Source organism: Saccopteryx bilineata, chromosome 2 (assembly GCF_036850765.1).
Source record: "Saccopteryx bilineata isolate mSacBil1 chromosome 2, mSacBil1_pri_phased_curated, whole genome shotgun sequence".
NCBI classification, from domain to species: Eukaryota; Metazoa; Chordata; class Mammalia; order Chiroptera; family Emballonuridae; genus Saccopteryx; species Saccopteryx bilineata.
In genome coordinates this window covers 198187789-198259877 of record NC_089491.1, presented here as the reverse complement: position 1 = coordinate 198259877, position 72089 = coordinate 198187789, and the positions used below count along the sequence as shown (strand labels likewise).

Sequence of the window (72089 nt, the reverse complement as noted above, 5' to 3'; positions counted from 1 at the left end):
GGCCCTTATCTGAGCTGTTGTTTGAAAATATCATTTCCCAATTAGTTGGCTGTCTATTTATCTTGTTATCAGTTTCTCATGCTGAGCAAAAACTTCTTAGTCTGATGTAGTCCCATTCATTAATTTTTTATTTCACTTCTCCTGCCTGTGGAGTCAAATTCATAAAATGCTCTTTAAACCCCAGGTCCATCAGTTTAGTACCTATGTCTTCTTCTATGTACTTTATTGTTTCAGGTCTTATGTTTAGATCTTTGATCCATTTTGAGTTAATTTTAGTACAGGGGGACAAACTGTAGTCCAGCTTCATTCATTAGCATGTGGCATTCCAGTTTTCCCAGCACCATTTGTTGAAGAGGCTTTCTTTTCTCCATTGTGTGTTGTTGGCCCCTTTATCAAAAATTATTTGACTATATATATGTGGTTTTATTAATGGGCTTTCTATTCTGTTCCATTGGTCTGAGTGTCTATTTTTCTGCCAATACCATGCTATTTTGATTGTCGTGGCCCTATAATAGAGTTTGAAGTCAGGTATTGTCATGCCCCCAGCTTCATTCTTTTTCTTCAGGATTGCTTTGGCTATTCGGGGCTTTTTATAGTTCCATATAAATCTGATGATTTTTTGCTCGATTTTTTTTAAAAATGTCATTGGAATTTTGATGGGAATTGCATTAAATTTGTATATTGCTTGGGGTAATATGGCCATCTTGATTATATTTATTCTACCTAACCAAGAACAAGGAATATTCTTCCATCTCATAATATCTTTTTTGATTTCCCTTAACAATGGTTTATAGTTTTCAGTGTATAAGTCCTTTACATTCTTTGTTATGTTTATTCCTAGGTATTTTATTTTTTTGTTGCATTCGTGAAGGGGATTATTCTTTTGAGTTTATTCTCAAATGTTTCATTGTTGGCATATAGAAAGGCTATTGACTTCTGTATGTTAATTTTGTATCCTGCGACCTTACTGTATTGGCTTATTGTTTCTAGTAGTCCTTTTGTGGATTCTTTGGGGTTTTCGATGTATAGGATCATATCATCTGCAAAAAGTGATACCTTTACTTCTTCTTTTCCAATATGGATGCCTTTTTTTCTTTGTCTTGTCTGATTGCTGTGGCTAGAACCTCTAGTACCACATTATATAAGAGTGGAGAGAGTGGACAACCCTGTCTTGTACCTGATTTAAGGGGGAAAGCCTTCAGTTTTGTGCCATTTAGTATGATGTTAGCTGATGGTTTATCATATATGGCCTTTATCATGTTGAGATATTTTCCTTCTATACCCATTTTGTTGAGAGTCTTAAACATAAAATTGTGTTGTATTTTATCGAAAGCCTTTTCTACATCTATTGATAATATCATGTGGTTCTTGTTCTTTGTTTTGTTGATATGGTGTATTATGTTAACCGTTTTATGTATGTTGAACCATCCTTGAGATTCTGGGATGAATCCCACTTGATCATGATGTATTATTTTTTTAATATGTTGTTGTATTCGATTTGCTAGTATTTTGTTTAGTATTTTAGCATCTGTATTCATTAGAGATATTGGTCTGTAGTTTTCTTTTTTTGTGCCATCCTTGCCTGGTTTTGGTATGAGGGTTATGTTGGCCTCATAAAATGTGTTTGGAAGTATTGCTTCTTCTTCAATTTTTTGGAAGACTTTCAGTAGAATATGAACCAAGGCTTTAATGTTTGATAAAATTCACTGGTATAGCCGTCAGGGCCTGGACTTTTATTTTTGGGGAGGTTTTTAATGTTTTTTTCTATTTCTTCTTTACTAATAGGTTTGTTTAGGCTTTCTGCTTCTTCTTGACTCAGTCTAGAAAGGTTATATTGTTCTAGGAATTTATCCATTTCTTCTAGGTTGTTGAATTTAGTGGCATAAAGTTTTTCATAGTATTCTACAATAATTCTTTGTATATCTACGATGTCTGTGGTGATTTCTCCTCTTTCATTTTGGATTTTATTTATATGAGTTCTTTCTCTTTTTTCCTTGGTAAGTCTTGCCAAGGGTTTGTCAATTTTGTTGATCTTTCAAAGAACCAGCTCCTTGTTCTATTAATTGTTTCTATAGTTTTTCTGTTCTCTATTTCATTTATTTCTGCTCTGATTTTTATTATCTCCTTTCTTCGGCTGGTTTTGGGTTGTCTTTGTTCTTCTTTTTCTAGTTCCTTAAGGTGGGAAGTTAAGTGGTTCACTTGGGCTCTCTCGTTTGTTCATGTATGCCAGAAATGATATGAACTTCCCTCTTATGACTGCTTTTGCTGCATCCCATAGATTCTGATATGTCGTATTGTCATTTTCATTTGTCTGTATATATCTTTTGATCTCTTCACTTATTTCTTTCCTGACTCATTCATTTTTTAAAAGTATGTTGTTTAGTTTCCACATTTTTGTGGGATTTTTTCCCTCTTTTTTACAGTTGAATTCTAGTTTCAAGGCTTTATCATCAGAAAATATGCTTGGAACAACTTCGATTTTTCTGCATTTGCTGATGTTGTTTTTGTGACCCAACATATGGTCAATTCTTGAGAATGATCCATGTACATTGGAGAAAAATGTATACTCAGTCACTTTGGGATGAAATGTCCTGTAGATGTCTATCATATCCAGGTGCTCTAGTGTTTTGTTTAAGGCCACTATATCTTTGTTGATTCTCTGTTTGGATGACCAATCTAGAGCCGTCAGCGGTGTATTGAGGTCTCCAAGTATGATTGTATTTTTGTCAGTTTTTGTTTTAAGGTCAATAATTAGCTGTCTTATATATTTTGGTGCTTCTTGGTTTGGTGCATATATATTAAGAATTGTTATGTCTTCTTGATTCAGTGTCCCCTTAGCCATTATGAAATGGCCATTTTTGTCTCTGAGTACTTTTGTTGTCTTGTAGTCAGCATTATCAGATATGAGTATTGCTACGCCTGCTTTTTTTTGGATGTTATTTGCTTGGAGTATTGTTTTCCAGCCTTTCACTTTGAATTTGTTTTTATCCTTGTTACTTAAATGAGTTTCTTATAGGCAGTATACAGTTGGATTTTCTTTTTTGATCCATTCTGCTACTCTGTGCCTTTTTATTGGTGAGTTAATCCATTTACATTTAGTGTAATTATTGACACTTGTGAGTTCCTTATTGCCATTTTATAGATTGCTTTCTGTTAGTTTTGTGTCTTGTTTGATCCTTCTCTTTCATTTTTCTATCTTTTGTTTTTATTTGGTTGTGTTCCATACATCTTTCCTCTGTTGCTATCTTTTTTAAATCATGTGCTTCTGTGGTGGTTATTTCAATGGTGGTTACCATTAAGTAATGAAAAGGGTTCCTACCCTGTTCATTGTAGCAAACTATTTTGTGAGTACTTTTGCACTCCATCTTCCTTTGCTACTGTTAATCTCCATCTTCTTCCCCCCTTTCTTTTTGTTGTCACAGTTTAAAGTTTGTTTTATTGTGTTCTTCTTGGAGCTTTTACTTGTGGCTTTCTTGTTTGTTTGTTTTTATTCTTTGTATCTGATTGGAGAACCTCCTTTAGTATTTCCTGGAGTGGGCGTTTTCTGGTGATAAATTCCTCCATCTTTTCTGTATCTGTGAATGTTTTTATTTCTCCTTCATATTTGAAGGATAGCTTTGATGGGTATAGTATTCATGGCTGAAAGTTTCTCTCTTTCAAGACTTTAAATATTGGGGTCCACTCTCTTCTAGCTTGTAGAGTCTCTGTTGAGAAATCTGATGATATTCTAATGGGTTTCCTTTATATGTTGTATTCTTCTTTTCCCTGGCTGCCTTGAGAATTTTTTCTTTGCACTTGGTTTGTGCCAATTTCATTATGATGTGCCTTGAAGTAGGTTTGTTGGGGTTAAGAAAACTTGGAGTTCTGTTTGCTTCTAGAATTTGAGGTTTTAGTTCTTTCCACAGGCTTGGGAAGTTCTCATCTATTATTTGTTTGAGTATGTTCTCCATTCCATTTTCTCTCTCTTCTCCCTCTGATATACCTATTATTCTTATGTTATTCTTTTTGATGTAGTCAGACAATTCTTGTAGGGCTATCTCATTTTTTTTTAATTTTTGAGTCTCTTTCTTCTTCTCTCTGTTGTGCCTCAAGTTGCTTGTCTTCTATTTCACTAATCCTCTCTTCTATCTGACCTGTTCTATTAGCTAAGCTTGTTACTTCGTTTTTCAGCTCTTGAATTGAGTTTTTCATCTCTGTTTGATTTGTTTTTATAGTTTCAATTTCCTTGGAGATATACTCTTTGTGTTCATCGAGTTGTTTTCTGAGCTTCCTAAATTGCCTTTCTGTGTTTTCTTGTATATCTCTGAGTATTTTTAGGATTTATTTTAAATTCTCTGTCGTTTAACTCCACGGTTTACAATATCTTAAATTTTTTCTCCATAGATTTTTCCTCATCTCTCTGTGTTACCTCTCTTTCTTTTGTATCCATGATATTCAATTTTCTCTTCCTTAATGGCATCTGAGGGTGGTTTTGTTGATAGTATTAATGAGATTTAATAAGGAATAGAAAGTTAAAAAAATAAAAATAAAAAATTGAGGTTTTTAAAAAAATTAATAATTAAATAAAGAAAAATGAAATAAGATAAAAATTTGAGAAAAAAGGAAATTATTCCTTCCCCTCCTTTTTTCCTCTCCTCTCCTCTCCCTTCTTTCTTGAGAAAATCTTGTGGTGAACTGTGAATTATATTGTACTAAATAGAACAAACAATACTTGTAGTGGAGGGCCTGAATTAGGGAGAAGTAATAAAGGGGTAAAGGAAAAAGAAAAAGAAAAAAAAACATATAAAGGGGGCAGTATAGACCCACAAAAAGCAAATAAGGAAAAAATTTGGGTCAAGGATAAAATTATTTGCTTTTAGGTGTTGCCTGACTAAGAGTTATGATGAGAGGAATAAGAGGGAAACAGGAAAAAGGGGTGGAAAATTAAAAAATTACTATTGTATTTAGTAGAACAAGAACTAGATAAAATGGAGAGCCAGGGATGGGAGCACTGCTAATGAGTTAAAAAGGTGAAGTAAAAACCACCCAAAATGCCACAAACTTAAGTTTGAATCCCAGATAAGATAATTTGTTCGTTATTGAGGTTTGAATGAGATAAGACATAAAGAGAAAGGAAGAGACTAATATAGAGGGAGAAAAGAGAAAGAGAGAGAGAGAGAAAAGATGGAACCACTAAAAGAATAAAAAGAAAAAGGAGGAGAGAGAGAGAGAGTTAGGGGTTTTGGATTGCAACCCTCATAGAGAGAAAGGAGGAGGAAAGAAAAGATAATGGGAGATATAACACTTATGGGTAGTATAGTTCAAAGAGAGGTGAGATTAAGACTGAGAGAGAATTAAACGACCAAATTGGAATAGGAAAATAAAAAAAATCAAGAATGAGGAAAAGAGACACAGACGAACAAATATAATAAAATGAGATAGGTTATAAAGTCTGCAGATTATTCTTGATTTTGAGAGGTAATTGTCTTGCTTTTTCTTTTCTGTCTCTCTTCCTGGTTGGTGACTTTGTACCTCGGGTTCTGCCCCTGTGGCACGCTCTGGTAGAGGTTTGCAGTTGATAATTTTTTATGGCGATGTCATGTATTGAGCTTCAGTCTCATTGGCAGTCGAGGCTCATTAGCGTTTATAGGCTCCAACAGTTAGAGGGTCTCTCACTGTGAGAGTGTTCCTGGAGCCTCTCTCCTAGTCTTTCCTTCCACAATTAGAAGCCTGATAATCCAGCTATGGGGTTGCTGCTGCCTCTGCCTGGATAGTAAGAGGCTCAAAGAGATGGCAACTCCCCACTCTATTCCCACTCAGCACAAGGCTTTGAGTAAGGCTCAGTCAGTCAGAGATGCTAGCATAATCAGGCAGGGCTTCCACCCATTCAAAGACCTCTAGCTCTGCCCCTCTGTGGGATAACACGGGTGCACACTCCTGAGGCGTTCGGAGGAATCTTTTGCCCACTCTCCGTGCATGCCGACCAGGATGTCAGACCAGCCCCGTCACACTTTGAGTGAAACCCCTGCCCACACGGAAAAGTTCCAATGTTGGAGGTGGCTCTCACTCTCTCCCTGTGGCAGCCCCCTCAGGGTGCTGGGGTGTCTCAGAGATTCCGCTCCTGGCCCGCTCACAGGCCTCTGACTCTGCTCCTCTGTGGGAAAACACAGGCACTCACCCCTGAGGAGTTTGGAGGAATCTCTTGCCCACTCTCCGTGCACGCCGACCTGGATATCAGGCCAGTTGTCTCTCACTCCGAGAAAGCCCTCTGCCTGCATGGAAAAGTTCCAGCATTGGAATTGGCTTTTGCTCCATCCCCGTGCGTGGCTTTCCCAGGGTGCTGGGGCAGCCAGGAGATTCCACTTTCAGCCCACACACAGGCCCCTGCCTCTGCCCCTCTGTGGGAAAACACGGGCACCCACCTCTGAAGAGTTGGGAGGAATCTCCTGCCCACTCTCCGTGCGTGCTGACCATGATATCAGGCTGGACGCCTCTCACTCTGAGAAAGCCCTCCACTCGCACAGAAAATTTCCAGCATTGGAATTGGCTCCAGCTCCCTCCCCGTGCCCGTTCCCCTCAGGGTGCTGGGGCTCCTCAGAGATTCCGCTTTTTGCCCACACAGAGGCCTCTAACTTTGCCTCTCTGTGGATTAGCATGGGCGGCGCCCACCCCTGAAGTGTTCATAGGAATCTCTCGCCCACTATCCACACGGGCTGACCAGGAGATGCGGAAAATGGCTGCCCCACTTTTCTTTCTTTGTCTGGGTTTGGCACGTGTGTTAGCTTGAATTGCCCAGGTGTTTCCTCGGCTTGGATCTACATGCCACAGCCTGGTTTGGCTGTTTGTACCGAGGCCTGGATCTATTCACTCCCTATGCCCGCCTTAGTTTCTATATTCTCAGTTCTCAGTGAAAGCTGTCCTGTTTGGGTTAGAGAGGAAGGCAGAGCATTTCTTACTTCCTATTTCCCCTGGGGTTTGACCATATATCTAGCCAATCTTTCGCTCAACCATACCTTCGGGTGTGTTGTGAAGCATATGAAGGTTCCAAGGATAGGTTTTTCTGTTTCTGGTTGAAGATCTTGTTGAGTTTATGGGGAGATTTATTGGTATCACTTCCTACCACGCCATCACTCTGACCAGGAGCTGTCATTTAAATTAAAATTCAAAATAAGCAGGGGGAGCCTGACAGATGAAGAGAAGGAGGAAGAACACTCTAGACCAGTAATTTTCAAACAGTGTGCCACAGGAATTTTTGAAACATGCAATATCAGACTTTTAGTCAGGGACATTGACCTATTTTCTCTTAGATTGTCAAATAAAAAATATAGCCAATACAACAGAAGCCACCTGTTGTGCATGAATCAAAATTAAACCTATTTTTTGGTCTGATCAGCTAAAAATACATTTTTTTTCTGGTGTGCTGCAGAATTTTAGTAATTAGTTTATGTGTGCCATGAGATGAAAAAGGTTGAAAACTGCTACTCTAGACAAAGGGGTATGCTATATGATGGCCCTAAAGCAAAACAAACAAACAGAAAAGCTCTGTGTCCAGGAAGAGGGCAGGAGGCTGGTGTGCCTGAAGCAGTATAAAGAGATATGACCAGCCTGGGTAGGACCTTCTAGCTCATGGTAAAGAATTTGGTCTTCATGAAAGGTGCAAATGGTTGCTACTGAAGCAAGAAGATGGTGTGATGCACTTTAGGTTTCAGTGAGTTTGTATTGGCTGTTTTGTGGGGATTTAGTAAGAGGCAGGGAACTTGGGGTCGAGGGATGTGGTGGCAGTCTGGTGAGAAATGATTGCCATGGGTGTTGGTGATAGTGATGAAACAATGACAAACTTAAGAGGCCTTTTTGAAAGTAGATTCAAAAAAACTTCTTGGTGATGAATCACAAGTGGATGGGAAAGATGGAGTGGTGGTTAGGAAAGAAATCAAAACTTGAGAAAAACATCATCACTACAGATAAACTTTATTTTAGAAGCAGAGATGTAAATACTTAAATAAGATAAAATTTAAAAACAACTTATAAAAAAACTAACCATTAAAACCAAACAGCAATTATATCATAATGCAAGAATATTTTATTTCCATAATATAACTCATCACTTCAAGTAATGAGACAACTGACATTGTTTGGATTGTATTTTCTTCTCAAAATAGTAAGACTATTGGAAAGTAGAGACACATTTATTATTATTTGCTAATGATAAAATTACATGCTTAGAAATTTCAAAAAAATCAACTAAAAATCTAAGTACTAAGAGATTTCCATAAGGTTAAGAGATACAAAATCAATATATAAAAACCATTCCTTCCTATATTCTAGTGACAACCATTTAGAAGTGGAAAAAAGGAAGTAACCAGTTTGTAATAGAAATAATCTTTAGAAAAGTAGAAAATGTATATAATGAAATTCCAACTCTTTCCTGATATCTATCTATCTATCTATCTATCTATCTATCTATCTATCTATATCTATATATATATTCATAACCATATCAGAATATGCTATATTCTTAAATAGAAAAAACAAAATTTTAAAGATATCAATTCTTATCATATCAGATATAGATTTAGTACAATTCTAATTAAAGTTGCCAAAGGTTTCTTTTGGAATTTACAGAATTTTAAAGCTTATTTGGAATGAGTATGACTAATTAAAAACATAAAAAGAAATAAAATGGAGAATTTTTCCATTAGATATTAAAATCTGTAATAAAAATGTAATATTTCAGGAAAACTGATACAGGGATTAGAATTGACAGATATAACAGGAGAGTAGTTCAGAAAGAGATTCTAATGGATAGATTTTTAACATGTGATAAAGATCATGTCACAAACCAGTGGAAAACAAAGGGTTCATTGGCAAATAGTGCTCAATGATGGGCTAACTACTTGGAATAAAATAAGACTGTTGCTTCTATTGAGAGAATATTTTCCACAAATATGAGTGCAAAAGATTAGAATACATGACTTTTTGTGTTTTTTTGAGAGAGAGAGAAAAGAGAGAGAGAGAGACAAGGACAAACAGACAGGAAGGGAGAGAGATGAGAAGCATCTATTCTTTGTTGCGGCATCTTAGTTGTTCATTGATTGCTTCTCATATGTGCCTTGACTGGGGGGCTCTAGCTGAGCCAGTGACCCCTTGCTCAAGCTGGCAATGCTGGGCTCTAGCCAGTAACCATGGGGTCACATCTATGATCCCACGCTCAAGCCAGCAACCCCGCACTCAAACTAGTGAGCCCATACTTAAGCCCAGTGAGCCAGCACTCAAACCAGTGACTTTGAGGTTTCAAACCTGGGTCTTCAGCATCCCAGGTTGACACTCTATCCACTGCACGACCACCTGGCCAGGCCAGTATACATAACTTTTAAGGAGTTCACACAAATAATTGAGAAAAACAATGAAATCTCAATAAAACAATAGATAAATACATAGCCAGACAATTCACAAAACAAATTAAGATGGCCACAAAACATGTGAAAATGTTAAACCATAATAATTTTTTTTTGTATTTCTCTGAAGCTGGAAACGGGGAGAGACAGTCAGACAGACTCCCGCATGTGCCCGACCGTGATCCACCCAGCACGCCCACCCGGGGGCGACGCTCTGCCCACCAGGGTGTGACGCTCTGCCCCTCCAGGGCATCACTCTGTCATGACCAGAGCCACTCTAGCGCCTGGGGCAGAGGCCAAGGAGCCATCCCCATCACCCGGGCCATCTTTGCTCCAATGGAGCCTTGGCTGCTGGAGGGGAAGAGAGAGTCAGAGAGGAAGGAGAGGGGGAGGAGTGGAGAAGTAGATGGGCGCCTCTCCTGTGTGCCCTGGCCGGGAATCGAACCCAGGACTTCTGCCCGCCAGGCTGATGCTCTACCACTGAGCCAACCGGCTAGGGATAATTAAAAATTTTTATTTAATACATATGCTACTTTCTATCTATAAAATTAATGGTTTTGGCAGAATAGCTCTAGAAATGTAATGAGATGTATCAAGGTCTTTAAAAAAATTTTTTTAAGTTTCATGCTACTTATTTTATGAAAATCACTTTTAAGGAAACAGAAATGTAAAAGTATGTAAATATTCCCAATATTAATGCTGTTGACATCAGTAGTGACAATGTTCAATGAATTACAGTTTGTATATCTATCAGACTTTGAGAAAATTTAATGACAATAAATTAAAACATGTTTAAAGAGCAAAGTTCAAAATATTAGAAACATTTCTTAAGTGATATATATATCATACATATATCATCTCTAGTGTATGTCCATAATTCTAAAGAAATTCACCAAAATATTAACAGTGGTAGTCTTTATTAGATTAAGGCTAAGAAATATTTTTTTAAAATTTGTCTGTATTTTCTAAAATAAACAGATACATATTATAATTAGAAATAAACATTCTTATAAAATGTGACAGAGAATTTTATAATGTAATTTAGAAACATTATCTTCCAAAATATATTGATTTAAAAAATATGTAACCTGCCATTATTTATAGATTTTATTTTTGTACATGCCTCATTTTCTAACAGTTTTAAAGAAACTAGTAGTCACAGTACTTTGTTTTAAAGTGCACATAGCTCTCTTCTTCCACTGGTAGATTTCAGATTTGATGGTGATTTTAAAGAGGCAAAATGTCTTTATAAGAGTAAGCAAGTGCCCTGGCTGTTTTGCTCAGTGGTAGAGCGTTGGCCCAGAGTGTGGAAGTTAAGGGTTCATTTTCCAGTTAGGGCACACAAGAGAAGTACTCATCTGCTTCTGCATTTCTCCCCCTCTGCCTTCTCTCTCTTCTCTCTCTCTCTCTCTCTCTCTCTCTCTCTCTCTCTCCTTTCCTGCAGCCATGACTCAATTGATCAGAGTGCACTGGCATCAGGCACTAAGGATGGCTCCGTGTAGTCTCCTCCTCAGGCACTACAAATAGCTCGGTTGTGAGGATGGGCCCCAGATGGGCAAAGCATTGGCCCTAGATAGGGGATGCTGGGTGGAATTTGATTGGGGCACATGTGGGATTCTGTCTCTCTATCTCCCCTCCTCTCACTTGGAAAAAGAAGAAAAGAAAAGAGTAAGCAAGCTCAAAGTCATACTTTTAGCTCTTTACACTAAACAATTCTTATTAGTACCTTTCACTCAAATATATGAATGGTATATTACTATATATTTTAAAATATACATGTATATGCATTTAGGCACATATGTGGAAGCCTATGTCTTTGAAAATGATTCTGATCCAAATAGAGGACATCATTTAGAATCCTTCTGTGTAATTATGATCATATAGCTTAAACTTCACAAGAATAAATTTTTCCCTGGATCCCAAAAGGCTTTTCTGCCTCTCTCTTTCTTCCAAAGTTATTAAAGAAAAAGTATGTAATTCTGCTTCTAATTAGCCCAGTCTTCATTTAGTTGACAACTATGATAGTTACATAACCAACAACTTTTTTTCTAGGAGGATTGCGATGTGGGTGATTTTGAAAGGTCTAAGAAAGTTTTGTGACATTCAGTAGGATCCAACTGAACCCTCAGATAGAAGCTGCTAGCCGCAGTGGCCCACGTGTCAGACAGAAAGCCTTTCCAAACATGCATACCAGGATTGCTCCTCTCCCAGCCCCTTTCTGCTTGTGCTAGTCAGAGGTGTGGCTCCAAGTGTGAAATGTGGGGACAGGCAGCAATTTACAAAGTGTGTACAGCTTTTTGTTTGTATTGGTGGGACACTGGAAAATAAGTCTGGCACAGTTCATGCCTCACAATTGCTTAAAGCCATCCCTGGGGACAGGAAATCATGAGCTCAGAAAAACACAGCTTTTAGGTGCTTGGTACTGAAATTTTTTAGGCAAATTTTCAAAGCCCTTGAAGCTAATCTGGAATTGACACAGTGCCAACAACCTCTCTGGCATTAAATTTTCATTCTTTATTTTCTCCCTTTAGGTGAACAGTTGTTAAAACAATAATGCAGTAATGCCATCCTATGTTACAAATATCTCGAAGCACCATCTTGTTAAACTTCTCTATGTCCCTTTGAAACTAATGAGAATTTTGAAGATTAATGCATTTTGCAGAAGAGAAAACTTCATAGGAGATGGGTCAAATCTGGCCAATGCCCATGTAGACCTTATCACATATGGTTTAAGGTCTGAATTTTGTTCTCAAAACAATGCCAAGTGCTGTAGGAAAGGACTTGAAAAGCCCAACTAGATCAGAAAGGGCCAGAGCAAGTCTCACACAAAATGCTGGGGCTTGAGGTAATAAATGGGTGGAAGTAATCAAAACACATCCCAGGAGGGAAAACAGGCATAGTCTAGGCTTAGCAATAGGCACAGTCTAGGCGTGTGGCCAATTGGAGTCAATGAGAATTGGCATGTTGGCATGGGTCATTGGTAGGGCTAATGTAGCATAAGGGACATCTTACAACAGCAGGCACAGTGATTCTGTTCTGTTTTGTGTTCTGTTCTTTCTCTCTCTTTTTCCCTTACTTCCGTATCCTTTCTTTTTTTCTTTTCTTTCATTTATTTTTTATTTTTAAGTTTCCAACCCATAATTACAGATTCACTGTTGTGAGAATTATTGCAAGGGACAAGACTCTACCCACAACTATAGAAGTAACTTCATTCCTGTGAATCCTAGCAATCTGACTTTGAACAAATAATCTAAACCAGTTGGTGGGGTAGCCCTGGTCCAGGTCTCTGAACATGGAAGGAAGTGTCTCAGAGAAGCAAGGCACATTTTTGAACTCCTTCAGACAACTGCAGCCACTACCTCTTAAGGTCAGCAGCACTCCAACAATGTTGTCCCTTAGGTATGCCTGTGCCTGGGGTTCCAGTCAGCCAACTTCCCTTCATGCCTCCTTGTTTTCTGAGCCTGATTCTCCAGCCTTCCTGTGAATTCAATTTGATAGCTGATATCTTTTTAATAAATTCATTTTTAGATGTAATTAACTAGAGTTAAGTTCTGTAGTTTGCAACCTGAAAGATTTAAACAGGCAGGGCCAAGTTGACATTGAGAAAGCCTAACAGTGCATGTCAAGCTTGTAGCAGCAAGAACTACAGTTTGGAAGAAGAATTCCTCTTATAGAACAGAAATCCAGATATGGCAAAAAGTACTAAATGACTTAAAATCCATGTTTTGTCATATTTTTATGTATCTTGGAGAACTATGTTTCCCAGTCTCCCTTGCAGGTCAGTATGGCACGTGACTGAGTTCAGTAAAAAAAATTGAGTTCAGTGACATGTGTTTTTTTCAGACCTAACCCATTAAAACCTTCCATGTATGTTGCTCCATTTATTTTTTTCCTTTCTGGTTTGCTTAAGGTTTTGATTCTAAGGTAGCTTTAGAAGCCACATGTTGAAGATAGCAGAGCTTACATCATCTAGGTTCACTGAACAACTGTTTTCAGGAGAGTCACCCCATTGACCTGCTCACTGGTCCAGTATGTAGTCCTAATCAAGAAATAAACACTTGTTGTGTTTGAGCTACTATACTTTGGGGGATCTATTTGTGACATCATAGCTTAAATATACCATGCATAATAAAAAACCTAGTTAATTAAGGAAAGATTCAAATTCCAAGCAGGGTCAGAAGCAAGGCTGACTTGATGTTGAGCCCTTGAATTGATGGTCAACAGCTTCATAACTCCTCCTGATTAGGAAAAGGACAGAGGACAATAGGGATAGAATCTCTAAGGGTAGACCATGCATCTATAGCTACAAAAGTGAAAAGGATGCAGGCAGAAAAGCTCACCAGAGACTTAAGAATTTTGAATAGAAACATAGAGTTTATTAGGGATCAATAAATTCTAACTTATAATGATGGTTTTATGCATTGAGGTATCTCTGTGTTAAAAATAATAAAGAAGCCCTGGCCGGTTTGCTCAGTGGTAGAGTGTTGGCCTGGTGTGCAGGAGTCCCGGGTTTGATTCCTGGCCAGGGCACACAGGAGAAACACCCATCTGCTTCTCCACCCCACCTCCTTCCTCTCTGTCTCTCTCTTCCCCTCATGCAGCCTAGGCTCCATTGGAGCAAAGTTGGCCCAGGAGCTGAAGATGGCTCTGTGGCCTCTGCCTCAGATGCTAGAACAGCTCCGGTTGCAACAGAGTGACACCCCAGATGGGCAAAGCATCGCCCCCTGGTGGGTGTGCTGGGTGGATCCCGGACAGGCGCATGCAGGAGTCTGTCTGACTGCCTCCCCATTTCCAACTTCAAAAAAATAAAAATAAAAAACAAATAATAAAGAAATCAATTATAACCTTGATTCTGTATTCTCCTTCCCCTGAAGCTGGATTACTCTTCTAAAGTAGATTAAAGTGATGCTCTTATTTTCCCTTCTGGTTTGTTTGTGTTTCTCCCCAGGATTCCCCATTCTGACTCCTTCTCAAATGGGTGGTTTCTCAGAGGGCTTAGTCAGACTTGGATGATCATGTCAGTTCTTGGAATCTCACAGTGGCTTAAGTATGTACATAATAAATGTTTTCTGAATAAAGAAATTTTTCTGTTTTCTCCTTTTAATGAGATAACTAATGTCTCCTCCTATGTTGAAGTTGAAAGAGATCTTAGAGATCATCTAGTCCAACCAGTTCTCTCTCTCACACACATACACACACACACATACACACACACACCCTTCTATTACATAGAATCCCTTCTTTAGCATCTCTGACATGACCCATCCAGTCTGTGCATGCATATTTCTGATACTGAGAAGTTCATTGCTTTACAGAAGAGCCAATGTCATTGAATGACAGCTCCAAAGTTTTAAAAAGTTGTTCTTGTTTTGAATTAAAAAAATTTCTGTATAAAACTTCCACTGATTGTTCAGCATTGAGGTTCCTTGATTCCTTGATGATTCCGTACCCCAACAGAAATTTCCTTGCCCAGGAGTCATAAAAAATCTGGTTTTGAATTCTACCTTTGCATCTGACCAGCTAGCTAACCTTAGGCAAAGTGTTTCTCCCTTCCTGAATGAAATTTCCTCAGCTATTAAATGAAAGATAGGAAAAAAATTATATTTAAGATCATTGCTGAAAATAATACAACAGAAACCTATTATGCACCACAGAGACTCACCTCCAGGCTAGCTCTGATTCATTAACACAATTCACTAAGGCTACTTAACCAGCCAAAAAATATATTACCATTTTTTCATTCATGACTCTTTGGATCATTACTCCATTCACAGTCCTTTATTGTCTCCACAGAGATATAAAAATAACACACACACACACACACACACACACACACACACACACACACACACATACACAAAGACACCAGAGTCATAAAGTCCAGATATGATGCTATATTTCTATTCCTCATAAACTCAACAAAAGTTGAATATGGGTAAATTTGTATGACTTACTCTAGGGCATTAAAGCTTGATATTCTTTTCTCAATACCCTCAAGTCATTGGGCTAAGTCTATCTTTGACCAGTTTTTAAAATGTAAAGTATGTACTAAAATCATGGCTAGCCGAAGGACATGCTTTCTATGCCAAAACCATGGACTGCCCAGTACAGATCTGTTCATCATATCCAGTGCACCCAAAATGAAACCCCAGAAAGAAAGATGTCTCTTTCCTACCAGAGTGGTACACAGGAGTCAGAGATCAAGCACCAAAAACAGCTTCCTAGAGAAGCATGCTACTGAAATAACTGCATAATGTTAAATTCAATTGGGTTTTCCACCCAAATGTGTTTTATTAGTGGAGCCAGGCTGTGTAATACAGTGTGTCAAGTGCCGGAGTGCGAATGAGGTGGTGTCAAGGATCCAAGTAAGATGAGACTGAGAACCACAGGATAAATTAGGCAACATGGAAATGGCCTGAAAATTTTCCAATGACATCTGACTGGATTTGTGCTTGTATTTTGCATGCTCCAGCTTGTGTTTACTTATGGGAAGAAGACAGATTTATTTAGAGGAACTGGCATTGGAAAGATTAGTTAAATTGAGAAAAGCATAATCTCCAGACTTATTTTTCTCTGGGAGGTATTTCTGGTCTTTTGACTATATGGAGTTCTTCCTTGGAAAATCTCTAAGCTCTTTTCAGTCCTCTGAAATAGCCCAGATCACTCCACAGTTTCTAGTAATATTGAACATAAATCTCAAATCAGGTAGATCATATCCACTTAGGACCAACATGCACTATAAAGTAGGCATGTTCCTTGTGAGTACAACTGGGAAAGGGAGTGAACACTAACAGTAAAACATGGAAATGAAGGAGAAAAACCACTTGATGTAAATCTCTGTGCAGAAGCATCAATCCAGGATGATTCTGTAAGAAGCTAAAGAACTGCCCTTGGGTGCCTGATGTCATCTGAGCCGCAACCATCATGCTAGAAACACACTTAAACAAGCCTAGCATCCATTTGAAACCAATAGGGAGCCTGCTTCACTGAAATAATCCCAACAATCCCCATCTCCCTCTGAGAAGCTACCCTTTGAGATTGTCCTACAACACAGTCCACCTTCAGGCTTGCCCTGATTTACACTGGTCCTATTGGAAGCTTAACCAGAAAAGCTGCTTTTAGTAGGAAGCTGTGATGGGGCCAGTGTGACAGAAGTGAGTCTCTGAGGGCCTTAGATATAAAAAACTATTTTGCAAACAAATTCATCTCACTTAATGCCAAGAAAGGTGGAAATCTGAAGAATCATACCTGTCAATCAGCTCCCTTTATGTTCAGACACCCTAAATAGGATGGTTTTTATTAACTAAATAGCCTTTAAATCCCTTGTGGCCAAATTATAAAACTCTTGCAAGGTTATGTGTGCCACAAAAAAGAAGACCCATGAGCATAGTTTTACACTGGCAAGAAGAGCAAAATGTCACTCAACTAAATGTAAGATAGTTCACACACATCTGTTACCACCAGAATGTTAAAGGGAAAAAGAAAGAATAAAGAAAGAAAAGAAAGAGAAAAGAAAGAAGAAAGAAAGAGAAGAAAGAAGAAAGAAAGAAGACTAAAGAAAGAAAGAAAGAAAGAAACAAAGAAAGAAAGAAAGAAAGAGAGAGAGAAAGAAAGAGAAAGAGAGAAAGAAAGAAAGAAAGAAAGAAAGAAAGAAAGAAAGAAAGAAAGAAAGAAGAAAGAAAGGAAGAAAAGAAAGAAAGAGAGAAAGAAAGAAAGAAAGAAAGAAAGAAAGAAAGAAAGAAAGAAAGAAAGAAAGAAAGAGAAGGAAGGAAAGAAGGAAGGAAGGAAGGAAGGAAGGAAGGAAGGAAGGAAGGAAGGAAGGAAGGAAGGAAGGAAGGAAGAAGGGGAAGAGCTCACAGTCTAAATAGCTCTGGACATATTTCTATTATTCAGATGACTTATACTATTTCAACAATGATTAAAAGGCTATCAAAGCAGAAGCCAAAACATGTTTGTAATCTGTCACATAGCAACAATTTTTGGTTAAATACATAGACATCCATGTCTCAACTACAAAATGTTATATTAAATCACTGTTGTTATAAATACAGCACTAAAATGTGTGCAGAAAAAGCAAGAAATATAAAATATTTCACTCCTGACAATATCTTAAAAGAATCACATTTTCAGGAAACAAAGATTGCTAGAGAATAAATTTCTGAATCAGGCACATTTGCCCCCATTTTAGAACATAAAGCAAATGCATCTTATGGCATAAGCTTTAAATCCTTTAAATTAGAATGCTACAGTCTAATCAACCAGAATTATTTGTCTAACATCCACTGCCAGCAGGAAATGGATATAGTTTATCATAAAAGAACAATCAAAGTTTTAAAATCACAGAAGTGCACTCAACAGTGTGAAAGGCATTACTTATTCATATTTAAAAATCAAAGCATAATTATATGAATGGGGGAAATTAAAAGAATTGGAATCATAAACCTAAGTTTTACTCCTCCAAAAAAACCCTGAGTTTTTTTAAATATTAACATCAATAAACAAAATCATCAGTGGATCTAGTAAGCCAATCTGACAAAAATATATAACAAGAACTCCTTAATATAAAGTAAGTCACTTTCTCAAGAATTTTACACTCCAGATACTGTGAAAATTTATTCAAATTACTGAATAGTTAAGAAGCAATAGCAAATTCACTTAGAAATCATATACAATAGAAAAAATTAGTTATAATTATTTATATAAAAAATTAGGGGTTTTGCTAAGTAAATTGTATTTTATTACACATGTACTGGTTTTTACATATGAGGAGAACTATTGAGAGAAATAAATTCCACATTAAAATAACATAAAAAGATAGTTTACTGACTTAAAAATAAATGTTCCAGGATAAATAAATATTTCCAACTTCACAACTAACCCAGAAAAAGATTACTTGTTAAATTAGTTTTTATGATGCTATATTCTCTTAGACAAATTTGAATGGTTAATCAAATACCTACTGGGGGCATTTTTGATAATAATTCAAAGTATCTTTCTTCATTGTCTGTCTGATAGCACATTAATTACAGTTTTGACAGTTTTAAACAGTGTTAAAAGGTTTTTTAATAAACCATTTTAAAAAATTCTGGTTTGAACATTAAATTCGACTATTTTGTAACAAATTAAATATTTCCAATGATGCCTAAAAGTACTTTTGCAGTGGATTATAGCTAAACATTTTTAAAAAGGATCTATTCTTTCCAATTACTAAAAGATGTAGTTTATAAATTATGTATCAGTAATTTAAAATTTTATGTAATCAAATATGTATCCCAAAATTATAATACCTAGACATTTGCTCCTTTGGTAACTGAAAGTATGATCAGCAATTAAAAAATCTAAAACTGTCCTTTCAAATGAGCACAAATGAGAAACTACTTTCAAAAAGAAAGCCTTGTGTTTACAAAGGGCAACAATTTTTACATTTAAAACTAATGTATATATAAAAATGCTATTTCCAAAGACAATTGTTTTCTCCAGCTGCAAGGCAGTTACTTTGTGATGAATTAAAACAAGAATCAGATTCTCAAAATTCAAAATACCAAGCATTTTTCTATCAACAGATGTAATAAGAAAGTAATTTTTTAAATTAATATATCAACACTTCCAAATATAATACTTTAAATGGGTAATCCTGAATTAAAAATGTATTGAAGGCTATCACTTTTTATAGCTTAAATTTAGCCTGGCTTTTGGTTAGACCTAGGGTCTTCTCTCTCCATATGTAAAAACATAGTACAACTAAAGTAGATAACAGGTGTTTGTAAACTTACACCATCAGATTGCTGGTCCCACGCCTTAGCGCGCTGTTCAGACCTCTCCAAGGTGCTGAAGACTAACTCTTGCCCATTTGAGAGGAAAATTGCTTCATCAAACCGGCTTTGAAAGAGATTCATAAAGGGCCACCTGTGTTAACAAGTAAAGTTATTTGGAGAATTTCTGTCATGCATACTACACAAAGGAATGGCTCTGACCTTCAGTTCTCAGAAACAATGCTCAGGCAGCTCAAAGAAGATTTTGGAGTATAAATCTTCAAGTACTGATAAAAGAGAAAGAGAGTATATGTGAACATGTCCTTTGGGAGATAAAGTTTGCTGATTTTTGTCAATATTCTTCAAATTAAAATACAGAGAGAGAGAGAGAGAGAGAGAGAGAGAGAGAATACAAGGCTACTCAGAGAACTGAGAATTCCAGAAAAGTTCTTAGAAAACAAGGTCCCATTAGTCCAAAGCAGCAAAATCACTTCATTCTATCATTACATCCACTTTTTGGTTAAAAAATAAAATAAAATAAAGCTTAGATTCCAGAAGCCACTGCACACACTGTGTAACAGATATGCCTCACTCCAACTCCATCTTTGTCTGCTGAAGGCTGTCACAGCAGAAATCAGGCTCTGTGGCTTTCATAGATTATCTCTTTCTGAGGCTGAAATGTATAAAAAGCCATATAACACTCAATCATGTTATCTCTAAAGCAGGTCGCAGTTGCTGCTGTATATAGATGAAGTCCTTCTAGTGAGTGTTTGGCATAATGATTTTCTTGAAAATCTGCTTGTATTAAATAGCATGACTTTCTATCAATATACATAACTCTATCAATATGATGCCATGAAAAGAAAATCAAATGTATTGCTCATATATAAAGCAGAGTCTGTGTAACTTGAGATCAGCTTCTGGTGCTGCTTTAGGAAATAAGTAAGTGTAATTAACTTGTGGTGAAGACAGAGAAAATGGGTTTTTCCCTCACAGAGATCTTCAGGGCACTAGAGGAACTGGAGAGGCACAGAATCTACTGCTAAAACACCTGTCAGAATTTTTAGCAAGTTAAAAAAAACTTACTTTAAAAAAAATCAATTCATAAAAAGATTGCAAAATAAAGTGAAGGCAACTGTCTTCAACTCCTAAAGATATTTTGTTTAATGGAATTTAAAAAATGACTTATAGACATAAAAAAGTCTTGCACTATCTTTGAAAAAAAATGAGTATATTTTAAAATGTTGGTAGGAAACCTTCTTTAACTCATTTTTTAAATGTTTTCTAGCTCTGAAGAAAATAACAATTAAAATTTTAGCTGTATTATAACCAATCTGTATATGTAAGGTCATAGTACATATAGATATTATTCTAAATGATGTGTAATAATGAGAAATGTCCATTCCATTCTGTGTAATGTATTTATTTTATCTTTCTCAACTCTGCATCACACATAACAACTTAAGATTTTTAGTCATAGCTGACATTCCTGTTCACTAATAGTTAAGTCACCTAATCCCTTTTCATGCCAACTCTATAATCCTGACAGTCAAAATAAAGAATAACTTTAATCAGTGTCTATTGAATGTATCCCCTTTTAATAAAAACAGAAATGGATTAAACAACAGAAACTTTCCTTGTAAAGCAAAATACTGTCATGTTTTTGATAAAGAATCATAAAACTGAAGAAGAGAAAGCAGAATTTCTACACAAAAAATGCAACTTTGCAAATTTCATTAAAACAATAATGACTGTTTTGGTGTTAGATCAGGAAACTTTGCTTCAGCACCTCCTAAAGGTACATGTATACAATGCTAAAACATCAAAATAAAAGCTAGAAAAAAATATTGTTTGGTCACTTGGATGCTCTGGTCATGCAAATTTTTAAAACAAAATGTTTATTTATTTATTTATTTATTTATTTGCAATTTCTATAAATCAGTGTTTTCTATACTTCAACAATAAGAAGGTTACCTAGTGCATTTTTTAAAATACAGAATCCCAGACCTTAGCCAGATGGCTAAGTGAATAAACTGTTGACCCAGCACATCAGAGGTTATGGGTTCAACCACCCATCAGGACAAGAAATAATCAATGAATACACAACTAAATAGAACAACTAAGTAAAACAATGAGTTGATGCTTTCCTCTCTCCCTTACTTGCCTCCTCTCTCCCCCTTGCCCCCTCTCTCTTTGTGGGAAAATTGTTTTAAAAAATACAGAATTTCTGGCCTCTTATCAAATAGTTCTGTTGTGGTTCTAAAATCAGTATTTTTTTATGTTCTTAAAGAAATTGTTGTTTGGAAAACACTGCAATAATTAATAAGTTACAGTGAGTACAATCATTTAAAAATGTAAAAGTAAAAACTATGTATGATATTTATCATGATAAAAGGCTGATTATTTCTACATGAAGCATTCACTGGTGGGGGCCTTCCCAAGTGGTTGGAAGGAGGTACCTGACTGGAGTGTTACCTGAAGGACTTAGCAGCCCATGACCATTCTCTCTTCACTTTTCTATGGGCTCCACCTTCCCACACAAGATCTGTGGGTGAGGCCAGTGCTTTTGCAAGTGTGTCCTGTGATTGGTAGGTTTCCCTAAGTCCAAAGTTTAGTAAAAAGAAGCCCAGTAGTGCCACAAATCAGAGTTACTGCTTCAAATTAAGCTTTGCCAGAAAATAAAACTAAGATTTTTATATCCCTTTGCTTAAATGTCTTGCCTTTCAAAATAAGTTCTGAAATCAAGAAGCTAAAAGAAGTTATTTATTAACTTCCTAAAACCCCATTGAACGCTGTCATACCATTGATAAAACTTGGTCTTTTTTTTTTTTACCTACTAGCCAGTTGATATAACAAGTTTTACATGTGATCTAACTTTAAAATTTTTGCATTCACATAATTCAGCTCTATGATACAGGCCTCTAAAAAGGAGATATCTTATGTAAAAATTTCAGTGGAAGTTTTCTAAATGCATCATTCAACTCAGATTTATTATTGAGTAACTTAAGAAAAAATTCTAACTCTTGGAATTTTCTTCAACAACTATTAACTCCACAATAGCATGTCCCAAAATATTCCATGGATCAATAATTCAGTAAGATGTGACTCTTAATGGGTTTCATGGCTCTGGCCGGTTGGCTCAGTGGTAGAGCATTGGCCTGGTGTGCAGGAGTCCAGGGTTCAATTCCCAGCCAGGGCACACAGGAGAAGTGCCCATCTGCTTCTCCACCTCTCCTTCCTCTCTGTCTCTCTCTTCCCCTCCTGCAGCCAAGTTTCCATTGGAGCAAAGTTGGCCCGGGCGCTGAGGATGGCTCTATGGCCTCTGCCTCAGGTGCTAGAATGGCTCTGGTTGTGGCAGAGCAATGCCCCAGATGGGCAGAGCATCGTCCCCTGGTGGGCATGCCAAGTGGATCCCAGTTGGGCACATGAGGGAGTCTGTCTGACTGCCTCCCTGTTTCCAACTTCAAAAAAAAAAGTTTGGCCTGACCAGGCGGTGGCGCAGTGGATAGAGCATTGGACTGGGATGCGGAGGACCCAGGTTCGAGACACTGAGGTCACCAGTTTGAGTGTGGGCTCATCTGGTTTGAGCAAAAGATCACCAGCTTGGACCCAAGGTCACTGGCTCGAGCAAGGGGTTGCTCCATCTACTGAGGGCCCGAGGTCAGGGCACATGTGGGAGGGCAATCGATGAACAACTAAGGTGTAGCAATGTGCTATGAAAGATTGATGATTGATGCTTCTCATCTCTCCGTTCCTGTCTGTCTGTCCCTGTCTATCCCTCTCTCTGACTCTCTGTCTCTGTAAAAAAGGAAAAAAAAATGTCTGGAAAACATAAAACAGTACTACCCTTTTATCAGTTGAAAATATGTATTAGCCTTCAGGCTCTAAGAAATCTTGAAGTAAATAAATTGGTTTATTTCACTCTTTCCCCAATTACCATCTATCAGTATCTTATGAGACTACCATTCCGGCTACCACATTCTGGGAATGTCTGCTCTAGATGTTTTAAGAGTCATATTTTTGTTGTTAGCCCTAACTAGTTGGCTCAGTGGTAGAGCATTGGCCTGTCGTATGAAATTCCTGGGTTCAATTCCCGGTCAGGACACACAGGAGAAGCGCCCATCTGCTTCTCCACCCTTCTCCCTCTTGCCTCTCTCTCTCCCTTCCTCCCCTCCTGCAGCCATGGCTCAATTAGAGTGAGTTGGCCCCAGCACTGAGGATGGCTCCAGGCCTCCACCTCAGGTACTAGAATGGTTCTGGTTGCAACTGAGCAACAGCCCAGATGGGCCAAGCATCGCCCTCTGGTGGGCATGCTGGGTGGATCCCGGTCAGGCGCATGTGGGAGTCTGTCTGCCTGCGTCCCTGTTTCTCACTTCAGAAAAATACAAAAAAAAATGTTACTATTGAAACCTTCTATAATTAATCAGTGAAATATTATCAAGTATCTCCTATAAGTTACCAGTGCATTTCTTATGAGAATTTCCAGCCATGAAAGGGAATTGTGTGAATTCTGCAAGGATAGAGAGCATGTGTAATTGGATGATCACTGCATCTCTAATGCTTAGCAACTGCCCAGGACACAATAGGTATTCAGATTTTTGTTGAATGAATGAATGATAAAGACCCAATTCAGGGATGTGAATAACTACTCTACACACCCAAAGATGTCTTATTTTTAAAAAGAAAGTCCCAAAGAACCTTAGACTAATCAGCTTTCTTTCCAGTTTCACCAAAACTGATTTCTCCTTGGATTTTAAAGCATCTTTCATACTCATCTAATGAGTATAATGCCAGTTTATAATCATGAAAGTGGATTCTGTAACAGGATGAACTCTAGATCTAAATGGGAATTCAATATTTTATCTCATCTAAGCTACAAGATAAACACAGGACTCATGTGATGAGGACAAATGCTGAGACTAGACTTGAGGTAAAAGGCAAAGAGAACAAGTTTTTTCTCAACTCTCTTTATCAAAATGAGGCACTTAATGCCCAGGTTTGTGTATCTATATCAAAAAATCAATAACTTTGAGATTATTAAGGAGGATTTATTAAGTCAGTTATCAAGAGAAAATTGCTAATTTTGTATAACATTCTGAACCCAGAAAATGATCAGTTTTAGCAGTCCCTACATTTTTTTAATTAATTTTACTAGGGTGACATCAATAAATCAGGGTACATATGTTAAAAAAAAACATGTCCAGGTTATCTTGTCATTCATTTATGTTGTATACCCATCACCCAAAGTCAGATTGTCCTTCGTCACCTTCTATCTAGATTTCTTTGTACTCCTAAATCCCCAAACCAAAACAACATGCTTATTCTTAAACCTATCAATAAAAATATCCTCCAATCATTAAATAAAAAGTATAGTTTAGGAAAAGAAATTCATATTTCAACCATTCCCAAAGACATAGAAAGGAGAATGTAATATAAAGATAATATTTTATAAAAACATATTTATTCAAACTTTCATATATGATTATATGTTATGTAATATAATTCCTAAAACCTTTGAGAGGAAAGCATTTATTTTGAAAGACCTTGGTTTGAAGAAAAGAGAAATGTATCTTCTTCTGTGAGAAATACCAAGCAGTCTTCTCTTTTTATGTATGATTTGTCACTATATTCTCTAAATCAAAATTTAAGACAAATAGACTAACAAAGAATTTGTGCTATTTGAAGGCCTGAGAGTTGGGTGCTGAAAATTAGAACTCATGAAACCTAAATTTATAAAAACAGCTGGGCATAATTCTATAACTTGTCTCTGACCTGGAAAATTAGGTTATTAAATTATTAAGTAGCACAAAGCTTACAGTCTTTACAACTTCGTAGCTCTCAAGATTGTATTGGAAAGGGGTGCTAGGAATTCCTTTTAGGGCCTGAGTTTCCCCCAATAATTCAGTGTAACTTTGTAAGAATATTTTTCCCTTTATTCACTAGATTTTTTTCTCTAGCCTAGACTAGAGGTTGTTAATTTTTCAAACAAGGATATAAAACTTGAAGGTAATGAATCAGTTTGAATATAAATATACAAACCATGTCTGGCAGACAAGAGCAGTGCTGGCTCCTGGTGGTATGTATCCTGGGCAGGTTTGGAGGGCTGCCTGATGCCCCTTGCTAACTATGCAGCCACTTTTGCTGAAAGCCAGGACCACTCAAGCAGCCCCATAGATATGAGGCCTATGCTTGCTTTAACTGTATATCTGATAATATGCACATATATTCTGAATATACATTATATAAATATATATATATTCTAGGACACAATTTGATTCTCATGGATTCATTTGGTAAATTAGAAACAGGCTCTGTGCTTTGCAGTGGGAACCAAGTTAAAAAGTCCACTTCTTGCCTGACTAGGCGGTGGCACAGTGGATAGAGGGTCGGACTGAGATGTGGAGGACCCAAGTTTGAGACCCCGAGGTTGCAAGTTTGAGCACGGGCTCTTCTGGCTTGAGCAAAAAGCTCGCCAGCTTGGACCCAAGGTTGCTGGCTCAACCAAGGGCTTACTTGGTCTGCTGAAGGCCAGCGGTCAAGGCACATATGAGAAAGTAATCAATGAACAACTAAGGTGTCAAAACAAAAAACTGATGATTGATGCTTCTCATCTCTCTCCATTCCTGTCTGTCTGTCCCTGTCTACCTCTCTCTCTGTCCCTGTAAAAAAAAAAAAAAAAGTCCACTTCTTTGTTTACAACTTCCCTCAGCACTTAAAACACATGAAGTGTTTTCGAGAGCAGCCTCAAAAAGGACAAACATCTATGGAAAGGCATGCTTTACCTATGTAGTGTCATCTAATCTTCACAGTAATACCAATCCACCTCTGAGGTGGTGTTATTTCCAGTTTTCAGATGGAGACCAGTGTATCAGGTGTTACATCTTAGACTAATAAGAATAGTGGCAGAGCTGCTATTTTGAGTTGGGTAGTGTAGGGCTTCATTCTGTGAGCCACACTCCCTACAGGCCAGATCATGAAATACAAGGAACCAATGGGAGAAAATGAGCATTTCCAGGAAGAAAGGTAAATAGAACCAATCCAAGACAAATGTGACTAAGAATATCTTCGAACAATGCAATGGTTTTTACTGGATTTTTATGCAGGAGTAAGCTAATAATTTGTGAAAAGATTAACAAGTTAATGTAGGACATACCATTCTATAGTTTCTTTCTAGATTTTGACTTAGAGAATATAGCAAGAAATCATATGTAAAATGAGAAGACTTCTTGTTATTTACACAGAAGTAGATATATTTCTCTTTTGTTCAAACCAGGATCTTTCAGAAATTCTTATAGGTTTCTCAGAGCTGGGAACTAAGAAAATAAGTATTTGGTCCTATAAAATTAATTAATAAAAAGCTCACAAAGCATTTTCCACGGTTGTCCTCTGTGCAATGACTAATATTTTTATGGTTTTTTAAAAAGTTACTCTCTTTTCTAATTTTGATGCCCATAAGCTACATTTCCCAGCAATAGTTGCTATTCAAAATTGCTGCATCAATAACAAATTTTTCTGTTACCACACGATACGGTATGGTATAAGGATACTTAATATGCAAATTGCTAACATAATATTATCTTCCCTCCTGTTGCTCTTTAATTTGGCATTGAGCAGCTGAGGTTTGAGATTTTAATCAAAGAGCATTGAGTTAGGCAATATATAAAATCAAGTGAGGATTCTATTTCAATTATTTAACTCATTGTTTATACCTATTAAATTATAAAGTAATCTCAGAAATTCATTAACTGATTATCTCTTGCACTGATTGACCACATCTTTTTCTCAAGTGGCGCAGGATGGCAGCACATGGGCTCCAGCCCAGGAAGGTTAGTCATATCTTCACGTCTCATTTTTATCCATCTGTAAGAGAGCATGATTGTACCTCCTTCATGTGGTCATTGAGAGGATTAAATGAAGTAATCTACAGAAAGCATTAGCCAAGTACTTGGCGTTTAGTAAATAAGTGTTCAGCTGCTATCAAGATGATGAATTGGAGAACTCACACTGAAACATTCCCATTGATATATACTGTGGAGCAGAAATAGTCCTCAAACTATATTAACTATTAGGCATAGCCCAAACAATCTAAACAGAAGCATGCAAAAGCAGCATTCTCAGCTCAGCGCAGGGAGTCACTGGGGTCAGGTTGCTGGCTCCCCATGTGGCACATGCTTGGAACAGGCACCTGGTGTGTGTGAGCAGTATTGTAACTACAGTTATTATAGGCACAAGAATGGGAAGAGCAGCTGGCAAGGCCCAGAGGTGAGGCAAGGGCAGATTGGCCTCTAGTTGAAGCTATTAGAGGAGAGGTAGGGACCTGAGACAAGACAGACAACTGATCAGAATAGAGAAGACAGATAATGGTCTAGGCAGCAGCAGTAACAGATGAAGCTCAAAGAAAGGAGGCTGAGATTCAGTAAGCTGGAAGCCATCTAGTAAGAGTCAGGGGCCCAGCGACTCCCCCAGGGAGGAACCTCACTGATATCACTTGACTTGGACTGAAGGCTTATAACCCTGAAGTTCCAGGTGGAATTGCTGTTTATTAGAAAAAATGCATCTCTTTAGGACAGGCTTAGTCAAGATGGGAGTGCAAAGATAGTGAACCCAAACTTTAAATCACAGGCAGAGTAATTTCTGGTATTCAGCTTCCATCATTCAAATCAAATCTTCAATCTTTTAACTTTCATATTTAATTGATACCCACAGAGACGGTATCCCAAACAAACAATTTTTACATTATTTTTTACTCACAAATCATGACTTAAATACAAACTTTATTAAACTCAACTACTTTCCAACATGGCTCATGGGCACCCTCTAGTGACACAGTGAGGCCAGCTAAGACAACTCATTCCCCCAAAAAACATTCTTAAAAAGTGCCCATTCACTAAGTATTCAATTCCCACTGTCAGCTAAAAATAGATCTTCTGCCATTGTTATTTGCACAGCTATAAACTCAACTTACTGCTCTCTCTTCAGAATCCACAATTAGGTAAAGCCGTTTAATAAAGCATATACTACAATGCAATCATCTGAAAATATTTCAAAGTAACCCTGCTCACTCCCAATGTGAACACATTATATTGGCTGTTGGGAAGCCTTTACAAATGAATAAATGGGATTACAAAGTAGGCAAAGAATTGAAAATAATAATAATATCTTCATAGAGTTACTTCATTTCTCTTCCTAATTTTTTTTTTTTTTTTTTTTTTGGTATTTTTCTGAAGCTGGAAACGGGGAGAGACAGTCAGACAGACTCCCGCATGCGCCCGACCGGGATCCACCTGGCACGCCCACCAGGGGCGAAGCTCTGCCCACCAGGGGTCAATGCTCTGCCCCTTCGGGGCGTCACTCTGTTGCGACCAGAGCCACTCTAGCGCCTGGGGCAGAGGCCAAGGAGCCATCCCCAGCGCCCGGGCCATCTTTGCTCCAATGGAGCCTCGGCTGTGGGAGGGGAAGAGAGAAACAGAGAGGAAGGAGAGGTGGAAGGGTGGAGAAGCAGATGGGCACTTCTCCTATGTGCCCTGGCCGGGAATCAAACCCGGGACCCCTGCACGCCAGGCTGACGCTCTACCACTGAGCCAACCGGCCAGGGCCTCTTTCTAATTTTTTTCAGTACTCCAGTGACTATCTTAAAGAATCATAATGGCTAAATCCACAAAAATCTACCCTATAAATAGCCTGATCATTTATTTCTTACTACATTTTTAAAAACAGATTCTTCCATTTTTTAACTCTGTGCCCAGGGTTCTTGAGCTGGTGGCCCCTGGCACAAGTGTGGTATGTAGACATGGTTTAGTTATGTTTTAAATTGTTCTTGCTGGTTGCCAACACTTTGAAAAAATCTGGATTTCTGGCATCATCTGAAGACAGAAAATTACCTTTAACAACATCTGTCTTGCATCCCAGGAGCCCGGGGCTACCATTTTTGGTGAGGCCTGTGATCTTCATTAAGCTGTCACATCTGTCACATGTGTTATTTACCTGACCCTTGTAGGCATTCAAGTTGCAACCCCTGAATTTGTAATCCTTTTCAATATTTTCTGTAAAATTCTCTTTATAATCTTTATAACCAAGCTGACATTCTATCATATGAGCTGTACAAAAATACCACCAGAGGCACAGACTAAAAGAAACACACTGTTATAAAGAAAAGGAAAAGGCTATTCTCAGTAAAGAGGCATGCAAACACACAAATGAGCCATTCAGTTTGAAGCCAAATGCATCAACTCCCTCAGTCTTGGTGAAGTTCACTCTGTGTTTAGGAATCATGTCTTTGTTTGGAGGTAACAAACCCTCACCATAGGTTCATATAAGCAATGTGGATCCTCTGATCACAACAAGCTGCTCACATTCCAAGATTGCTTTCTTGGAGCCAAAGCCCCAGTGATCATGTGGTTGGCCAGTCAGACCAAGAGAAAGAAAATGGCACTCATGGGTGTGCTGCTGTCAGAGAAGATGTTCATGCTGACAGAGCTGCTCAGCTTGCCTGAGGACACAGAGGGTGGGGATGGGCACCTCTTCTCCAGGAGGTCCTGATGCTGCACGTACTCATGCCATGCTCATTGAATGCTACAAAAATTAAAAAAAAAACCAAACACACAGCACTCATTGTCATACCCCTTGCCACAGCCCATAAACTCAGAAAAGCATAGGAATCTGAAAGAGTGGGCATTGGAGACAGGGAAACTAACACATGGAATGTGACACGGGAAGTCAGTAACCTGGACCATCTCTCCATTTCAATGGTTTGGTTTTAACAGACTTGACTAAGCTAAGTCAGACTACTGGTGTCAACTTAGTCAGACAAAGTCGTCAGTCAGATTGAAACTACTGTGCCCATGTAAATACACTTTGATTTATGGAACACAAAATCTTTCAATTTCTCATCCTATATTTCAAGTGAGAATAATTAATAGGCTGACATGTCCCTTATTCACTCAATACAGTGTTGCTGAGGACTGTTCTGTGCCAGGGTCAGCCCTGGGTTCAGGACGGATTGCAATGAAGTTCTAGGGGGTGCCATTCTCATGAGCTCAAGGTGAAGGGCATCCTGTAATGTTCCAGAGTTTAGTCTGCATGGACAAATGCAGTGGCCCTGCTCTGAGACAATACAGGCAAGTGCCCTGTGGTCAGGGACTTTACATACTGTGAAAGGAAACAGGTAATGTTCGATAAATGAAGAAAGGAGTGAAGAAAAAGTCTCTGGGAGTGTTACGTACTACTCAGAAAATGAAAGTAACACATGATTGGGTGTCTGCATGAGATTTCACCCAGGAAAATTAAAAAAAAATTTTTTTTTAATTTTAGAGAGGAGAGAGAAACAGAGAGGGAGAAAGAGAGAAAAGGTGGGGAGGAGCTGAAAGCATCAACTCCCATATGTGCCTTAACCAGGCAAGCCCAGGGTTTCAAACCAGCGACCTCAGCATTTTCAGGTCAACGCTTTACCCACTGTGCCACCACAGGTCAGGCTAGGAAAACTTTTTATTTCCTATGGTTAATACCCCAAAATGTAAACTTCTGCTTCAGACAATAGAAGCCTCTTCTTTGTGAAAGCTAAGTGTTTTTTTGTTTGTTTGTTTTTTCCCCACCTGAACTGGCTTGTAATCTTTGAGATTAACATCTAGGCTTTTATAGGTGATCAGTGAACACAATCTGTTCTCTCCTGGGAGACAGCTGAATTCAAAGACAACTTGTCAGGATTCAGCCTTTTAAAACAGTACACTGATACTTGCCCTATCTCTCAGGCTCTCAGGCTTTTGTAAGCGTAGGATCTTCTGTCTTTCTTCCACCTACAACTGAAGTCATTTAAGTTGTTTTTGTATAAACAAATGGGTTTATTTTCATTAAGCTAGAATGGTTCAAAGACCAGCAGTTTCCAAGTCAAAGAATATAAAGAACACACACAAAAAAACTGCTACCACATTATTGAGTTTGTTCATATTCCTTAATTGATTAAGGCTCTGTGAATTATAATGCTCAAGGAAAATTCCAGAGCTTCAATGAAATAATACATTGGGATCAGAAACCAATTTCTTTGAAACTGTGACACTGAAACTTCAGTGACCCTTACTTAGAGACCAGATGCTTCTGCCAGACTTTACAAGGGCTTCTTCACAGGTCACCTAAAACTGAAAAAGTAGATATGTTTTAAGTTTTTATTTTTAAGAGCCCTCCAAATTATTTATGCACTTCAGGTCCCATTAAAGAAGGATCTGACCTTGGTTTGGGTGATGAGTGGCCACTGTTTTATTATGAGTGTTTGCTCAAAATGCATCCCTATTTGCTTTCATTTGGTTTAAAGATTTTGAAATGCAAGCTCAAAGAAGGTTCTATCAACTTACATGCTTGAGTCTTGTTGCTTTTTCCAGGATTTTATTAAGAAGTATGTATTATAGAAGTATTAAATTTTGGGAAGCTATTAGTGATTTTCATGAAGCACTTGAAGTTCTAGATGTCTCCCAGGGCGATGCTGACAAGTTCTGCCACTAGGGCACCTAACATCTATAAAACTGCTTATCAAGAGCTTAAAACACCTGTGGCATTTTTAAAGTGATTTTAAAAATAGAAATGTCTCTTGGCCCTGGCCGGCTGGCTCAGTGGTAGAGCGTCGGCCTGGCATGCGGAGGTCCCGGGTTCGATTCCTGGCCAGGGCACATAGGAGAGGCACCCATCTGCTTCTCCACCCCTCCCCCTCTCCTTCCTCTCTGTCTCTCTCTCTTCCCCTACCGCAGCCGAGGCTCCATTGGAGCAAAGATGGCCCAGGCGCTGGGGATGGCTCCTTAGCCTCTGCCCCAGGCACTAGAGTGGCTCTGGTCGCAACAGAGTGAAGCCCCGGAGGGGCAGAGCATCACCCCCTGGTGGGCAGAGCTTCGCCCCTGGTAGGCGTGCCGGGGGGATCCCAGTCGGGCGCATGCGGGAGTCTGTCTAACTGTCTCTCCCCGTTTCCAGCTTCAGAAAAATACAAAAAAAAAAGTCTCTCTCTCTTCCTCACCTTGATTAGTCAGAAAATATAGAAAGAAAATGTAGTGGCCACTTGAGATATTCCATTTTAGACTGTTGAACACCAGAGGATGGTGTGACACCTTAAAGCAGTGTTTTTCAACCAGTGTGCAGCGGCACACTAGTGTGCAGTAAGACATGGTCAGGTGTGAGTATAAATACATTTAGAAACTATATTATTAACTATATGTGTAATATGTACTGTGTTGGAGTGTCATTTTGGTAGGTGGTGTGCCCCAGGATTTTGTAAATGTAAAAAATGTGCCGCGGCTCAAAAAAGGTTGAAAATCACTGCCTTAAAGAACCAAATGATGCAGATCCAAACTAAGGCAAGGTATGCAAAGTTCAGTTTGCACTCAAGCAACCCCTTTCCTCTCCCAGTCTGTGCAATCTAAAAATTGACATATCAGTTTTTCTTTTTTTTTTTTTTAAATAATTTTATTTTTTTAATGGGGTGACATCAATAAATCAGGATACATATATTCAAAGATAACAAGACCAGGGTATCTTGTCGTTCAATTATGATGCATACCCGTCACCCAAAGTCAGATTGTCCTCTGTCACCTTCTATCTTGTTTTCTTTGTGCCCCTCCCCCTCCCCCTTTCCCTCTCCCATTCCCCCCTCCCCCCCGTAACCACCACACTCTTATCAATGTCTCTTAGTTTCACTTTTATGTCCCACCTACGTATGGAATAATGCAGTTCCTGGTTTTTTCTGATTTACTTATTTCGCTTTGTATCATGTTATCTAGATCCCACCATTTTGCTGTAAATGTTCCGATGTCATCATTTCTTATGGCTAAGTAGTATTCCATAGTGTATATGTGCCACATCTTCTTTATCCAGTCATCTATTGACGGGCTTTTTGGTTGTTTCCATGTCCTGGCCACTGTGAACAATGCTGCAATAAACATGGGGCTGCATGTGTCTTTACGTATCAATGTTTCTGAGTTTTTGGGGTATATACCCAGTAGAGGGATTGCTGGGTCATAAGGTAGTTCTATTTTCAGTTTTTTGAGGAACCACCATACTTTCTTCCATAATGGTTGTACTACTTTACATTCCCACCAACAGTGTATGAGGGTTCCTTTTTCTCTACAGCCTCTCCAACATTTGCTATTACCTGTCTTGCTAATAATAGCTAATCGAACAGGTGTGAGGTGGTATCTCATTGCTGTTTTGATTTGCATTTCTCTAATAGCTAAAGAAGATGAGCATCTTTTCATATATCTGTTGGCCATTTGTATTTCTTCCTGGGAGAAGTGTCTGTTCATATCCTCTTCCCATTTTTTTATGGGATTGTTTGTTTGTTTGTTGTTGAGTTTTATGAGTTCTTTGTATATTTTGGATATTAGGCCCTTATCTAAGCTGTTGTTTGAAAATATCATTTCCCATTTAGTTGGCTTTCTGTTTATTTTGTTATCAGTTTCTCTTGCTGAGCAAAAACTTCTTAGTCTGATGTAGTCCCATTCATTAATTTTTGCCTTCACTTCTCTTGCCATTGGAGTCAAATTCATAAAATGCTCTTTAAAACCCAGGTCCATGAGTTGAGTACCTATGTCTTCTTCTATGTACTTAATTGTTTCAGGTCTTATGTTTAGATCTTTGATCCATTTTGAGTTAATTTTAGTACAGGGGGACAAACTGTAGTCCAGTTTCATTCTTTTGCATGTGGCTTTCCAGTTTTCCCAGCACCATTTATTGAAGAGGCTTTCTTTTCTCCATTGTGTGTTGTTGGCCCCTTTATCAAAAATTATTTGACTATATATATGTGGTTTTATTTCTGGACTTTCTATTCTGTTCCATTGGTCTGAGTGTCTATTTTTCTGCCAATACCATGCTGTTTTGATTGTCGTGGCCCTATAATAGAGTTTGAAGTCAGGTATTGTAATGCCCCCAGCTTGATTCTTTTTCTTTAGGATTGCTTTGGCTATTCGGGGTTTTTTATAGTTCCATATAAATCTGATGATTTTTTGCTCTATTTCTTTAAAAAACGTCATTGGAAGTTTGATGGGAATTGCAATGAATTTGTATATTGCTTTGGGTAATATAGCCATCTTGATTATATTTATTCTTCCTAGCCAAGAACAAGGTATATTCTTCCATCTCATTATATCTTTTTCAATTTCCCTTAACAATGGTTTATAGTTTTCATTATATAAGTCCTTTACATTCTTTGTTATGTTTATTCCTAAGTATTTTATTTTTTTTGTTGCAATCGTGAAGGGAATTATTCTTTTGAGTTCCTTCTCAGTTGTTTCATTGTTGGCATATAGAAAGGCTATTGACTTCTGAATGTTAATTTTGTATCCTGCGACCTTACTGTATTGGCTTATTGTTTCTAGTAGTCTTTTTGTGGATTCTTTGGGGTTTTCGATGTAGAGGATCATATCATCTGCAAAAAGTGATACCTTTACTTCTTCTTTTCCGATATGGATGCATTTATTTCTTTGTCTTGTCTGATTGCTGTGGCGAGAACCTCTAGTACCACATTAAATAAGAGTGGAGAGAGTGGACAACCCTGTCTTGTTCCTGATTTAAGGGGGAAAGCCTTCAGTTTAGTGCCATTTAATATGATGTTAGCTGATGGTTTATCATATATGGCCTTTATCATGTTGAGATATTTTCCTTCTATACCCATTTTGTTGAGAGTCTTAAACATAAAATTGTGTTGTATTTTATCGAAAGCCTTTTCTGCATCTATTGATAAGATCATGTGGTTTTTGTTCTTTGTTTTGTTGATATGGTGTATTACGTTAACCGTTTTACGTATGTTGAACCATCCTTGAGATTCTGGGATGAATCCCACTTGATCATGATGTATTATTTTTTTAATATGTTGTTGTATTCGATTTGCTAGTATTTTGTTTAGTATTTTAGCATCTGTATTTATTAGAGATATTGGTCTGTAGTTTTCTTTTTTTGTGCCATCCTTGCCTGGTTTTGGTATGAGGGTTATGTTGGCCTCATAAAATGTGTTTGGAAGTATTGCTTCTTCTTCAATTTTTTGGAAGACTTTGAGTAGAATAGGAACCAAGTCTTCTTTGAATGTTTGATAAAATTCGCTGGTATAGCCGTCAGGGCCTGGAATTTTATTTTTGGGGAGGTTTTTAATGGTTTTTTCTATTTCTTCTCTACTGATAGGTCTTTTTAGGCTTTCTGCTTCTTCTTGACTCAGTCTAGGAAGGTTGTATTGTTCTAGGAATTTATCCATTTCTTCTAGGTTGTTGAATTTAGTGGCATAAAGTTTTTCATAGTATTCTACAATAATTCTTTGTATATCTACGGTGTCCGTGGTGATTTCTCCTCTTTCATTTTGGATTTTGTTTATATGAGTTCTTTCTCTTTTTTCCTTGGTAAGTCTTGCCAAGGGTTTGTCAATTTTATTGATCTTTTCAAAGAACCAGCTCCTTGTTCTATTAATTTTTTCTATAGTTTTTCTGTTCTCTAATTCATTTATTTCTGCTCTGATTTTTATTATCTCCTTTCTTTGGCTGCTTTTGGGTTGTCTTTGTTCTTCTTTTTCTAGTTCCTTAAGGTGGGAAGTTAAGTGGTTCACTTGGGCTCTCTCTTGTTTGTTCATATATGCCTGAAGTGATATGAACTTCCCTCTTATCACTGCTTTTGCTGCATCCCATAGATTCTGATATGTCGTATTATCATTTTCATTAGTCTGTATAAATCTTTTGATCTCTGCACTTATTTCTTCTTTGACCCATTCATTTTTTAAAAGTATGTTGTTTAGTTTCCACATTTTTGTGGGATTTTTTTCCTCTTTTTTGCAGTTGAATTCTAGTTTCAAGGCTTTATGATCAGAAAATATGCTTGGTACAACTTCAATTTTTCTGAATTTGCTGATGTTGTTTTTGTGGCCCAACATATGGTCAATTCTTGAGAATGATCCATGTACATTGGAGAAAAATGTATACTCAGTCACTTTGGGATGAAATGTCCTGTAGATATCTATCATATCCAGGTGCTCTAGTGTTTTGTTTAAGGCCACTATGTCTTTGTTGATTCTCTGTTTGGATGACCGATCTAGAGCCGTCAGCAGTGTATTGAGGTCTCCAAGTATGATTTTATTTTTGTCAGGTTTTGTTTTAAGGTCAATAAGTAGCTGTCTTATATGTTTTGGTGCTCCTTGGTTTGGTGCATATATATTAAGAATTGTTATGTCTTCTTGATTCAGTGTCCCCTTAGCCATTATGAAATGGCCATTTTTATCTCTGAGTACTTTTCCTGTCTTGTAGTCAGCATTATCCGATATGAGTATTGCTACACCTGATTTTTTTTGGATGTTATTTGCTTGGAGTATTGTTTTCCAGCCTTTCACTTTGAATTTGTTTTTATCCTTGTTACTTAGATGAGTTTCCTGTAGGCAGCATATAGTTGGATTTTCTTTTTTAATCCATTCTGCTACTCTGTGCCTTTTTATTGGTGAGTTTAATCCGTTTACATTTAGTGTAATTATTGATACTTGTGAGTTCCCTATTGCCATTTTATATCTTGCTTTCTGTTAGTTTTGTGTCTTGTTTGATCCTTCTCTTTCGTTTTTCTATCTTTTGTTTTTATTTGGTTGTATTCCATACATCTTTCCTCTGTTGCTATCTTTTTTATCTCATGTGCTTCTGTGGTGGTTTTTTCAATGGTGGTTACCTTTGAGTAATGAAAAGGGTCCCTACCCTGTTCATTGTAGCAAACTATTTTTTGAGTACTTTTGCACTCCATTGTCCTTTGCTACTGTTAATCTCCATCTTCTCCCCCTCTTTCTTTTTGTTGTTGTCACAGTTTAAATTTGGTTTTATTGTGTTCTTCTTGGAGCTTTTACTTGTGGCTCTGTTTTTTTTTTTGTTCTTTGTATCTGATTGGAGAACCCCCTTTAGTAATTCCTGGAGTGGGGGTTTTCTGATGATAAATTCCCTCATCTTTTCTGTATCTGTGAATTTTTTTATTTCTCCTTCGTATTTGAAGGATAGCTTTGATGGGTATAGTATTCGTGGCTGAAAGTTTCTCTTTTTCAGGACTTCAAATATTGGGGTCCACTCTCTTCTAGCTTGTAGAGTTTCTGCTGAGAAATCTGATGATAATCTAATGGGCCTTCCTTTATAGGTTGTATTCTTCTTTTCCCTGGCTGCCTTGAGAATGTTTTCTTTGCTGTTGGTTTGTGTCAATTTCATTATGATATGCCTTGGAGTAGGTTTGTTGGGGTTAAGAAAACTCGGTGTTCTGTTTGCTTCTTGAATTTGAGGCTTTAGTTCTTTCTACAGGCTCATCTATTATTTGTTTGAGTATGTTCTCCATTCCATTTTCTCTCTCTTCTCCCTCTGATATACCTATTATTCTTATGTTATTCTTTTTGATGGAGTCAGATAATTCTTGTAGGGCTATCTCATTTTTTTTAATTTTTGAGTCTCTTTCTTCTTCTCTCTGTTGTGCCTCAAGTTGCTTGTCTTCTATTTCACTAATCCTCTCTTCTATCTGACCTGTTCTATTAGCTAAGCTTGTTACTTCGTTTTTCAGCTCGTGAATTGAGTTTTTCATCTCTGTTTGATTTGTTTTTATAGTTTCAATTTCTTTGGACATATATTCTTTGTGTTCATTGAGTTGTTTTCTGAGCTCCCTAAATTGCCTTTCTGTATTTTCTTGTATATCTCAGAGGATTTTTAGGATTTCTATCTTGAATTCTCTGTCATTTAGCTCCAAGGTTTCCAATATATTAAATTTTTTCTCCATAGATTTTTCCTCATCTAGCTGTGTTACCTCTCTTTCTTTTGTATCCATGATATTCGATTTTCTCTTCCTTAATGGCATCTGAGGGTGGTTTTGTTGATAGTATTAATGAGATTTAATAAAGAATAAAAAGTTTAAAAAAATAAAAAATCAAAAAGAGTTGTTTTTTTTAAAAAAAATTAATAATGAAATAAAGAAAAATAAAATAATAATTTTTAAAAAAAGGAAATTATTCGCCCCCTCCTTTTTTCCTCTCCTCTCCTCTCCCTTCTTTCTTGAGAAAATCTTGTGGTGAACTGTGAATTATAACAAACAATGCCTGTGATGGAGGTCCTGAATTGGGGAAAAGTAATAAAGGGGCAAAAAAAAAAAAAGAAACAAAAAGGAAAAAAAAGGGGGGGCGGTATGGACCCACAAAAAGCAAATAAGGAAAAAATTTGGGTCAAGAATAAAATGATTTGCTTTTAGGTGTTGGTGTTGTCTAAGAGTTATGATGAGAGGAATAAGAGAACAGAAAAATGGGGGGACAAATTAAAAAGATACTATTGTATTTAGTGGAACAAGAACTGGATAAAATGGAGAGCCAGGGATGGGAGCACTGCTAGTGAGTTAAAAAGGTGAAGTAAAAAACCCCCAAAATGCCACAAACATAAGTTTGACTCCCTGATAAGATAATTTGTTTGTTATTGAGGTTTGAATGAGAGGAGATGTAAAGGAGAAAGGAAGAAACTAATATAGAGGGAGAAAAGAAAGAGAGAGAGAGAAAAAAAGAGGGAACCAGTAAAAGAAGAAGAAAGAAAGGAGAGAGAGAGAGTTAAGGGTTTTGGAGTGCAACCCTCATAGAGAGAAAGGAAGAGGAGAAAAAAGATAATGGGAGATGTAACACTTATGGGTAGTGTAGTTCAAGGAGAGGAGAGAGTAAGACCGGCAGAGAGTTAATCAGCCAAATTGGAGGAGGAAAAAAAGTATCAAGAATGAAGATAAGAGAAACAAACGAACAAATATAATAAAATGGGATAGGTTATAAAGTCTGCAGATTATTCTTGATTTTGAGAGGTTATCTTCTTGTTTTTTCTTTTCTCTCCCTCTTCCTGGTCGGTGACTCTGTACCCCAGGTTCTGCCCCTTTGGCACGCTCAGGTAGAGGTTTGCAGTTGATAAGTCTCTATGGCAATGTCATGTATTGTACTTTAGTCTCGTTGGGAGTCAAGACTCATTAGCTTTCATAGGTTCCGACAGTGAGAGAGTCCGTGTTCCTGGAGCCTTTCTCCTAGTCTTTCCTTCCTCAATTATTAGCCTGATAATCCAGCTATGGAGTTGTTGCTGCCTCTGCCTGGATCGTAAGAGGTTCAAAGAGCTGACAACTCCCCACTCTATTTCCACTCAGCACAGGGCTCTGGGTAAGGCTCAGTCAGTCAGAGCTCCTAGCATAATCAGGCGGGCTTTCCGCCCACTCAAAGACCTCTGGCTCTGCCACTCTGTCCGGTAACACAGGCGGGCACCCACTTCCGGGGTGCTTGGAGGAAACTCTCATTCACTATCTGCGCGCGCAGACCAGGATATCCGGCCAGTAGTCTCACGCTCTGAGTGAAACCCCCAACCGCATGGAAATTTGCAGCGCTGGAATTCGCTCTCGCTCCGTCCCCGTGCACGGCTTTTGCAAGGCGCTGGGGCGGCCCGAGATTCCGCTTTTGCCCACACAAAGGCCCCTGACTCTGCCCCTCTGTGCGATAACACGGGCGCGCCCTGCCGAGGCACTCGGAGGAATCGCTCACTACCTATCTGCACGCGCACACCAGGATATGAGGCCGGCCGCGTTTCCCTGAGTGAAACCCTCACCAGCACGGAAAATTTCCACCGTTGGAATTAGTTCTTGCTCCCTCCTGTGCGCAGCTTTCCCAGGGCGCTGGGGCTGCCCAGAGATTCTGCTTTCGGCCCACAGAAAGGCCTCTGACCCTGCCTCTTTGTGGGGCAACACGGACACCCACTTCTGGGGCTTAGGAAGAGATCTCTCGCCCACTAACTGCGCACCAACCAGGAGAATGGGTAAAATGGCTGCCCCGCTTGTCTTTCTTTGTTTGGGTTTGGCACGAGTGTTAGCTTGTATTTCCTGGCTTGCCACAGGAACAGTTTTTCCTCCGCTAGGATCTCCATGCCACAGCCTGGTTCGGCCCTTTGTGCGCGGCCTGGATGTATTCACCCCCTTTGCCTGCCTCAGTTTCTATATTCACAGTTACCAGAGAAAGCCGCCCTGTTTAGGTTAGTGAGGAAGGCGGAGCATTTCTTACTCCCTATTTCCTTCAGGATTTGGTTATATATTTAGCCAATTTTTCACTCGACCATACCTTCGGGTGTATTGTGAAGCATCTGGAGGCTCCAAGTATAGGTTTTTCTGTTTCTGGTTGAAGATCTTGTTGAGTTTTGGGGGAGATTTATCGGTATCGCTTCCTACTCCGCCATTACTCTGACGTCATCCTCAGTTTTTCTTAAACCAGAGATTAAGACTTCACTATCATTTTCTTCCAAATGGATGGATATTGCTTTAAAAAAATTCTACAAAAGAATGTGACAATATTAAAGACAGGAAAATGATCCCAGGTGTCACCTGAGGCCAGGCTGAGGAAAGACTAGGCAGCACCTGCTTCCTGTGAGGAAGAACCCCATAATGGCACAGTTCATTGTTTTCAGACCTTTCACCTTTTCAAGAACAGTTAGAAATCTGGATGCTTAGGTGAAAGTTAATAATTCTTTCATGTTACTAAATATTGTTATTAAATTTTTAAAATTTTTAAAACATGTTATTACCTGATCAGCTGAAATTGGGAAGGGAAAAAGAGGATGCCGTAAAAAAAAGTCACAAGTCTGAATGTGTCAGGAGATAATAGCTAATTATAGATAACTCCTATATCTCCCTCACAGGTAAGCTTTGAGGAGGTACTCTTACACCACAGGGGTAGGTTTCACCTGCCCAACACTAATTTCTCCTTCTTTTTGTTCCAGTATCCATTGTTCTTTGGAGACCCACCAAGCCTCAGTCCATGAGCTCTGGGTCGAATGGGACTTACTCCTCCATTATAGAGAGCAGCCTGTATGTTGTGGCTGACAAACCAAGGACAATGACATGGCTGTCAAGCCAGTGTAAGTCTACTGGGAAAGAAACCCTTCTTGTCACCCAGAGATCTGCAGCAGGGGGGACATACATCTAGAGCTGTCCCTGGCTACTTTGCTACAATACTGGGAGAGCCCCTGAGAGAATGTAGCAATGTGAAGAGCAGAGGTAGAAGAAGAAGAAAGACCAAGATGTCTGATTACCTTGTTTGACCCCCTGGGTCTAGTTGTGCTTCAAGCACATTAGGCCCTGGGTGCTTCTGTTAGGTGTTCCAATGTAATCTCTTCATGCACATTAGTCTGAGTGAGTTTATGTTCCCTGCAACCAAGAGTCCTGGCCAAGTTTCAGGGAGGAAGAAGGGAACTGACAGACCCAACACTGGGACCAGATCTCTGTCTCCCCATTGCACTGTGCACCCTCTTCATGGTTCATCAAGTCATAAAGAGAGCAGGGAGAAAATGGCAGACTTGGCAGGCACACACAATGACTTCTAGTGGGTAAGCAGAACCCCTATTTGCTTAAGCCTTTTCTAGTTAAAATATTTTTTGTTATTTCAATTTTCTACATGCCTATGAAAGAGACAAAAAGAAGGGAGGATTTATTCAAGTCTTTTACTGAGTTTGCTAAAGAAAAAAAATCTACCAATGAATAAACTTATTTTGGTGTGTACTGATGGTGATCCATGCATAGTGGGGAAAAATATATAGAGAATTTGTAGCGCTTCTTCATGAACATGAAAAGAGACCTGCCCTAAGTTTTCACTGCATCCTACATCAGGAGGTGCTTTGAGCTCAGATGTGTGGCAAGCAGCTTGGTGAGGTGATGTTGCTGGTCATTCGGGTGGTCAACTTTATTGTTGCCCGAGCTTTAAATGATCACCAGTTAAAAACACTGCTGGATGAAGTTGGGAATAATTATCCTGTTCTGCTTCTGCACAGCAATGTGCATTGGTTGTCAAGAGGGAAGGAGCTCAGCCATTTCATGGCTTGTCTGAGCAAAATCTGGACTTTTCTTGAAATGAAAAACATCAAGCATCCTGAGTTAGCTAACAGTGAGTGACTCCTGAAGTTCTACTATCTCATGGACATGACTGAACATCTGAACCAGCTCAATGTGAAAATGCAAGGTGTTGGAAATACAGTCTTATCCCTTCAACAAGCTGTATTTGCATTTGAAAACAAGCTGGAACTCTTCATCACAGATATTGAAACAGGTCATTTACTACACTTTGAAAAACTGGGAGAGTTCAAAGATGCATGCACAGCAGGTGACCCGGCTCAACATCTTGATCTCCAGCAGCTTAGTGGGCAGTCATTCAAAGCACATGTTGGAGAATTTTATGAGCGCTTTCATCTTTTTAAGTTCATCACCCATCCACACGAGTGTGCAGTGGACAGTGCCGACCTGAGTTACATCCCCAGTGTTTCTATCAGAGATTTTGAGCTACAAGCTGCTGACCTGCAGGCCTCAGATGTGTGGGTGAATAAGTTCAAGTCATTGAATAAAGATTTGGAAAGACTTTCACAACAGCAAGCAGAGTTGGCGAGCAAACACAAGTGGGGAGAAATGAAAAAACTTCAACCCACAGACCAGCTGATTGTCAAAACTTGGAATGTACTTCCCATCATATACCTCACACAGCATCGTGTGAGTATTGCTGTACTGACAATGTTTGGCTCTACATATGCTTGTGAATAGTCTTTCTCACATCTAAAGAATGTTAAGACCAACCTACGATCAGGTTTAATGGGTGGAAGTCTGAATGCCTGCATGAAGGTTAACCTCACCACGTATCAACCAGACTGCAAAGCCATCAGCAAAACCATGCAGCACCAGAAGTCACATTAATGGTAAGATGGTAAAAAGTACTTTATTAATCACTGGTTAGCAACAGCATAACAATGTTATTAAAAAGAATTCAGAGACTTATTGTACTTTAAAAGTGTTGGTCTTACATAAAATACACACATTTACTTGTATTTAGTGTTAAATATATTGTATGGCTGTTACAGAATTACATTTTAAAATATGTGGCATTCATGGATCTCTCAACCAAACAGGGGACCGACCTCTGATTTAAGACCTCATTGACAGTCAGAATCCTCAAACTCCCTCATAGATGGGCATTTAGGCAACTGGAGTCCAGGCTCTCTAACAATCTTTTTTTTAGGAAGACAGAGAAAGCACTTCAGAAATAAGGTGCACAGAGGCGATGACTCCATGAGAGGGACGAGTTGCTTGAGGAAACACTAACCTCTCACAGAGAAGAGTACAGATTAGGCCAGTCCAAGCCCTCTTTTCCCAGGAGTCCTCATCCCCCACTAGATTGTAAAGCTCTTGAGGGCAGTGAACACGTCTCCATCATATCTCCACAATATGTCCTAAGACTAGGGTAAGTAGATGGTCAACAAATTTACTCTCCTAAAACTGTGTCCCAGAAATAGCTCAGTAAATGCCCAAAGAAGGTTTTGCCTCATGCAGACTGTGTTTAGAAACTGTGTGTTTATTCTATTCCTCAGCTCTGTTACTTTAAGTTTGACATTTCCTTATGTTTTCTATTACTTTGTTGAAGCTCTCTCTGTGTTCATCCATTCGTCTTGAATTTGGTGAGCATCTTATGACCATTACTTTGAACACTTTATCAGGCAAATTACTTATCTACATTTTATGAAGGTTCATTCCTGAGGTGTTATCACATTCTTTCATTTGGGACGTATCCTTTGCTTCTTCAATTTGCCTGACTCTCCAAGTTGGTTCCTATGCATTACATAAATAAGCTGCCTCTCAGTCAGGAGGCCTTGGCCTTCTGCAGGGGATGTACCTTCTCATTATTTTATTTTTATTTATTTATGTATTTATTTATTTATTTATATTGTTCTGAAGTGAGAAGCAGAGAGGCAGACAGACAGACTTCCACATGAGCCCAACCAGGATCCACCTGGCATGCCCACCAGAGGATGATGCTCTGCACATACAGGGAGGGTGATGCTCTGCACATTACAATGGGAGCCATTCTAGTGCCTAAGGCAGAGGCCATGGAGCCATCCTCAGCTCCCGGGCCAACTTTGCTCCAATGGAGCCTTGGTTATGGGAGGGGAAGAGAGAGAAAGGGAGGAAGGAGATGAGGAAAGGTGGAGAAGCAGATGGGCACTTCTTTTGTGTGCCATAAACAGGAATTGAACCCGGAACTTCCACACATTGGGCAAACACTACCACTGAAGCAACCGGCCAGGGCAGTGAAACTTCTCATTCCACTTGTCCTCGCTCTTGGACCTTTGTGATCATCCAGGCAGCCTATTTTATTTTTAATAGCTCCCACATCTTGATGGTTTGCCAAGACAGCCAGTGTTTCAAAAAAAAGAATCTTTGTCAGCACCTAGAGTTCAGCTGACTGGAAACCAGACACTGGGTCAACACTTTTTAAAGAATACAAATATATATCCTGCAAGACCACAGTAGCATGTCTTGCTGACCACCAGGGCCAGATAATCTGGAGATATGCTCTAGGCAACAGTTGTAAAAGAAAAATTGAGGCTCTAGCCAAGTGTATAAACTCCTTTTGGGGAGATACTAGTGAACGAGGCAAAGGGACAACAGAGATGTCTCCCGGCTCATGTCCCAGAGAGCTCTGTGACAGTCTCACACTGTATGCTGATCCTGAGGCCTTCAGAAAGCCAGAGCACCAGGACAAGCAAGGAGGCCTCTATCGTAGATAGAGTGTGTCTCCGTTACCTGTCTAGGCAATGCCCTGGTGGTGGCAACTTGTCAAGAACTGTCCCTCCAACTGTTACAGTCCCCTGGTTTAAAAAAACTCAAGCTGCCCTGGCCACCAGAGCCAGGACATCAAGGGGTATGACCTGGCAGCAGCCACAAAAATCTGAACACCTGATGTAAAAACTGGGATACCAGACACATATGAGAGCTCCCCCCTGAGAGACGCTGCCACTCTGGGGTGCAGCAGAGAACCAAGGAAATCTTCAGAAAGGTACACAGCAGCCCTTAGATATGTGGTTAATTAGGAGCCTGCCCCACTGGCTGCAGTGGTGGTGATAAGACGGCAATAAGCTAATAGGCCTATTTCATAGCACTACTGAGCTCCTGCGTCCATTGCCTCTGGCCATGCCCCAGAGATGGTAGCTGTTGAAGAACTATTTTCTCCATTGGTTATGGCCCTGTGGGACCTATAAGTGGCTCACTGGCACCAAAGTAGTGTGTCTGTGTTATAGGATATGGGGTATGTATAGAAGTGTCTACTGGTGGCAGCCACAAAAATTCAGGGCTCCAGACAATGATATAGTTGGTTTCTAGAAGGTAATTAATGGGCTGGAGTGAGGAAGACAGAGAGCAGGAAGATGGCACTGGCCACCCTTCATCTCTGGAGAGGATCCCAGTGGGTTCCCACCCTTCAGACCAATGCTTTAAAATTAGAAAATGGGTCTCTTTCATCTGAAATCTGGCTTCCTCTCAAAGGACTGCTTCTGTGTTGAACCCCATAGCAGGGGAGTCTGTGCATGGTCTGCAAAGCCACTAGCCACGACCATCATTACAGCCCCCTGGATCATGCAGGTTTGCATTTGATTCAAACAAACAGTAATGAAACAACAGAGTTAAGAACTGATGGGCCATTAGCTTTAATCCTAGCTTGCACCCAGCAGGCAAGAAATACACACAGTGGGAAAACACTTCCCTTTCTATTCAGGGCTCTCAAAGCCACTGACTTATCCAAGTTTCCTAGAATCAAAGTTTTCTACCTCACCAGCCTTATTCGTCTTTGTTCCCCATCTCCTTCCTTCTCAATGCACAAACTCTGCACAAACTGGCTTCGTGTAAAGCCGATAGCCAGGGCCACCATCACAGCAGCCTGGCTGATGCAGGTTTGCATTGGATTTGGACAATTGGTAAAAAAACAATGGAGCCAAAAACTGATGGGCCATTATCTTTAATTCTAGCTTGTACCTGGCAGGCAAGTAAAAAGACATGTTAGGGCACAAAAGTGGTCTCAAAAAATTTAAAAAGATTGAAATTATATCGAGCACTTTCTCTGATCACAATGGCATTAAACTAAAAATCAACTACAACAGAAAAACTGAAAAATACTCAAACACATGGAAACTAAATAGCATGTTATTAAATGAGTGGGTAAACAATGAAATCAAAGAAGAAATTTAAAAATTCCTAGAAACAAACGATAATGAGCATATATCAACTCAAAATTTATGGGACACAGCAAAAGCAGTCCTGAGAGGAAAGTTTATAGCATTACAGGCATACTTCAAGAAGCTAGAAAAAGCTCAAATAAACAACTTGACCCTGCATCTAAAAGAACTAGAAAAAGAACAGCAAGTAAAGCCCAGAGCTAGAAGAAGAAAGAAAATACTAAAGATCAGAGCAGAAATAAATGACATAGAGGCTAAAGAAACAATACAGAGGATCAATGAAACTAGGAGCTGGCTCTTTGAAAAGGTAAACAAGATTAATGAACCTTTAACCAGACTCACAAAGAAAAAAAGAGAGAAGACTCAAATAAATAAAATTAGAAATGAGAGTGGAGAAATAACCACTGACACAACAGAAATACAAAATATTTTAAGAAAATACTATGAAGAACTGTAGGCCAAAAAACTGGACAACCTAGATGAAATGAACAAATTCCTTAAAACATATAATCTTCCAAAAATTAATCTGGAAGAATCAAAAAACCAAAACAGACCAATTACAACAAATGAGATTGAAACAGTTATCAAAAAACTCCCGCCCAAAAAAAGTCCTGGGCCTGATGGCTTCATAAGTGAATTCTACCAAATATTCAAAGAAGAACAAACTCCTATCCTTCTCAAGCTATATCAGAAAATTCAAGAGGAAGGAAGACTTCCAAGCTCCTTTTATGTGATGGGCATAATTCTGATTCCAAAAACAGGCAAAGACAACACAAAAAAAGAAAATTATAGGCCAATATCCCTGATGAATTTAGATGTTAAAATCCTCAACAAAATATTAGCAAACCGGATTCAGCAATATATGAAAAAAAAATCATACACCATGATCAAGTGGGATTTATACTTGGGAGGCAAGGCTAGTAAAATATATGCAAATCAATCAATGTGATTCATCACATAAACAAAAGAAAGGAGAAAAACCACATGATAATTTCAATAGATGCAGAAAAAGCATTTGATAAAATCCAGCACCCATTCATGATCAAAACTCTCAGCAAAGTGGGAATACAGGGAACATACCTCAACATGATAAAGGTTCTCTATGACAAACCCACAGCCAATATTATACCCAATGGGCAAAAATTAAAAGCAATCCCCTTAAGGTCAGGAAAAAGGCAGAGGTTCTCCCTTTCACCACTCTTATTCAACATAGTTCTGGAACTTCTAGCCACAGCAATCAGACAAGAAAAAGAAATAAAAGGCATCCAAATTGGAAAAAAAGAAGTAAAACTATCATTATTTGCAGATGATATGATACTGTATATAGAAAATCTAAAGTCTCAGTCAAAAAACTACTAGACCTGATAAATGAATTCAGCAAGGTGGCAGGATATAAAATCAATACTCAGAAATCAGAGGCATTTTTGTACACTAACAATGAACTGTCAGAAAGAGAAATTAAGGAAACATCCCCTTTACCATTGCAACCAAAAAAATAAAGTACCTAGGAATAAATTGAACCAGGGAGATTAAAGACTTGTATTTGGAAAATTATAAAACTTTGATGAAAGAAATCAGAGAATATACAAACAAATGGAGGCATATACCGTGCTCATGGTTAGGAAGAATAAAATGTCTATATTATCCAAAGCAATTTATAAATTTAATGCAATACCGATTAAAATACAAATGACTTCCTTCAAAGATATAGACCACATATTCCAAAAATTAATATGGAACCAAAAGAGAACACAAATAGCCTCAGCAATCTTGAAAAGAAAGAATAAAGTGGGAGATATCACACTTCCAGATATCAAATTATATTATAAGGCCATTGTACTCAAGAGAGCCTGGTACTGGCATAAGAACAGACATATAGATCAATGGAACAGAACAGAGAACCCAGAAATAAACCCACAGCTCTATGGACAACTGATATTTGACAAAGGAGGTAAGAGCATACAATGGAGTAAAGACAGCCTCTTCAACAAATGGTGTTGGGAAAATTGGACAGCTACCTGCAAAAAAAAAATGAAACTAGACCACCAACTTACACCATTCATGAAAATAAACTCAAAATGGATAAAAGACTTAAATGTAAGCCATAAAACCATAAATATCTTAGAAGAAAACATAGGCAGTAAGCTCTCTGACATCTGTCACAGCAATATATTTGCTGATTTGTCTCCACAGGCAAGTGAAACAAAAGACAGGATAAAGAAATGAGACTTTATCAAACTAAAAAAACTTCTGCACAGCTAAAGACAATAAGAACAGAATAAAAAGACAAACTACACAATGGGAGAATATATTTGACAATGCATCTGATAAGGGGTTAATAACCAAAATTTATAAAGAACTTGTAAAACTTAATGCCAGGAAGACAAACAATCCAATCCAAAATGGGCAAAAGAAATGAATAGACACTTCTCCAAAGAGGACACACAGATGGCCAATAGGCATATGAAAAAATGCTCAATGTCACTAATCATTAGAGAAATGCAAATTAAAACCACAATGAGATATCACCTCACACCAGTCAGAATGGCGCTCATCAATAAAACAAGACAGAATAAGTGCTGGTAAGGATGTGGAGAAAAGGGAACCCTTCTGCACTGCTGGTGGAAATGCAGACTGGTGCAGCCTCTGTGGAAAAAAGTATGGAGATTTCTCAAGAAATTAAAAATCAAACTGCCTTTTGACCTAGCTATACCACTGTTAGGAATATACACCAAGAACACCATAGCACTGTTTGAAAAGATGAAATGCACTCTCATGTTTATGGCAGCATTGTTCACAATAGCAAAGATCTGGAAACAGCCCAAGTGTCCATCAGAGGACGAGTGGATTAAAAAGCTTTGGTATATATATACTATGGAATACTACTCAGCCATAAGAAATGATGACATCGGATCTTTTACAACAACGTGAATGGACCTTGATAACATTATACTGAGTGAAATAAGTAAATCAGAAAAAACTAAGAACCATATGATTCCATACATAAGTGGGACATAAAAATAAGACTCAGAGACATGGACAACAGTGTTGGGGTTACAGGGTGGGGGTGAGGAGAGGGAGGGGGTTGGGGGAGGAAAAGGGCACAAAGAAAATCAGTTAGAAGGTGATAGAAGACAATTTTATCAATATCACCCCATTAAAATTAATTAAAAAAAAGAATTTGTCTGAAGGCTAATTCAGGCAGTTAGAAGAATAGTATAAGGATGCTAATTCTGCTTCTCAGGCCACATCCTGCAAAAGGGGCCCCAAGCAAATTGGTGATTTGGCTCCTCTGATTTTGCCAATTTAATTAAAAAAATAGGTCAGTAATGCCCTAAAATGGAACTAACAATACATGAGCATAAATTTAAAAAACTTTTAGATACTGGAGCTTATGTATCTGTTATTGCTAAGCTACATTGGCCTCCCTCCTGGCCCACTCATGCAGCAGCCACAGATTTACAAGGTATAGGGCAGAGTAAATCCCCTCAACAAAAACCGAGTTTTCTAAATTGGGAAGATTAAGAAGGTCATTCTGGATTTTTTAAGCCTTATGTGCTCCCTGGATGGCCACTTAATTTGTAGGGTAGAGATGTTTTGAAAAATATGGGAGTGTTGCTTTTCAGTCCTAAAATGCTTGATTGGGGATTTTTTTCCCACCAAGGGATTAGGAAAAGAACAGCAAGAAATTCTCCCCATAGAAGTGGCACCCTATACCAGAAGGTGTGGATTAGGATATCAAAACTTAGCATAGGGGCCTTGGTAGTTCCTGCTACCTCAATAATGCATTTTGCAGACCCAATTACTTGGAAATCAGATAATCCTGTATGGGTAGACCAATGGCCCCTTTCTCAGAAGAAATTTAGCTGCTCAATTGGTACAAGAGCAGCTACAGCTTGGGCACATTGAACCATCTAGGAATACACTTCCATATTTTGATCTTGTTGCCTCCTGAATTATCAAGGGGCATAGGCGACCCTTACATCTTATAGGTTTTGAGCCTCAAAATTATTGTTGTTTCTTTTTTCAAAGGATCAACAACAATGGCTCAGGGAAACTTCCACTAAATGGCAAATCGCTTTTGCAAATCAATGGACAACTTTATACTGAAAATGTCAACTTAAAATCAGCTCAAAGACTAGAATTATATGCCATTATCATGGCTTTTCAGCATTTGCCATATTCCCCCTTTAATCTATATACAGACAGCAAATATTTACTTATGATCTTTTCACTATAAAGACTGCTGTCTTAGATACAAATGCTGATGAACTATTTCAGCACTTTTTCCTTCTTCAAAGACTTGTATGTCAACATAGAGCTCCATGTTTTATAGAACATACTCAAGTTCACTCCATGTTCCCTGGAGCTTTAGCACAAGGGAATGCCCTTGTTGATCAAGCTACCCAAAAGAAAATTATTTGGAGCAACCATGACAGATCGAGCAATTTAGTCTCATACTATTCATCACCAGAACACTGCAGTCCTGTGTAAACAGTTTCAACTTTCTCAGGAAGCAGCTTGGCAGATTGGGAAATTCTGTCCAAGGGTCCTATACTACTATTTGTCCCTTCATTTGGAGTTAACCCTCAAGGACCCCTACCAGGACAACTTTGGCAAATGGATGTTACTCATATACCTTCATTTGGCAAACAGTCCTATGTCCATGTTACAGTGGATACATATTCTGGATTTATAGTAACCTCTGTCAGAACAGGAGAGGCTGCTAAGCTTGTTATAGCTCATTGTCTGTATTTATTGTTCTATTATTGGATTTCCTAAACGGGTTAAACTGACAATGCTCCTGCATATGGAGCAAAAGCATTTACTGTATTTTGTCAAACCCTTTAAATTATGTGTATTTCTTGCAATCTTTAAAGTCAAGATATTATTATAGTGTACCCAGCAAATATTTTAAGGTCAATTTAAAAATATTTAAAAGGGGGGAGTCATATCCTGAAACTCCTACGGGTCTACCATACCATGCTTTTTACTTAAAAATTTTAAATTTCTTGGCCCTGGTCGGTTGGCTCAGTGGTAGAGCGTCGGCCTGGCATGCAGGAGACCCGGGTTCGATTCCCAGCCAGGGCACATAGGAGAAGCGCCCATTTGCTTCTCCACCCCCCCCTCCTTCCTCTCTGTCTCTTCCCCTCCCGCAGCCAAGGCTCCATTGGAGCAAAGATGGCCCGGGTGCTGGGGATGGCTCCTTGGCCTCTGGCCCAGGCGCTAGAGTGGCTCTGGTCACAGCAGAGCGATGCCCGGGAGAGGCAGAGCATCGCCCCCTGGTGGGCAGAGCATCGCTCTTGGTGGGCGTGCTGGGTGGATCCCGGTCCGGCACATGCGGGAGTCTGTCTGACTTTCTATCCCTGTTTCCAGCTTCAGAAAAATACAAAAAATTTTTTTTTAATTTCTTTTGAATGCTGATGAACAGGAGATGCCAAATCTTTTTCTCCTGCAAACTACTACCTTCTTTATTTGATCCAGCTAGTAACACTGTTTTTTTTTTGTTGTTTTTTTTTTTACAGAGGCAGAGATAGACAGGGACAGACAGACAGGAACAGAGAGAGATGAGAAGCATCAATCATCAGTTTCTCGTTGCGCATTGCGACTTCTTAGTTGTTCATTGATTGCTTTCTCACATGTGCCTTGACCGTGGGCCTTCAGCAGACCGAGTAACCCCTTGCTGGAGCCAGCGACCTTGGGTCCAAGCCGGCGAGCTCTTTGCTCAAGCCAGATGAGCCCGCGCGTGACCTGGGAGTCTCGAACCTGGGTACTTCCGCATCCCAGTCCGACGCTCTATCCACTGCGCCACCGCCTGGTCAGGCAGTAACACTGTTTTGACTTTTTCCAAATAGCCCCAGATACATGGAAAAGATTTATAAAGGCGGATGGGGATGCTCAAACCCCTCAGCAAGATCTTTTGAGCATGGCTTTTAAGATACCAAGAGGCAGAAAAAGCCCAATAAGAGATCAGGTGAACTACCAGCTTTTAGGATATGCCCTTAAAGGCTCCAACACCCCAAAGGGGTCTCATAGGATGCCATCTGGGTCCTGCTTCAATAGTGGAAAGGTCATTGAGCTAAAGTCTGCCAGACTTACATGCTTCTGCTGTGAGGAAACAGGGGCACTGGAAGGGAGGCTTCCCCCTTGCTCCTCTAAGGGACAATTCAGTCTCTTCCAGCCCTGCTCCAGCCACCTATGACCTATCTTTGACCAGAATGGTGGGGTTTGCCACTAAAGGCTGAAGGTGTCCAGCGCCGTTGGCCCCATCTACGACACTGTGGATGAGCCTAGGGTATTTCTTCCAAGAAGCAGGTAAACTGATCTCATTTGCACAAGGGCTACTTAACTATGTCTTTCCTGAATAGTCAGGTTTTTTATTCTTCCCTCGAAGACCTCTGTTGTGGGTGTTGATAGTCCTATTTTCTGCTGCTTTGCTTAATATATAGTGTTTTCTTTATTCCTCCAACCTCAATGCCCCACTCATATTTCAGGGTGGGACCTACTCCTAATTTAGAGCTCTCTTTCCCCCTTTTTCCAACTTCTATTATGAATCTACCTTTGCCACCCAGCTTAGTGTATCCCAAAGTTCTCTTTATCAAGCCACAGTTGCAGAGCTCCAGGGAAAATCAACCTGGTCTCATCTCTCCAGGCAGAGGAGAACAGAAGCTCCATCTCCACACATGCTTCAGATGGCTTTTCCAGTCTACCTGAATCATTACCAGCTAGAAGCAGTGGTCATTGGGACTTGGACATGAGCTGCAAAATATAGAATTGTGACAACAATTCCAGTGCCATGCGGAATTTTCTTGGATGTGGACTTTTCCTGGACTCCTGCTCCTTGGGACAGCTCCTAACAGACTGAAATGGGGTGTGGTTGCATTTATCAGGGACTTGGCATGGTGTTGGGGCCAAGTTTGACTTGATATACTTGTTAAGATCACTACTCTTTTATGGATTCTTGCTGTATTGGCCAAGAGTTTGCTTAAAGGCTTTAATCATTGAAAAAAAAATAGAAGACTGGATAAAGAAGATGTGGCACATATTCACCATGATATACTATTTAGCCATAAGAAATGATGACATCGGATCACTTACAACCAATAAGTGATCTTGATAACATTATATGGAGTGAAAGAAGTAAATCAGAAAAAAAACAAGAACTGCAGGATTCCACACATTGGTGGGACATAAAAATGAGACTAAGAGATATGGACAAGAGTATAGTGGTTACCGGGGGGCACGGGGAGGGAAGGAGGAAGAGGGGGAGGGGCACAAAGAAAACTAGATAGAAGGTGACAAAGAACAATCTGACTTTTGGTGATAGGTATGCAACATAATTGAATGACAAGATATCCTGGACATGTTTTCTTTGAATATATGTACCCTGATTTATTGATGTCACCTCATTAAAATTAATAAAAATTTATTTATTAAAAATAATAATAATAAAATCTTTAAAAGTGAAAAAAAAGATGATGGCTCACCAGTTTTTGGCTCCATTGTTTCTTTAACAACTGTCCAAATCCAATGGGAACCTGTATATGAATAGCCATGATGGCGGCTCCTGGCCTTACAGCAGTGTTGCGGGGACATGCATCACATTCCCCTTTGCAATTACCCATCCCTCAGCATGTGCCTAACACCAAGTAGTACTGCCTGCCAGGTGGTTATGAAGAAGTCACAGGGACAATCCTCGAACTAAAAAGGTGGGGATCATCCAGCCAGCACACAGTCCTTACATTTCTCCAGTATGGCCTGTGCGCAAACCAGATGGAACCTGGAGAATGACAGTAGATTACAGAGAACTTAATTAAGTTGTTCCCCCCCCCCCCGTTTACATGCTGCTGTTCCCTCGATAACTAACATGATGGATTGGCTAAGCCAGGTGTTGGAGACATACCACTTTGTGGCAGACTTGACCAATGCTGTTTTCTCTATTGATATAGCTTCAGGGAATCAAGACCAATTTGCCTTCAGTTGGGAAGAGAGACAATGGACCTTTACAGTATTACCCCAGGGCTATTTGCATAACCCCACCTTGTGCAATGGGCTAGTGCCTGCTGACCTGGCTAAATAAAAACCCCCAGAGGCAGTTTGCATATATCATTATATTGATGACATTATGTTAACTAGTGATTCTCTTTCAGAATTGGAGCAAGCAGTCCCTACTCTGCTATTCCATTTGAAAACATGTGGCTGGTCAGTCAACCAGAACAAATTACAAAAACCTGGGTTATCTTTCAGTTCTTGGGAGTTGTCTGCTCAGGTAAGACAAAAGTTATCCCTGACACAGTTATAGCTAAAACCCAAGCATACCCCATGCCCACAATGGTAAAACAGTTACAGTTACAGAAGTTCTTAGGGTTTTTTTGGCTATTGGCAAGCATTTATACCCTATTTGGCTCAGTCACTATGCCCCTTGTACAACCTTATTCAAAAGAGGGTTCATTGGGATTGGACTGAGCAGGCACAAGGTTTATTTGCAGCAGCTAAGAGAGCTATCAAGGTGGCACAGGCCTTGAATGTGTTTCATCCTGCCAGGCCCTGTGAGCCGGATGTTCATGTAACCTCGGAGGGGTTTGGATGGGGCTTGTGGCAACAGACAGAGTGCTATGGCAGCCTATTGGGTTTTGGTCCCAATTATGGAAAGGCACTGAAGTTTGTTACTCATTAGTGGAGAAGCAGTTGGCAGCTGTGTATGTTGCCCTCCTGGCCACTGAAAGTATTACGACCACAACACCAGTTACAGTCAAGACAACATCCCCTATTGCAGCATGGGTGAGAGATTGGGCAACCAAACCTCGTAGTTGTATGGCACAAATGTCCACCCTGCTAAGTAGGGTGCCTACCTGCAACAACACATTGCTCTTAGCACCAGCCCGTTAAGGGCAGAACTGCAGAAAGTCTTGGGTCCAATCACCTATGTGACCTTAGAGTCAGGTGCAGCTGGGGCTCAGGAGGCAGAACCTGAAGTCAGTCCCTACCGGGAAGGGCTGGTGCCCATCCCTGAAGATGACTGATATACTGATGGTTCCAACAGAGACCAACCTGCCAAGTGGATGACCATAGCCTTCCATTGGCCACTGAGTCTATTTGAGTGGACACGAGTACAAGCCAGAGCAGCCAATGGGCAGTATTAAGAGCTGTTTGGCTAGTTGCCCATAATGAACCTTTACCTCTGGTGATCTGCACTGACAGCTGGGCTGTTTCTCATGGACTGACCCTTTGGATTGCTACTTGGCACATTAACAAGTGGATGGTAATGTACTTTCCACTATAGGTCAGGTCATGTGGAAGAACTTATGGAAAATAGGACACCAGAAGCAGGTGACAGTATATCATGTCATGGGGCATGCCCCTCTAGCCCATCCTGGGAATGATGAGGTGGATACATTGGCAAGGGTGCGGTGGTTAGAGACTGCACCTGCAGATGATGTGGTGCAGTGGCTTCATCGATGCCTGCTCCATGTGGGACAGAAAAAAATGTGGGCTACTGTTAAGGCATGGAACTTGCCTGTGTTTTATGCAGAGGTACTTGCAGCCTGTGAGCAATGTGCAGTGTGTTCTAAGGTGCACCCTCGGAGATCACTGGTGTCACCTGGACAGATCAGGAGGGGTCATGTTCCACTGACACGATGGCAGATAGATATCATTGGACCCTTACTAAAGTCAGATAGGTACCAGTATGCAGTCACCTGTGTAGATACTGCCACCGGTCTGTTTGTTGCTTGCCCCACCCATAACCCTGACCAGAGGGCAGTCATACAGGCTCTGGACTGCCTGAGTGCTGCATACGGGTGACCGCTGGTCCTTGAAAGTGACAATGGTACCCACTTCATTGGTTCAATGGTGAGGCAATGGGCTTAAGCTGAGGGTGGACTGGAAGTACCATGTTTCCTACCACCCCCCAGGCTGCTGGTATCATTAAGCAGAATAATGGACTCTTAAAGCAAGAACTGCAACAGGAGGGGAACACCAGTTCCATTACTGGATGGACACACTGTTTATGGACAGTATTCTGGATTTTGAATGAGAGACCTTGATGGGGGAACCCAGCTCCAGTAGAGGCCCTCCTGCATAGGGCAGCTGCCCTCATTCAGTTGCAGATATGCACCAAGGACATTTTACTCAAGCCAGGTTTTGGACAGCAGGGCAACATGCTCTTGCCTACCCCAACAGTTCTCCTTAAAGGCCAACAGCTCCAATGGACTTGACTCCGGACTGTACAGGGCCCCCATCTGAGATGGGTGGCCTTGTTGGCACCATGGGGAAAGGGGCTAGATGTGGACTATCAGTTAACTCCTTGGGCAACCAGCACTTGACCACCTAAGTTAAAAGTGTATTATCATCCCTTGAGTGCTCAGGGGGACAGCATTATGAAGGGCATCTTTGTAATTTCTTTATGGCCAATAATGAGTTCTGCTATTTTACTACACATAGAACCAGCTGGTGCTGGTGTATTCACCAATAAGGTTTGGTATGCTTGCTCAGGATGGCCTCTGGTACCAGATATGGTGCTGTCTGCAGACAAAACTCTGGCCTGTATTCCGCCAGAGGTGAAAGATTTGCCACTGATAGCTCTCTCATTTCCACCATAGCTTTTGATTTTTTAATTCTCTTGCTATAGTTTGTACTGTTTCTGTTTATGCAATGTACCCCACTCCTTGCACAGTGACCATCATGGAAGATACCTGTGGTTTAGATTGTAAAGCGAGCAAAAGGGGTAGAATGTTAGTCAAATAAATTTGTAAATATAATGTACATGTTTGCTTGCTTGTGGTTGGCATTGGGGGCTGGGCAATGGCAGATACAATGGTCTGTGAGGTTGCAGTGTGCCTTTCTGCCTGGGAGGGGCCATTGTCTTGCTAATGTTACTGGAAGGGAGATTCTGCCCCCACCACCTAGAGGTGCAGGAGGATTTCTTTTTACTCTCCTCCCTGATCCCTGGCCCTGCATGGGAAAATCAGGTTTTCTGCTTTTCCCTTGGCTTCTCTTGTGGCTTGCCCATCTTGGTGAGACACCAATAAATAAAATGGCCCACCATCCTCCAACTCCACCATTACTTTACCATTTGCCTGAATTCAATGAGAACCTAACCTGCATGTGAATGGCCATGGTGGCCATAATAGCAGCAGTTTCCTGGCCTTATGGTTGGAAACTAACATCTTGTTCAGTGATGCTGACACACTGCTTACATTTAAATAATATGGTAGCCTGACTTCTTATTCATTTATAACACAGAGCTTCCTGGGGGGAACTCCTGGTTCAGAAGCCATCTTTGAACTTTACCTTGATAGGTAGCCTTATGTGCTTGCTCAGAGGCAAGCTTTTTTTTTTTTTTTTACAAAAACCATGTTTAACATAAATTTCTAGTGGTATATATTAATATTTGCTTTTCTCCAGCATGATATTATATGTCTGTCTCAACTCCTAAGTCCAGCAATGGCTACTGATCTTCAAAGGTGTGTGCACCTCATGGCTCCCTTCTTTAGGCTGATTCTTTTCTGAAGATTCCTCTGGGCTTCTTGTCAATGATCCATGATCCAGGCCAAGCTTGGGTGCACTAATTTCTCATATACATGCTTCTTGGAACATTAAGCTGTATATGAGTGTGTGTGTGTGTGTGTGTATGAGTGTGTGTGTGTGTGTGTGTGTTATATACACCCTCAGGGGCAGAGGTGGATTAAGATTTTTTGAGGTACAGAAGAAAATATTGGGCCCCTTAAAAAAAGAGAGAAAGACAGGAAAAATAAAAACACATGTTAACCATATTTTTAAATAAATAAAAAATATTATGTACTATTAATGTTAAAATTGCACACATTAAACCAAACTTGGTGTCATTAGAAAAAAGTGTAAAGTTGGGGTTTTGTGGGGCCCAGGGCACATGCCCATTGTGCCTGCTGTTAAACCCATCTCTGCTGAAGGGCATTCTTAATGTGTACCCTTGAAGGAAAGTCAGATGGGAAAGGATCACAGAAAGCAGGCAGGAAGAGTTTAAAATTGCTTCTAAGGTAATTTTCTTTACTTAAAAATTCTTTTAAAAAGTTGTCATTTTGTTCTATAATGTGCCTGTCTCACTTTGTACCTGTTGGTCAAATAAGTTTGTAAATATGATATATATGTTTGCTTGCTTATAGTTTGTATTGGGGGGGGGGGACAGGCTATAAGCAGGCAGGTATATTATAGCCTAAGGCTTAGTTTTAAGACTAAGTCTTTACCACCCTTTTTGCTGTGGGGTGGTGCACTCTCATGAGGAATTCCATTATGCCTCAGATAAGTGACTTTGTATCAGAGACTTCCTTGTTTGTATATTTCTTGAAAGGTTTTGATTTCTGTACTATAAAGTAGGGCAGACCGGGAGCTTGCTCTCTCTCAGTTCCTGAGATTAGCATTAGAGAGGAGAGCAGAGAAAGGCCACATGGAGGAGAGGAGAAGCAGCCAAGATGGCATGTTCTGAAGGAGATACCAGTTTGTGCAGAGAGAAGAACATGGGAAATGGAGATGAATAAGGCTGGTGAGGTAGAAAACTTTGATTCTAGGCAACTTGGATAAGTCAGTGGCTTTGAGAGTCTTGAATAAAAAGGAAAGTGTTTGCCCACTGTGTGTATTTCTTGCCTGCCAGGTGAAAGTTAGGATTAAATGTAATGACCTACTAGTTTTGGGCTCCATTGTTTCATTACCATCTGTCCGAATCAAATGTGAACCTGCATGGGCCAGGCAGCTGTGAGGGTGGCTACTGGCTTTACAGTACCTTATTAGTTTCATTTGTGTTAACATTGAGGTGTTTTTAGCATGATTTTAAGGCAATAGTCATATATAGTGGGGGAAAGGGGCTGACATTTGGCCTTAGTAAGAGAATTTTTAAAAAGAATAGGAAATGAGAAAGACAAGATCTATTTTTCCAAAATATTTATGTGTGACTGGAATGGAAATAGGAAGAAGGAAGAGAGATGAATATGTTTATATGTAAGTGTGTATGTGTGTCTGTGTGTGTGTGTGATACAGAAATAACCTGAGGTAGAAATAACCATGTAGTTCCAGGATGAAATTAACAAAGTCATTAAGATGAAAAATAGTGGAAAATGCTAGTGGACATTGAAGAATAATACTCAGCCTGAAAGAAGAAAACCAACAAATGTTGACTGTCGTATAGTTCCCTATACTACCCAGTCAATGGTGCTGTGTGACCAAAATAGCTCTGTTGCTGCTTAGACCAGAGAGGAAATAATGTGTAACACATTAATGTGAAATAAACAAGTGTGTAATTCTTGTAACACAAAAATGCAGAGTAGCTCAGAAGTTTATAAAACAAAAATTTTAAAACTAGTTCTTTAATCTTGAAATAACTTACATTTTCACCTTTGATTCCAAAAGCTGTAGATCAAGATGATCCTTTTTAATATTATTCTCTGCATCCATAGCCAACTGGTGACTGCAAACAGAAATAATGTTTCAAAATATCTTAATCCATAAAGTTAACATTTATAGCATTAATACTGATAATTTATATTTATTTTAAAAAGCAGATATGTATTCAAAATTTTCACTTTAATTTATTAACAGAGTCTTAAATGTTTCTATTGATAGATGATGGATAAATAACCATAACATAGAAATAAAATGTTGTTTTGCCTTTTACTTTTCTGTTCTTTTCATTTATACAACTCAGCTCAATATTCATATATAAGGCATGAAAATCATTTCCCTTAAATGAGGACAAAAGCAGAACACTGAACCACTTCAGGGGAGAAAAAAACATAAGAAGAATGTTATAAATCCTATGACAATGTCCAACTAGTAAGTTGTACAGAGCCTCTCATTCATCCCCAATGGTGCCAATGCTATTCAGTTGTTCCTTCTTCTATATTATAAGCTTTTCCCAAGCTCCCACCATGAATCTCTGCCCTGGAGAAAGGCAGAGGACTATAGATACATAATCACTGTTCCTGATAAGTTTATAAGACAGTCCTTTTCATGCATGCCACATAGTCATGGAAGGTTTCATGAAAAATGTGGCACTTGGGATGGGTTTTGAAGAATAGACAAGAATTAGGTAAATTGAAATGTGAAAGATAATATATTGAGGAAGACATTAAAATAAAGGATTAAAGGAGAAAAATTCAGGCTATTTTTAGATCATAAAGAAAGCTATTTGATGGAGGTAGAGGATAAGCAGAAAACTAATAGTCACTAGAAACTCAATGTGTACAAAACACTGCCATAGACATTTTACAAGTATTATCTTATTTAATTCTCACAATAGCCTCTATTAATTGTTATTTTCCCCATTATACAGCTGAGAAATTTGAAATTGAGAAACATGCTAAACTCAGAAGAAATCACATTAAAACTCAAGTCTCATTGCCACAAAGCACTGCTTGGAAGATTTTAATATCAGATTTATTACACTTAATTCTACTGACAGTGGTTTTCATAATCATTTGACAGTCCAATCCAATACACATGCATGTTTTAAGGGTGTGCATGCATGTATGTGTGTATGTGTGTGTGTGTGTGTTTAAAACTGAAATAAAAGTTTTAAGAAACATTGTTTCCCCAACTACATATACTGTTCTCTGATATTTTTTATTATATTTTAATTTTTTTAAAAGGCCAGTGGTTACCCATCAAACTGATTTAGCAAACACTCGGTGGATTGTGATCTACAGTGTGAAAACCATTGCTGCAGGGAAACACAAAACTTTTAAAGCAGGACAATGTGGAGGAGGGGACATTTAAGGGTGCTTTACAGTGGAAGTGAGCAAGGATAATAAAGAAAAATATTTAGGAGAGTATTTAAATTGGCCAGATAATAAGGACCATGCTTATGCTGATAGTAAAGAAAAGAAAAAGAGAAAAAACACATTGTGCAAGAGGCATTATTAGAATAATGCACTTACCTCCTCCTCTTTAGAATGGAATAGCTAAATGGTGGGGAAAACATGGTAGATCAGACAAATTCATACATGGCCACTAGGTGGGGACATTAGCCCAAAATAGCTCTGTAATTACCCAGCCTGGAAGTTCAAGGGCAAGGGAAAAATTTCTCTTGTTTCTCTGTGCTGTTGGTAATCAGGATATTAATTCATCTTTATTTACTCACTTACAAATACACTGAATATATTCCATGTTCCAGAAATAATGTAAAGTATGGGGAGGCATGGTCGCTGTGCTTGTGGTTTTACAATCAAGGGAGGATAAATATTAAGTAATTATAAATGTGATAGGTGTTAGTTATTAAAGGGAAGTAATGAGGGTTTCTCTGTTTATTGGTTTGTGTGTGTGTGCACAAATGCACTCAGTTGACCCTATCCATGCTACCAAGTGGAATGGAGCTGTCACCTAACCTCCCTTCACATAGACTGCCTCCCACAAAACCCTGTTGAGCATTCAGAATAAATGTAATGTTCCAAGGGGGAATAACTGATCAAGTGCTGTAACACCACTATCACTTAACTTATGATCATTTCAAATAGCTGAGATAATTTACATCAGTACCTAAGTCAGCTACAGCTATAATGAAATGCTTAATCTGCTCCCTCAAAATACACCAATTTTTCAATAATATTTGACAGCTTTCAAGGACAGGGCCCTGCTGTAAAGCAAATCAGTAAAACCTCCAGAATCCCAGGCAAATGGGTATAAGGAAGGCAGCCATTTCTTCCTCTCTGTGTGGGGCAAGCATGAAGGGAAAGCTTACCCCATTGGCTTATGTGCTTTGAAGGGAACTTAAATTCCTATCCCTGGAACTCCTCATTCATGATTGGGAAATTGAGCATACCAAGCAGACTGGCCATTCCCAGAAGCTTTTAGCTTTCACAGGCCTCCAGAAAGGGGGGGAAAGAACAGAGGATGGGGGTGGGAAGCAGACACCCACATATATACCATAAATTTCTTTCCAAGAGCAGGAAGATGGGAAAGGTGCACATGCTGGTGTGAGTGAGAGGTTGCATATAGAGTTGTGGTCAATTAGCAGGAAAAAAAAACTTTTGGTGTTTACTTATTACATTAAAATCTATAATGAAAAACTAGCATGGTCAAATGAAGCAGATAAATGGGTGGATATCACAGAGAAAGTGTGTCCTTAGGGAATTAAGCTGCATGAGATTTGTAAATGACTAAAAAAAATCTAAAGTGCATCTAGACCAGTGGTCCCCAACCCCTGGGCCACAGACCGGTACTGGTCCATGGACCATTTGATACAGGTTGGCAGAGAAAGAATAAATAACATTATTTCTGTTTTATTTATATTTAAGTCTGAATGATGTTTTATTTTTAAAAAATGACCAGATTCACTCTGTTACATTTGTCTAAGACTCACTCTTGATGCTTGTCTTGGTCATGTGATACATTTATCCACCCCACCGTAAAGGCCGGTCTGTGAAAATATTTTCTGACACTAAACTGGTCTGTGGCTCAAAAAACATTGGGGACCACTGCCCTATATCACTGGTTCTCAACCCCAGCTCCTCATTATTTTCACATGCAGAAATCTTTTAAAAAATACTGCTCCCAGGGCCTCACCCCCAGAGATCCAGATGCAATTTTTCTGGGGCAGGGCTTACGCCAGGACATTTTTACTAAATTCCCTGGGTGATTTTAAGTGGAGCTAGGGTAAAGAACTCCTGATCTCATGTCATTACAACACTAATCTCCATAGCAAAAAACTCTCCAGTTATTATTGTTTACATCTAGCAAATGATGGCAGTGGTAAGAAGGGCTAGAAAAATTGAACTATTTTATTCTTATTTATGCATATTAATGAGAACAGACATAACAAGGATAAATTGAATGGCAAGTTGCATATTCTCCTGATATATAATCTTATCATTAAAGCAACTTTTTTTAATTGAGAGAAGGGAAGATAGAGAGACATATTCCCACATGTGCCCCAACTGGGATCCACCTGGCAACCCCATCTGAGGCTAATGCTATAATCAACCAAGCTATTTCAGTGCCTGGGGATGACACTTGAACCAACCAAGCTATCCTCAGCACCTGGGGCCGACGCTCCCACCAGTTGAGTCACTAGTTGCAAGAGGGGAAGAGGGAGTGAAGGGAGAGAAAAAGGGGAAGAGAAGCAGATGGTCACTTCTTATGCATGCCTTGACCGGGAATCAAACACAGTATTCTATATGCCAGGCCACTGCTCTATCCACTGAGCAAACTGGCAAGGGCCCCCACAGGCAATTGATGTAATGCATAAAACAGAAACTCACCTTGGTCAAAGCTCTCCTTCAAGTGTTGACATAGAATCCTTAGAATCATAAAGATGGAATAAATGTGAGAAGCTACTGAGTCCAAATGCCCACCCAGATGTTAAGGGAAAGGGCTGACACTGAAGGGACTCTTGTCATGGGTGTCTCAGTTAATGCTCTCAATAAGGGTGTCAAGCCAGTGTCATTATCTTAATTTTTAAAGATGGGGAAAGTGGGGTTCAGGGTAATTAAATAATTTTTTCAGATTCCCCAAAGCTAGAAAAAAATAGAAAGATAAATACAGTCCAAGGTGTTCTGTTTTCAGAAAATTTTTTTCAACAGCATCTCAGGTGGGTAGTCATTTAAATTCTTCCTGGGTTCTTCGATACCTATGAGCTCACTCACAAAGTCCATTCTGTTGGACAGCTGAAGTTTTACAAAAGCTATTCTATTTCTTTTTTTATTAATTTTTTTCCATTGATTTTGAGAGGTGGGGGAAAGGAGAAGAGTGGAAGGGAGAAAGAGACACACACAAAGAGAGAAAATCATAAATTGTTGTTCTACTTAATTATTTTATTTAGTTGTGTTCTCATTGATTGCTTCCCATATGTGGCCTGATTAGGGGTCAAACTTGATGCTTGTCTCGGTCATGTAATACATTTATCCATCCCACCCTAAAGGCCAGTCCGTGAAAATATTTTCTGACATTAAACTGGTATGTGGCCCCAAAAAGGTTGGGGACCACTGGCTTAGTGGAAAAAGCATCAACCTGGTGTACCGAAAGTAGCCAGAGTGAGTCTTAGATGGATGTAACAGAGAAAATCTGGTCATTTTTTAAAAATAAAACATCGTTCAGACTTAAATATAAATAAAATGGAAATAATGTAAGTTATTTATTCTTTCTCTGTGGACCGGTACCAAATGGCCCATAGACCGGTACCGGTCTGTGGCCCAGGGGTTGGGGACCACTGCACTAAGCCACCTGGCCAGGACCAAACTGTTCTTTTTCTGAGTGACAAACCTGTTTTTCCATAAATCTCACTTGTTGACCCTTATTCTGCTTTTGCAAGCAAGAAGAGCAATTTAACCCTTCTCTTAAAGAAAAATTCCTTCAAATGTTTAAAAATAGCCATTGTGTCCCCTCTGAGATTTCTTTTCTCTGAGCTCCACACCCTCAACTCTTTGTAGTAGTTTCACATGATTTCAGAATCCTCACAATTTCAATTGACCTCTGGTGATTTGGAGGATATCAACATGCCTTTAAATTGTGGAGCCCAAACCCAAGACCAAACCCATTCAGGTTTGACATCTGGGCTTGGTAAATGGTTGAGAGCAGGGGTTCTGGTGGCATCAGATCAGGGTTTGATTCTCATCTAAGCTCACCATGGCTTTAGGCTAGGCACACTTACACAAGTGCTGAGCTCTCTGAGCCCCTTTCTTGTCTGTATGCTGGAAATAATCATGTCTTTGTCAGAAGGCTATAAGCAGAATTCCATGAGGAAACATTTATAAGCATTCACTAATACAGATTACACTGTAAATAATAAATGACAGTTAATTATTTATTTTATCCTGACAGGGTATAACTACTAATCAATTTAATTTTCTGGTAATATTTTTAGAATCCACATAAAATCACGGTTGCTTGTTAACATCAGACAAAATCTCTAAACATTTAACCACAAATTGAAATTAGAATGTATCTCTCACATGCTCCAATTTTACAATTTTTTAAAAACCTAAATGAAAGATTTTACTATTATTTCTGCTCAATCTCATCTCTTTCTTGCTTGTTTTTTTCAGCTCTGTTTGGTTCTAGCCTGCAGTATTATTTTAAATGTTTATTCTATGAGTTTCTGTGTAACCCTTGTGCTTTTTGCAAATTTATGATTGCCTTCTATACATGTCCCTGGTTAAAAGTCCTCAAACACACCACCATAAATATCTCCAGCAACATATTACTCTGTTAATTAGTATAGTTTGTGTATAGCCCAACTAGTCATAAATCTATCTAACTAGATTTCAAATGAGACACGTATCTGGGTCCTGACCACAATGATAATATAAGAAACTGTCAAATTACTTAATCATTTTTGTTGTGCCAGGTAACTTTTCTTATTATTCAAGCTTTTTAACCTTGCAAATAATTTAATTTTCTTTAATATTTTTTTACTTACTTTTCAAGTAAATACTTTCCATCATTAACTTGTTCTAAAGGATTCTGCAATCTTTTCATATCTTCCTATAAGAAGAATAAAAGAAATGTCTTACAAATTGGCCTGTGTACTTCTGGGCAGTAATATTTGAAACCAATTATTAGCAAAATTGAGATAACACCATTAAATGTTCTAAACTTTGCAAGGGATAAATGCTTAAACATACCAAACAATTTAATCTTTGATCAAATCAGAATATAATACTGCTATCAAATTGTATGATTTTATTTTTATCACTAAAGTTGATGCTTTCTGGTGTTTTCCCAGAGTGGGGCTATGTTTATATGAATCCATCCACTCAAGTTTATTCTGCTGCCTGTATTATGTTTGCTGGTTGCTGGGTGAGCAGTTCTAATGACCAGAGCTGGGTTTGGTCATTCAGTAACCACCCTCTCTTCTCTCTTGGTAACTCTCAGTAACCTCTTCCCCTGGCCCCACTGCTCAGACACACCTGTACACACAAACACAAGTGCATATCCCTTGCTGAATTTCAGGTATCAGGTCTCTGTGACCTCATTCTCTAGGCCACAGTGATTGGTTTGGGATGGAATAGAAGTGTGCTACTAAAAGGCCATCAAAGCCAGTTTCAACATGCTTCTACAACCAGATATCACATCTCCTAGGCCATCCCTCATTATCCAACTCTTTAACTTCTTTCTGCACAGTAGCAAGTTACCAGAATTTGAGCTAATCACGCACCTCTTCCAATCCCTTCAACATTTTACTGAGCCCTTCGGAATGCAGTCTGTCATCAGCAAAATCCTCTATCTATTCAATTTCTTCAAACACTCCCTTAATTATCTTGTTCTAACAGAACCCTGCCTTGATGTTTTGGGACAGGTATGTTTCTGTTAGAGCAAGAAGATCAAAGAGCTGTTTAGAAAAGAGTTATAGAATATAGAGGATTTGCTGATGTCAAACTTGGCTGAGTTGATTACACTTATACCCTTTAATTTTCTTAAGAGGCGGCCATTATTTTTCACCACATGCTACATAGCACATGGTTTGGGGAGGGATAGAAGCCTTCTTTCTCCTCATTGCTGCTCCCAAATCCTCAATGATACAAAGTCTTAGCTCCTTTGGAAACATGGCCGTAGCCTGTCCCAGGCTTCTGCTCTCTTCTCTTCCCTATTTATCCTCACATCTCAGGAGGTCTTAACCAGTCCCATAACTTTACATTCATATCTACACCTGACCTTTCCTCAAACTCCACCTTCAAGTATCCACTTGCCTGTTCAACAGCTCCATGTTTATGTCTGACAGACAGATCAAGTTCAAAACCAAAGTCTTGATTTTCTTGCCTATACCCTCTCAGCCAAACCTCCTCCTTCACCATTTCTGCCTCATTTTAGTAAATGGTATCATTGTTCACCTAAACATAGAGAGCCAAAACCCAGGAGTCAGCCTTTATTTCTTTCTTTTTCTCACAATACACAATCAATCAGCTCATCTGTTATGTCAGCCCAACTTAGAAACATATTGGAACTTTACCACCACTTCTTAGTCTGGTCTAAGCCAGCTGTGGCAGACTCCATCTCCCTATCTCCCTGCTTCTGATGTCAGCTCCCTTCAGTCAATGCTCCTGACATCAGCTAGCATGCTCTTTCAGGATTTGGCTTTTTTTTTCCTACATGTTTAAAATGCATACATCACAAGTGTACAGTACAGTGAGTTCTGACCAATGAATATATGTGTAAAACCACCAGCCAAAACAAAATACAGCACATCTCTTTCACTCCAGAAAGTTCCTTTGTTTCCCTGTACAGTCAATTCCCCTCTTCTAAAGGCACCCTGTCCTGATTTCTATCAGGTAGATTAATTTTCCCTGTTCTAGAATTTCATATAAAATTCTCTATTTTTTTATCTGACTTAATTCATTTAACATTATATATATATATATATACACACACACACACACACACACACACACACATATGGTTGTGTTTTTTTGTTTTTTTTTAGGGTGGCAAAGAGAGAAAGACAAAAACACTGAGCTGCTCCTGTATGTGCCTTAACCAGGGACTCAAACCAGCAACCTTAGCACTCCAGACAACAGTCCAACCTAACTCTGAGGCCAGAGCATAATTTTTTATTTTTAGAAAAACAGAGAGAGAAAAATAGAGAGAGGGGAAGGCAAAGGAAGAGAGAGGAGAGGAGGAAGGGAGGCATTCATCTGTTGTTCCACTCAGTCATGAATTCACTGGTTGCTTCCTGTGTGTGCTCTGACCAAGAATCGAACCCACAATCATGTTATTTTGGGATGTTGCTCTTAACTGACTGAGTTAACTGGCCAGGGTCTCAACATTATATTTTGACATTATTTTTTAACCAATGTTAATTGTTTAAATTTCACTTTAGTATTTGAAGAAGAATTTTGTTTCCTTCCTCTGAATTTGGGAGCATAGAGTTTTGAAATGTGAGGAACCTTGGAACTGTGATTGAAGCATCTGCTCTTATAAGAAATGTTAATGGAAAAAAATAGTGACAGCAGAGAGGGCAGCAGCCAAGCAAAGCAGCCAAGAAGCCAGAGCCCCAATTACACTGTAAACTTGTGGGTCAAACTGGAGCTTGAAACCAGAATACTGATGGATTTTTTCAGTTTGAGTCAATAGAGCCTCTCATTTGCTGCAGAATCTTTTGGCTAAGAATTCTGTTTTTGTTCCTTTTCTTTACAACTGGAAGAATCCTAACTCAGAAGTTGACAGCATGAAACATAACCTAGGGCAGCTAAATACACAAATGCTAACTTGATAATTCATAGAATTATAAAAGTTCAGAAATGGACAGGTGTTTCTGTTGTTGTTTGTTTCATTCTATTATATTAGGGCAGTGTCATAATAATCCTTTGTAATCAGTAGACTAATGGATGAAGTAAGTTATGATATTTAGTTCTTTTTTATTAAAGTTTGCTGCCTTTATATCCAACATCAGTTTAACAGCTCAAATGAAGAATGTTTCTACATCTCCTGCCAAATTGCTGTAGAAGACACTATATTTTGTTACAAGTTCTCTCTGATATAAAAGAATAAGACTTTAGGATTTATTACTAGGGGATATTTTCTCATTTTGATATAGTAGTGCACTTCTTTTCATCAGTAATAACAACTTTCAAGTCTTATAGATGTTTATTTTGTCTTTGATGCCAGAAACTTACACTAAATTAAATATTCAGTCACCAGAACTATTCTTTCCAGGCCGTTGGTACAATTTCTTTTACTACATGATATGTGAACTTTTTTATTTTTATTTTAACTCTCCTACAGGTGTGCTTTTCACAGTAAGTAGAGGCAAGTACAATATAGGCAGAGTATATATGATAAAAGGGTAGGAAAACAGAGATGACAGATAAGTAGGTAAATGATGATGATGATAGATAGATAGATAGATAGATAGATAGATAGATAGATAGATAGATGATAGAGGTAAAGCATTCTTTTGAATCATGTATATGGCATTCTATTTTTGACATAAAACATTTTAGCAATATAGATGCTGAATCCTTATTCTAAGACTAAGTCTCCACATATACCCTCTATTTCTTCCAACCCTCCAGCCATCTTATCTAATCCTTCATCATATCCCATTCCACCTCCACTGACATAAGCAGTAAATCCAAGTCATACAAAAGGTCACACTTGAAGACACTTTCTAAAAAGGAGATAGGTTGAATAAGAAGCCTTATTATTCTTGAAATACAGAGGAGGATTTTTTAGGTCAGAAACATTTTTTTATTTACCCCTTCTAACTAAAGACTGAGTGGCTGGAAGTCCTGGTACTTTCTTCTCTAGGATGATGTGTGTGGCATGCTTTTTTCTTTTCTTTCTCCCTAACGCATATGGAAACAGGATGAAAAAGGCTTTGGCACCCTGCCTACCACACTCTTTTTCTCAGTTCTTTCATCACAGGGAGCTTGCCTGAATGGGGAGGGCTTTGAAGCAGAACTTGATTCAATCTGACTATCCACATGCTAGGAAATCATATTAAACATAAGGTCAATGACTAACAAGAGCTTTCTGAACAGCTGCTCTGCTGACAATTTGGAGGATTGATTTCATCATTTGGTTATTTAAGCTAACTATACAAAATCACTTCAATTCAATTGGGCCAAAAGTTTTCAAACATGTCCTCATTTTCTCAGAGATGGATAAGGACATGGCTTGCTCAACAGATTTTTTCTCTGAGTTTCATTCTTTGAGAAAAGTTTTGTTTTAATTTACCATTAAAAATATACAGATTGGCCTCTCCCATTGTTGGTTTCTCCCACTAGTTCTCTTTGTCTCTGATTTTATCTCTAGCAATGCTATTTTCCTACTAGAAACCAGCATAGCTCCTGGTATTTTCAAATGGAGTCCAGTGTTACTAGAAGGTCTGGTGCACCAAAGCTCAGGTTGTCTCTCCAGCTCTGTGGCCATGCCTTGCCTCAAGTCTGGTCATAGAAAAGTTCACACAATTCCAAAACTCACATGCTTTCTTACTTGGCATTTGAGGATTATGTGTCTCCAACTCTTCTACTGGCTCACTCCCATTCTTTCTTCAGGAAGCCCCAACTCTCCCCTTATCCATAAAGGCTTTCTTAACTCAACAGCAGGGTTGGCGGATACCCTACCCTGCTTTCTCAACAACCTGTGGTTATCCCTATTTTAGCATTACCTCTTTGCCTGACCACCCTGCACTCGAAGCTCCTTAAAGTCAAGGATGGTAATCTATTCATCTTAAGGTCCTTATTTCCCAAATAAGGAATTTAGGAAATGGTCAATAAATGTCTGTTAAATAAGTAAGTAGAATGCGTTCACCTGGGATGAAAAGATATTTTAGTAGCTTAATGGCCCCCAAATCCCAAGATGTTGTATGTCCTATACTGATTTTTTCTGCATCTTTATTTATTCTTGTTTAAATAATTCTATAGCTTTCTTTTTATTTAATGTTGTATTTTTAGCCTGAACAAGTAAGTGGTGGTCCAGTAGATGGAGCATTGGCCTGGGATGCTGAATACCCAGGTACAAAACCCTGAGGTTGCCGACTTGAGTGCAGTCTCATCCAGCTTGAGCATGGACTCACCAGTTTGAGTGTGGGGTTGCCAGCTTGAGTGTGGGATTATAGACATGACCCCATGGTCACTGGCTTGAGCCCAAAGTTGCAGTCTTGAACAAGGGGTCACTGGCTTGGCTTGAGCGCCCCCCATCAATGCACATATAAGAAACAATCAATGAACAACTGAGGAAACTCAACTATAAGTTGATGCTTCTTATCTCTCTCTCTGGCTGTCTGTCTGTTCCTGTCTGTCCCCCTCTCTCTCTTACTAAAAAAAAAAATATATATACACACACACACACACACACACACACACACACACATATATATATATACACATATATATTTTCCCCAGCTTTATTAAATTATAATTGACAGTTAAGGTTATATATATATTTATATATATATACATCATTCTGTTCAAGCTAATTAACATATTCAGCACCTTGTACAGATACCACTGTGTGTGAGTGTGTGTAGATCCTAAGAACACTTAGGATCTACCCTCTTAGCAAATTTCAAATATACACTACAGGATTTGTAACTGTAGTGCATTATTGTACATTAAATCCCCAGAATTGACTCATCTTGCATAACTGAAACTTTGTACTCTTTGACCAACATATAATTTATACAGTGGTACCTTCAGATACGAACAGACCAACATACAATTTTTTTTTAAGATACGAGCTGCAACTCAGTCCATATTTTTGTTCGAGATCTGAGTGAAATTCTGAGATATGAGTCTTGATTCAGGAAGCTGCCACTAGTTGATGTGTTGGCGCATGGGTCCAGTATTGGCAGTTTGATATACAAGTTGACTGACTTACGAACTCAGTTACAGAACAAATTAAATTTGTATTTCAAGGTACCACTGTACTCTTTTCTTTCCTTTATTTCCTTTGTGCTCTGGGAGGCTCATAATTTTGGACTTTGTTTTGTGGCTTTGGCTAGGATTTGAGCAGGAGGTGGCCCTGGCAAGAAACTAGAAGGTAGCAGAAAAGTTGTCAACTCAAGTGCCTATCTCCAAGTTCTTGGCTCAGTTTAACTGAACAGATGAGGAGACAATTTCTACAATGCTCTATTTAAGTTCTGCACTTTTTAAAATTTGGGCTAAGCCCCTTGGAAAGTACAAATTGAATTATCTAAGTACAACCCAGATACAGCATTCCATATTCTGTAATCCCATTTTTCCAGATGAAGTCTGTGTTGTGAGTGACTGTGAAGGGTAGGTAATACTGTAAAGGAGAACACTTGATTGACTACTTGCCAAAACCATGCTTCCCATTGTTCTTGTTGTAAGATACCAAAAGTTATAGAATTAATATCTATATTAATATTTTAGGAAGCTTAAAGAATATTTTATTAATTTGGGCTAGGCATGCAGAGAGACTTTGAAAATGATCTTTATACTTGTGTGATTAGCGTTAAAACCAGGATGGCTGATGGCATTGTACTATAAATGCAAAGGGGAAGGAGACCTGGATTCTCTGACCTTCCCCTGCACCTGTGAGGA

The 72089-nt window shown here is 39.0% G+C and overlaps 1 protein-coding gene across 1 annotated transcript; it reads right to left on the bottom strand.

Annotated features, from left to right (window-relative positions):
- Positions 1-29532: 29532 nt before the first annotated feature.
- On the bottom strand, positions 29533-66878 carry IQCJ (IQ motif containing J). Its single transcript, XM_066254427.1, is given in 4 exon segments — positions 29533-29698; positions 59480-59560; positions 65504-65568; positions 66720-66878. Coding segments are annotated over 4 exon segments (471 nt in total).
- Between the last annotated feature and the right edge of the window lie 5211 nt (positions 66879-72089).